The sequence below is a fragment of the Hemicordylus capensis genome, chromosome 4, assembly GCF_027244095.1.
Source record: "Hemicordylus capensis ecotype Gifberg chromosome 4, rHemCap1.1.pri, whole genome shotgun sequence".
In the NCBI taxonomy this organism is placed as follows: domain Eukaryota; kingdom Metazoa; phylum Chordata; class Lepidosauria; order Squamata; family Cordylidae; genus Hemicordylus; species Hemicordylus capensis.
Window position 1 is genome coordinate 146,593,570 of NC_069660.1, and position 72,089 is coordinate 146,665,658.

Here is a 72,089-nt window from a genome sequence, read left to right on the forward strand (position 1 = left end):
AATCCCTATCTGAGCCACATTCTAAGTCTCTTTCACACACAGCTTTTGGTTTCCCCCTCTAATAGCATCCAGAAACAGAAACAATCCCTTTTCCATGGTTCCTCACCATTGCCCATAATATTCTGACATGTTCCTGAACTTCCTAGAACACAGACAGTATTCTAATGTGGGGTAGCCTGTAGCTTAGTTATGAAGCACATGCTTTGCATGAAGAAGGTTGCAGGTCCAGTCTCTGGCATCTGCAGCTAAACAGGTCTCAGGTGGCACAACTGGAGATGATCTCTACTTGAGTCTTTGGAGGCTGGGCCTCCCATCAAAGTAGACAATGCTGGCCTAGATAGAGCAATGGTCTGATTCCACAGAAGGCAGCTCCATATGATCTTCATTTTGGTCAGGCTGCTAGCATTGCATTCAAATAGATACTCCCTACAGCTGGGAATACAGAAACTGCTTCTTCTGGGTTGTGAGAAAGGACAAAGGAAACTTGATTTTTTACTTACAAGTATTCCCCCCCCCCCCAATAACCTAGTGCAAGAAGAATATAATCTCTCATGTTAGGAAATTCTTAGATAGTGACCTCAAAACAGAAGTCCATGTATTGCCATGGCCCTGCTCTGTAATTTGCTTAATATAGTGGTTTACTCAGCCTGGCTAAACCATCTTGACCAATGGACTTTCAGTTACTTCAGAGCAGCTAAAGCTTTATTTGCTATCACATTCTGCCTGAAGCAAAACTTCAGGACAAATTTGGATATTCTTGATTGAATTAAACAAAACTTATCAGAGTTCTTATGTACATTCTTAACTGCAACCCATAGAAAACATACTGTAAGTGCAAACAGTTTTTAATGTATGTATTGTTTAAAATGTATGTACAGGTTGAGTATCACTTATCCGAACTGCTTGGGACCAGAAGTGTTCCAGATTTCGGACTCTTCCAGATTTTGGAATTTTTTCATACTGTAATGAGATATCTTGGGCATGGGATCCAAGTCTAAACATGAAAGGTTACTGTACACTGTATTTTAAATTTATTTTAGGTTTTATTTAAAGTATAAAAACAAATAAGTATTGAATTGACGATAACTACAGGTAGCTGCAAATGTAATGAACACTAATTGCGAGAAGATTTTCAACACAATAATGTTGCTGGTCATGTTAGACTCAAACATGGCATATTAGGTGGAGATGGAATTCAGATTCAATGTGAAAATAATGTCAAGTCGGTGCTGCGGGCACACGCTGTGGTGGTTTCCGGATTTTGGAGCATTCCAGTTTTCAAAAGTCCGGATTAGGGATACTCAACCTGTACCACCCTTCTTCCTTACGACTCAGGACAATATCTATCTATCTATCTATCTATCTATCTATCTATCTATCTATCTATCTATCCATAATAAAAACAATCAAAAGTTGTTAATCAGAGTTTGCTATGACTATCTTATGCTTCTCACCAACACAGCATATCCTACCAGGAATCCAGAGCTTATGAAGAAATTCTCCACACAGCAAGAAAAATAACATCAAAGGAATGTTGAGGAAACTAAAACAAGTTTTAGTTTTGAGAAAGTAGTGGAATTCTGCAGAGAAGTTCTGCACATCCCTAGCTAAAGTTCTTACCTTGTGATCCATATGTCCTTTAAAAAATCACCTAAAAGGTTGCTTACTGGTGGTATATTTTTGGCATTAAAATTTACATAAGGGGTCATTTGCTGAGATCAGCTATTTCTAGCTCAATGTCAGTCCAGGTGATAGCTGAGACAGCACTGGGGCTGAGAGATTCTTCTTGACATTCTGAGCTATTTTAATTGGCCAAGGTCACTAACCGTTCAACCTTTGCTCTCCTTAGCCTCTGGAAATGTCTCTAGCAATCGTGATAGATCTTACACTTGCTCCCTCCCATTCTCCAGCTTGAATATTCTTCCTCTCATTTGTTATAATAATTTTTCACATTAATTTAGCACCATAACTATATATGGTTACAAACGTCATGGCAAGAGGGGCACAGAACTTAAAGTAGCGGTTTCTTTAAACCGTTTGAGGTCAGTTTGTCATTGTTTATAATTAGGAGCTAATGCATTCAATCCCAGAAACATACAAGCTCCTTTGCCTGGAATAATGTCCATAAGTCTATTTTAACATATCTGTTGGTTGAATGTGAAAGCAGTGTTCTCTAGTCTGGGCTCCCTCAAATGCTGAAGCCAGTTCCACCTTATTCCCACCTCCTCTCCTACTTCCTCTGGGTACATGTTAAAAATAACCAGTTTTAAGAACAAACATCGTCCCTGGACCACCTGAAGCCTTCTCATCTTCTAAAATGCTTTGTTTGGGTGATTGATTTTCTGCCCCATTTTATACCCTCAAAAAGCTCTCAAGGAACCTCACAAAGAAATATAATTCAAAATAAACCTAAAATAATCTAAAAACAGAGTTAAAAACCGACAAAACATCATGGAGGAAAACAAAAGGTAAAAGTAATGGAGCAGCTGCAACAAGGACAAACTATTATCTAGCCAACAGACCATATGCATGAAGGCCCTATATGCATGAAGGCCCTACAGAATAGAGAAAATCTTAACCATTTTCTGAAAGCTGAAGAGGGTGTTATGCCACTTGGAGGCTCTTCAGTTTCTTGCTGCCAAGGTCCTGTCTTTAAAGAAAAAGTATCAGCCTTCACCCTGGCTTGCTCAGAGACATTTTTTTCCAATAGCACAAGCTGTTTGGGGGTGATAGCTAAAAGAACCAATGGGTTCCCTAGAGGGGAGGGGAGGGGAGGGGAAGGATGGAATGGGGACTAATGGTTCATCCTCTTCCACAGTCTGTTTTATATTCTATATGGCAGATGTATGCACAGACCTCATGAGATCTCAGCTTCATGTTCTACAAATCTGAGGTTGCTCAGGGGGAAAGTGTTAAACCAGTCCTTTACATATATGCACACAATGTTGCTGTGCAGAGATGTGTGAAAGCCCCACTGAGAAGGCTGGCTGATCTTACTGAAATTCATTCCATATCAGCGTTCCTACAGATGTTTCTTCTGAGCAAACTTGCCTTGAGCTTTGCTTCAAGTAAAATTCAATGGGACCTCAGTTTGCACATATCTTATATTCATAGGTCAGTCGGTGCTGGCCAACCTTTTTGACACATGTAGGCCAAGCCAAGGACAAATTATGAGATTGTGCCACTAAGCACAAATGGCATTTGTGGACTGATCCTGTTGTGACTTGGGGTGGAGTTAATTCTATACTACAGAATCAGGAAGCACTAATTCTGATAGAACTGGAGAGGCAGGCAGGAATATAGGCCTGGGCCAGTCCCACAAGTAGACAATAATGAGCAATGATCTGACTCGGCAGAAAGCAGCTTCCTATGTTCCTAAGCTTTCCTGCTCTTGTCCACATATGCTACAAAAAACTCCCTCCACCTAGTGTATTTGTAGCATCCCTGCTGCAAGTTGATCAAGCTTGTCATAGTCCAGGAGGCTGTGATCCACTGGCTATTTTCCAGTGGAACGCTTTGCTCTCATTCATCTGTCAGATATGTTAAAATAGGCCTCTGTCTGGACATTGTTCATGGCACATGAGCACAGATATTTATGAGTGAGCTTAATTGCAATCTACAATAAACCAAATTCAAGCATTGTAAAGAAATTGACATTTCTCAAATATGATTTTCAGAGATTTTATTTGAAGATATTTTCTTTTGAAAAGATTTTCTTCTGAAGATATTTTTAGGGTCCCTCCCACAGACTGGTTTTCCACATCCCTGGATTGGGTCAGTGATTATTGTGAAAATTCTGGACTAGTTTAATCTGGGGCACTTCCAGAAAGACATTTCATAAGCAAGAGTGCATATTCAAGATCACATAATGGAGATTTGCTATGCCTTGAGATCCTAGACATAGGGGTGTGCACAAAACCACCTGGCCAGGTTCGGTTTGAGTTTGGACCAAACACAAACTGCACTGGGCCAGTTTGGTTTTGGCCCCCTTCGAACCCCCCCTCCCTATTTGGTTCAGTTTGGGGAGTTGAACTTAACTTAGCCCCTCCGGGAGGCTTCTCCAGGGTGGCGGGGGGGGGTCCATGGAGGTTCCCCCTTCCCCCACCAGCCTTCCTTTTCCTGAAAATTTCCCAGGCCATGCAGGGTCCCACTGTGCAGGCACAGTGGCCTCCAAAATAGCCGCTGCGCCAGGGAATAGGCCTGGAAAGGGCCAAAGACACCCAAACCGGGCGATTTTTAGGAAAAGGAAGGCCAGCGGGAGGTGGGGAACCTCAGCAGACCCCACCTTCCCACCACCTTGGAGAAACCCCCCAGAGGGCGTAAGTTGAAATATTTTTTTAAAAAAATAACTCGACGAACCCCCGAACTGAGGTGGGTGGGTGTTTGGTTCAGGGTTGAGCAAAACCAGTGGTGGTTCAGGTCAACCCCGGACTTTCAAACTGAACTGGTTTGATGTCAAACCGGCTCAGATTCAAGCCAGTTTGCACACCCTACCTAAAGGATGAATCCTTACTTAGTAAATTTAAAGCACAATGGTGGACCACAGTTAGGATTCTAATAAAGGAAAAAGTAGACCACACAAGACAGAAGTGAGCCTACTCATGTCACTGGATACCAGATAACTGACTGTTATTAGAGATGTTGCGGCAGATGGCAACTGTCTTGTCTTTGGAAGAGCACAAAAGAGCACAACACAAAACTGACTGACAACACAGTGTGCCGTCAAAGACCAAGCAATGATGATAGGTTTTGATAAATAACATGTGAGATTATGTACATCAGTTCCATCTGGCAAATCCAGATATAATGGTAGGTATTTAATGCTCTGTTGGGACGCTGCATTTATCAGATTCAGAACATGAATTATACAAACAAATTGTTCTTCAAAATATTAATTTATATTTCCTCTGAATATGAAACATGCTGCCTTCCTTTGAAGACATTCTGCAAATACAGAAAGAAAACGCCAGGGATTTGGCTATCATGAGATAATCACTCTGAGAATTAAAAGGATTTGACTATATCATATGCCTGGAAAAGCCCCTGGGGCTTGATTATATTTTGATAACTGCACCCCTGCAGTGTCTAATTGCTTTTCTTTTAATACAAGACATGATTAATTGAATTAGATAATGATCTATCGTCCATTGCCCTATATAAAAGTATACTTTCTGTTTTCATTTAGTTGATACAATCTTTTTGTAGCATTCTGAAGTTATAACAGGGCATTCCCTGAAGGAGGCCTAAGTTTCTCTGCAAAACATCCTCACTGCCAAGATCTGATTTATGTCATTACCAATTACCAAGTGAATAAGACTCCTTGCTGGGATGGGGAAATTGGTTTCAGAGGATGTATGATGTAGAATACAATTTATCCAATGCCAGTTCAGCCCTGGATCCTTTCAATAGTGATGGGGGAGTCTTCCTAGCTACTGAAGGGATCCCTGGGGTAAGGATGTGCATACCAGCATGAAGTCGAGCCAGTTCACCATCAAACTGGGCCTGTTCAATAGCTCTCCCTCAAGCCAACAGGGCCTGGTTTGGTTCAGTTGGGCCCAACCTTGAGCAGAGTCCCCCAGGGCAGCTCGGGTGTTCCAAAATGGTGGCAGCCATTTTGAAGGCCACCACACATGTGCACTGACCATTCACCTGCCTGGGTCAAAATGGACACCGTGGGCAGAGAGAGGGCCTAAAAGGCCCATAAATGGGCTGAACTGGCCCTAAGAAGATCAGGGAGAGGCCAGTAGGGGGAGAGGGAACCGTAGGAGACCACCCTGGACATGGCAGCACCCCCCCCGAGGCTGCCAGAATGGGCAGTAAGTTTTCTTTTTTAAAAAATTCTTTTTTTAACTCCCCACCCACCCCAGAGCTAGACCTGAACCAGTTTGGCCTCAGGCCAAACTGGGGCCAGGCTCGACATGCACAGAACTGAATTGAGCCTGGATTGGTTCATCTGGTTCGATTCGAACCGAACTGGGCTTCCTGGTTCCATGCACAGCCCTGCCCTGGAGTGAGGATTGTCTTTGGATTATGTGCTCTTTGTACCATGTATCCTCCAAGACAAATTTCCCCACTCCTTTCAGCAGCAGAAAGGATGTTTTCCTTTGCCACAAAAATTCTTTTGTGATTAGCCTTGAAAAGCAAGAACATATGAAGCTGCCATGAAGCTGTCCTACACTGAGTGAGAACATTAGTCTATCATGGGGCCAATTTGGATGATACCATACTGTTATTAGGAAGGGGAGGTAATCTTGGTGTATTCCTTTCCTAATCATGTGGGCTGTTAAGGTATTGTCTGAACCAGCCCCAGGTCAGTATTGTCTTCACCAAATGGCAACAGCTCTCCAGAGTTTCAGGCAGGGAGCTTTCCTAGTCATACCCAAGATGCCTGGGGTTGATCTTGGGACATTCTGCATCCAGGTATATGTGCTACAGCCCCTCCTCAGCCTTTCTGTCTCCAAGGCTAATTATCCCATTCTTTCTGCAGCAAAGGTGGAATCTAGTTTACTGCTGAAAGGATTATTTGTGTGTGAGGGGTGTATTGGGCTCAGAGACTGTGCCCTCAAGAGCTCTTATTCTCTAAGCCTAATTCTCTTCTCACATTTTTTTAGGCCCCAGGTTTAGGGAAAATTAGTAGCACACCATTTGCTTCCCTTCAGTTCTCTGAACTTTGACCAGAGTAGGACCCATACCTGCACACCAACCTCTGATGGGAGATAGGCCTACACAACCACCACCCTCAGCCAGTAATCAGGACTTGCCTGGGAGTTAGGAAGTTGTTTCTAACCTTCAGCATTTTTCTGCAAGCATTGTGGCCCCTGGATGATAGAAGATGGGTTTCCGGATGTGGTGAAGTCATATGGTAGCTGACCTACCAGAGTATAATTTAGAATATATTTGGATATGTTTAGGAAGTGGAACTAAATAATGGATATCAAAACAGGAAACACGGCTCAAAAAGCATTTAGCCTGAAAAGACTTTAGGCCCTTTCTCACAATCAGTGAGAAAGGGCTACGGGGTCAGTGAGGCGGAAGCCTTAAAAAGCTTATTTCCTCGCAGATGATCTGTTCCCATTTATTGGGTGGGTGAATTGCCCAATCAGATGATTGCTGGATGCTGTCAGTAGCTTTGAGTGGTGGGGTGCCAGATGCATTGCCCCATCCCTGGAACTCCCATAATGCACAGCATGAGCATGCAGTGCATTATGGAGATCCATCCTGCCCTCCTCAAAGCCGGCTGGGAGCCCCGCAGTCTGCCAGCCCCAGCTGGGGTTGGCAGATGATCAGTAAAACAGGGTTAAGAGAATGCTCACTCTATTAAACCCATTTAAGAGGGTGGCTAAGAAGGCAGATTTGCCGCCGAGGCTCCACTGGGATCAGGCACAATCCCAGCAGTTCTTGTGTGCAGGCAAAACTTTGCTTGGCTTTGTTAGCCCAGTTTTGCCTGTGTGTGAGAACAGCCTCTCTGATAGGTCAGCTACTCATGTGACTTCATAACAACCAATTACCCCCCGTTTGTAAAGTGGATGTGCTGCATATATGTAGAGAACCTGGGAGCCTAAGTGAGGCTAAGAAACCTCTGACTGCTGGATGAATTCAGTAAGGAGAGGAGAGAGAGATCAGTCAGGTAACTGGGCAGACATTTTGGTATATGGAAAGATTACACATGCAGTTACATATGGATGTAAATGCAATATTTGTACATTTATTTATAGGAGATGGCTTGGAGAAGGTTTATTTTAAAATTGATTCTCTATACTGCTTTTCCAGTGCAATGTCCAAAGCACTGCACAAGCAATTTGTTAAAACATATTTTAAAATTAATAACATTAATGAAACATACAAAAATGAAAAAATAAAAAGAGCCACAGATTTGCCTCATAGGCGTCTCCTCCTCCTCCTCCTCCTCCTCCTCCTCCTCCTCCTCCTCCTCCTCCTCCTCCTCCTCCTCCTCCTCCTCCTCCTCTGTCATCAGTGAGGAGAGAGCTATGTTCCAACCTGAAAAGCAGTAGCAGGTAGAGGTGTCAGTAGTGACTTTTCACTTGCTGGCTTCGCTCCTTATAGGAAGTTATTATGTATTAGTTCTGTGGCTTCTGTGAGGAAGGAGAGCCTAGCTCAATTATTTTAGTCAAAGGACTCAAGGCATTAGGTAAGCTTAATGAAATTCATCTCAAATTCATTCAGATTTTACTGATGGTCTCACAATGAGAATCAACACAGTCCTGTGGATAGGGAAATAAATTCATAAATTAGCTATGGGATAAGTTATAAGTTCATGTCCTTGTTTTTCTGTGTATAATGGGCACGATAGTGACTAATCTTATTGTGAGGACACACTAACTTCTAACAACCATTGGCATTACTGCAGTACATGAATTCGTCCTATGCAAACCTGAAGGAACTATATATTTAATCCTTATAGATGTGCCTGATGTGTGGAGAGTGCATCCTGGCACTCAGCTGATTGGCTGAGCCACGGAGGTGCTGGATTGGCTGGGCACTAGCAGTCAGCAGCACCACTCAGGAGAGCAGTGGGTCATTTAGGGAAGCTGGTGGCAAGGTGGCTGGCTGCTTAGGGACACGTGCGGCTGGCAGTGGCTTGCTTAAGGAAGTGGCCGACTGGCAGTGGAATCCGGGTCGGGAGGGGAAGGGGAAGCCCCAGCACACGTTTGAGGCCGGGTAGGGAGGGGAACAGGGAGGGAGGGCAAGAAGTGAGACTGGGGCAGGAGGCGGAGGGAGGGAAGAGAGACTGGGGAAGGAGGCAGGGGGAGGGAGGGCAGCAAGAGAGACTTAGAAATGAGGCAAGGGGAGGGAGGGAGGAAACAAGACTGGGAAAGGAGGTGGGGGAGTGTAGGAGAAACAACCAACCAATTGAATTCTCCCAACTAATCTCCTCAAAGTAAGTAAACTACCACACAGATCCTCTGTGAGAGTTCAGCTAGTCTCTATATATAAAAGGCTTAGGTGGTCCATGACAAATGGTGCATGACAAGCCCCACCTACACAGTGCATTACCTATTGGAGGTAACAGAGCAGGAGCACCATGGTGATTGGGCAGTGGTAATTCCATATGCAGATAGGGAAGAGGAGCCTGTGATGGTTACAGTCAATTCAAATGCAGCTGTTACTGGTGATACTAGAGGAGAGAAGAATCTATATATATAAAAGGATAGTGGGCAGGGGTCTTCAAAGAGAGGGGTTGTGAGGGAGGAAAGAGCCCCTTCAGGAGAATGAGACTACCACTGTGTGAATTAGACAAGGAAACATGGTGAACATGATCTGTTAACTCAGGAAGGAAGATAGAGAGAGGAAGAGAGAGAAAAATAAGGGAGGGAAAGAGCAAGTGGAGGCAAGAGACAAAGAAGGGAGGTGAGGAATGGGCCTGGGCCTGTTAGCAGCCTGAGAGGAACAAGTGGCCATGGCAGCAGCGAGGAAGGGCCCAGTCAACCATTGCCACCGCTTGGAGCTACAGAGGTCATTGGCTGAGGTAGGTAGGCAGGCAAGGGATGGGCCTCAGCCTGTAAGTGTCCTGAGGGGAACGGACAGCCATGGTCCTGGTCAACTGCTGCTACTGCTACTGCTCCTTCAGAGAGGAGCAGGGTGAGGGTGAGGGTGGGGAGGTCTTTGGGGTTAGGGGGCTGAAGCTTGGCCATTCAGTGCTGGCAATGCTGCAGCTGTGACCAAGAGGGGTGAGGGGGATGAAGTAATGGGATGGAGGAGCAACCAAGAGGGGTGAGGGGATGAGGAGATGGAAGAATGGGATGAAGGAGTAGAAGTAGGAGCTCAGCCCAGGTGAGGGTGGAGAGAACACTGAGGTGAGGGGGCTGTAGCAGGGGGTTAGGGGAGCAATCAAGTACTAGCGTGCAGATGCCCTATGCAGGTTAAACGAGTACTAACTGAACTTTGTATCACTTAGTGAAATCAGGGATGCACTCTTATAAGAAGGAGCCAGATTCAAAGTTGAGTGAGCTCCCCACAACAATACTTTCCCCCATTCATTGTTTTGGTGCTGCAAACTTTATTTGCCCATCTCCCACAAAGTTGCACGTACAGGGAGCCCCCAGTCTGGAATAAATGTGTAGAACTGTGCTAGAAATATTTAAATGAATTCATATGCTTCTCTTTTTCCATTATTATATAAGTTATAATCATATAGTGTATCATTAGGATATGGTTTTCTCCTTGAGAGAAGATAAATGCAACAATGCTTTCTCTTTCAAATATTATCTGTATTTCATATAAAGTTTTATTACATGGTACCATAAACAGTTGAGGCCAAGAGGGAAAAAGCTGGTTATAGGATTCTCTTTTTTACTTTATAGCAAGAATAGATTATTCCAAGTGAAGCATTTTTATGTTCTTTGCCACTAAGGTCAATAGAAAATAATGCTATCATTTCAAACAATGATAATGCAAAAAGAGATTTTTCCACCTATAGTGGACATGTCAACTAGCAAAGAAATGTTGAGGGGAAATAAAATTATAATGGGGAAAAATCTAAGTTATATCTGATAGTGTGTGATATATACACATACACACATGCTAAAACAAAGTAGACAAAAATGAATAATTTTCATTAAAACCGGTCACCTTTATTAATGTTTGAAATTTAAATAAGCTGAACAGAACCCCAATACTGCAGATTGTTTCAAAATGATATATACATGTGAAAAATATCACAAAGGTTTGTTAAGCCTGCAATAAATTATTAATTAAAACAAATTAATTAATACTTTGTAATTCCTAGGTACCTACAACTCTTTTTTTGGACTGGAATTAAGGTAGCAGGCAAGGTATTTGTTCTTATACAGTGAAAAAATGCAAAGAATACTGCAAAGTAGTTATGTAAAAGGTATAAAGAAAATGTCCAGTTGTATACATTCAACTGACTGCTAGATTTGTTTTTTATAATAGAAGAGTGGGATAAAATGGGATTATTTAAATTTTTCAATACAATCGGGATTGTAATGATGAGCTGCTGAATAGTTAAACTTAAACTAATGTTCAGCTACTCAAAACTACTGAAATTACACAGGCAGGAAGAAGATTATTTGACATGATAAAAGTCTGATGCACATGATATTGGCATATATACCACACAGAATGCAGAAGATAGGCAAGTCATACTGTGTTTGTACAAAGAATTAATTTTGTGCCAATAGTCAGCCAACCATGTGTCAGTGCAGAAGTCTTCAGGGTATATGAACAAATTAGTTATAACTACCTAAATCATAACATTTTCCATTCTTCTATTGAACCCATAACCTAACCTTTTAAAGAATGTGCACTGTATGTTAATATAGCAGTTTACCCAGATGGAAGCTCTCATTAGCAGCATATCATACACTTCTGGACATATGTCCAAACATCTGTTTTCTAAGAACTTAATGATCTCCTCCTAAATTTGTTTTCTAATACAATCCCCACACTTCCCTCTTAATCTTCTTCAAGATATTACTTGCATGTATTCAGATTATCTTTCTCTACCACCAAATGCTATACTTGCTTCTTTCATGTCATTTAACTATTATTTGGAGAATATCTCACTAACATACATTCTAAAGTTGCTTTATGTAGGTCCTTCTAACTCAGTATTATTGACTCATACTGGCAATGGCTATCTATGGTGTTAGGTAGAGACCTTTTCCAGCCCTGCTAATATTATTTCAAAAAAGTGGAAGTGCCAAGTATCAAACCTGGGCAGAGGTGCTCTTACCCCTGGACTTGAGGGCCAAAGTCCAGGGCCTCCACAGCCCCTGGGGGCCCCAAATCCTCTTTAGTCTGTGCCAGATGGTGTGGTTGCCTGGCCAAGCATGATGATGCTTAATTTGGAGGGAACGGGGTGGGGGGAGGCCTTCCAAAGGCCTTTAGGTCCAGACTCCAAAATTACCTAGGTGTGCCTCTGAACCTGGGACCCTACACATGCAAAGCACACAATCTGTTATTGAACAGTGTCCCTTCCAGTTTAAAAGCTACTGCCATTATGCTGGGGATTCTCAATTAGAAAAACTTTTTAAGTATAAAGGAGACTACCTTTATGAAGTCACTCTGAGACTACCACTCAAGAGACTTTAGCCCTATTCAGAGGTCATACACGTGATGGCAGGTGGGGAGGGGCGGGTGGCGGGTGGGGGGTAAGGCTGGTTTTACTCACCTTCCCCTCAGACGAGTGATGGTATGTCTCTGGGAGTGCAGTGCAGACCACAGCACTGTGTGGTTCAGCACACAGCTCCAGAGGCCAGGGTGATGGGTCCCAGCCTCCAGAGATCCCACAATGCACTGCATGAGATAAGTAATGCATTGGGGGATTCCCTCAGGAGATGGGTGCTCTAGGTGCCCATCTTTGTGTGCAGCCAGTCTGGAAGCAGGCGGGCTTGCACTTGACTGTCAAGGCGGGCGGGCGGTGGGGGGTGGGGTAAGGCTGGTTTTACTCACCTTTCTGCCAGACAAGCGATGGTATTTCTCTGGGAGTGCGGACCATGGCATTGTGTGATTCAGTGTGCAGCTCCAGAGGCCGGGACAAGTTGCAGACTCTGGAGATCTCACAATGCACTGTATGAGTTGTGCAATGCATTGGGGGATTCCCCTAGGAGATGGGTGCTCTAGGTGCCCATCTCTGTGGGTGGTTGGGTTGGAAGCAGCCCGACTCGCACATAACTATAAAGCCCGATTTAAGGGAGCACTTGCTCCCTTAACCTTGGCTAAAAGCCAGGCTGAAAAGCCAGGCTAGGTGGTGCTGGCCGACCGGGATCTGGCTCTATCCTGGTGGTTCTCACATGCAGCCAAATCCAGGATGGGCATCCCTAGTCTAGGTTAGGCTGTGCATGAGAACAGCCTCTGTACGTGTGTACAAATGGTACATACTTTTGTGAGTATGTGCATGGTTCATTTTAAAAGTCAACCAGGATACAGGCTTCCTTTACAGCGGGGTCCACATAGGAAGTGTACTACTGTACATGTGTTGAATATAATGTGTGAATAACCTGTGTTCAGATCTGTAGATCCATAGACTGTATACAGATAGTTCATGAGTTGAATATAGTATGGCTAAATGGTTATATATAATTTCTATTTTTATTTATTTTATTTTTACATTTATATCCTGCTTTTCCTCTGAGGAGCTATGTTTATGATTATGTTTATCCTCACAAAAACCCTGTGAAGGTTAGGCTGAGAGATACATGGCCCAGAGTCACCCAGTGAGTTTCATGTTTGAATGGGGACTCAAACTTGGGTCTTCCCAGTCCTAGTCCGACACTCTAATGACAATGCTATGGTGGCTACATGGCTCTAATGGCTACATGAAAGGTGGAAATGTAATAGAGAAATCATTTCCCACCACAGATATATAATTTTTATACCCTTGTTTAATTTATCAGTCCAACACCACAACAGAAAATAAAAGTACATTTGCCCCAGACAAAAATACCTAAATCATAATACAAAGCTCTATTCATGTGGAAGATTATGAATTTGATGTGGAAAATTTTGAATTTCTGCCTGTAATTCAGTTATTTAAGGCAAAGGAGCTATGACAGAAGAAAAAGAGGCAACCTTTGTATTCCAAAGTCACACTGCAATAAGGATTTGGAGATTATGCAAGATAATGAAGCTATTATCACGATCAGTGGAAAGAGGGCTAAGAGTGTTTAGCCTGCTTCCCACCGATCGTGAGACTCACCAGTAACCAATCCCAGTTTAGTCAAAGCGGGTACCCCACTTAATTGCCCCTGCCTTAAGCCCAGGTTAGCAGAATGAGTGCTCCACTAACCTGGGCTTTCTGATAGTGAGTTGCTGTGGTGTGGCTCCATGCCGTGGCAACTCACAAGTAGACCCCCAACCGGGCAGCTGAAAAGCAGCCTCCCAGCTCAGGGGTCTCTCAGCATGCCCTGCGCACTCACGCAGGGCATGCTGGAGCTTCCGGGGGCCACATGGCCCCGGATCCCCCCAGCACCCGCCAGCTCCGTAATGGAGCCGGCAGTCATGTGGGCGGCCAGTTTGGCTGCCCAGAGCAGACTGACAGCTTGTTTTCAGGGAGAGTGGGCTCTCTAGCCCGCTCTCCCCGCAAACCGCATCCAGGCTCTTCTCACTGATTATTAGAAGAGCCTCATAATCACATAGTTTGGCCAAATATATCACAAGAACAAAAAATTAATGTTGAGGGAGTCACTGAAGATTCCAGGACTAATTTATTAGTACAGTTTGATGAAAGCATTGCCAATCTTGTTGAGGAAATGCGCTCAACATTTAGGATGGTTGGAGTTTATATATTTAGCAAAAATTCCATTATTTGTGATTTCTGCACTGTACAATGACTAGTGTGACTATATAAAAAAAATCTGTCTAGTGTACCCTGTATCTCTGTGAAGTTTGTCTCTAACATTCTGCACTATAGAGTAATGTGGAATAAGTAATGGATCAGTATAGTATTAATACTGGCTGACATCCTGACTAACAAAGCATATTAGTTAACTGCAGGGATGTGCTGAGAGCCCCCCACCCCCACAACTCCCCCAGCCCCTCTGTGTGCATGCTGAGGCAGAAGAGACCTTAGAAGTTTAAAGCACTGCATGTGCACTAGAAGTGTTCTCTATGATCAGAAACACATTGCTGAGGGCCAGCAACATGCTCCCAATCCTACAAAGTGCTTCTGGAGTGCAAGAGAGTTTAGAGCACTATGGCACAGAATGCGGGGGTGGGTGGGGCTGGGAGAGTTGTGCAAGGGGTGCTGATGCATCCCTATAGTCCCTTGAAGTGTCTTGGTCCCATGAATATCATTAGTCAGGATATCAGGATATCACCCACCCGCATTTTCATCTTGATGAAATGTGTGTTGTTAGTGGCCAGAATTTCAAGGGTAGATGATAGCTACTTTTCTAAGAGAGATTTTGCATGCTTCCTGTTTCAAACTAAATTACCGCAAGCCTAGGATGCTGCCATGCAACTTTTAAAAATGGCTTTGAAATTTGAGATTCTAATATGCCATTAGTGTGACTGAGTCATCCTAAGCAAATGAGAGAACAACCTCAATAAGAGATTGTTTTGTGCTCCAACCAGTCTGTCAGTCAGGACAGAAAAACAAGACATAATAAAAGAAGATGGGTTTTACTGATGTATTAACCTCAATTAACATTTCATTTCTGGCTGAGGTTACTGCTCAAGCTGACATGATTTTGATCTACAGGCAAATGCAGTGGTGCTAATAATTGCTGTTGGAAACAAAATAAGATGTGCAAGTGAGCTTACATAATAAGGATATTTCCTATAAGATGTGTTTTAAAGCATGAGAGAGAATGGATATAGTTGGGTGCGCAATTACATATTCCTGTTGCCTTGTCTTCTGGCTGACTGGAAGATGACAAGCTATGGTTATAAGGAATGTGTTCCAGACTTCCATTAACACTATAACATGTTTCCATTAGTACACAGTGGATGTGGCTACAGCAAGATCTAGGCTGTTGGGTTTTCTCAAGGATGAGCCTGAGGCTAGAATGGTATGTCTGATTATTAGGTGATGGTGGATCCTTGAAAAATGGTTGCCCTGAAAATAAACTGCCTATCCACAGTTTGGCTAATGTGGTAATGTACTATGGCTTTATCTTGTGGTGTGCCCCCTATCTTGGTTTTTAAAAAATCACTAGTCTCTTTTTGCTTCTCTCGGCATTCCTTGGATGTTTTGCTTAACAAGACACTTCCAGATTTACCACAAATTTCTGCTTTAGGCAAAATTCTGTAGCAGCTTTAATCCCTAGTCATATCAGTTTGCCATTACTAGGGATGTGCAAAAAATTTCGGGCACAGAACGATCTGTGCCCGAAACGAACAATTTTGGGTGATTCGGGGCCGAACCAAATCACCCCCAATGTCCCCTGATATTTTTTGGGCACGAGCCGAATCACCCGAATTTCGGGCATGAAAAATTCGGGTGATTGGGTTCACGGTTGATTTTTGGCGATTTTTTATGATAGAATGAGAATTCACACCTCAGAAAAAACTTCTGAGGTGTGAATTCTCATTCTATCATAGCAAATGAGGTTTTTTTCAATTAAACAACTCTCATGACCCCACTTTCACTTTTTCACACTTTCCTTTACTATGAATAATATGAGAAAGTAATCAATTTAGCACACTTCACCTTATGAAGACAAACCTCATACAAATAAATTCACCATAATTCACCCCTCTGCCCAATCACTCTTAAATTGGGGATGGGTGGTAGCCTCCATCCATTAGGCACTATCTACCAGCCCACCCCACTCCTTTGGGGCAGATCCACTTTCTGCCCCCAATCTGCCCCAAAGACACCCAAACTTCAAAAATTCTCAAAAAATCAGCCCTCTGCCCAATCCCCCTGAAATTGGGGTGGTAGCCTCCACCCATTAGGCGCTACCACCCCACCCCACTACTTTGGGGCAGATCCACTTTCTGCCCCCAAACTGCCACAAAGTCACTAAAACTTCAAAAATTCTCAAAAAAATCAGCCCTTTGTCCAAACCCCCTGAAATTGGGGTGCTAGCCTCCACCCATAAGGCACTACCACCCCACCCCACTATTCTTCCCCAGGCCCCACTTTCTGCCCCAATATGCCCCAATCTGCCCCAAAGACATGAAATTTTCAGAAATTTACCAAAAATAAGCCCTTTGCCCAATCCCCCTGAAATTGGGGTGGTAGCCTGCAGCCATTAGGCACTACCACCCCACCCCACTACTTTTGCCCAGATCCCATGCTATGCCCCCGAACTGCCCCAAAGTCACTAAAATTTTAAAAATTCACCAAAAATCAGGATTTTGCCCAATCCCCCTGAAATTGGGGTGGTAGACTCTACCCATTGGGCACTACCACCCCACCCCAAAAATTTGCCCCTGGGCCCCTTTTTACCCCCCCGAATCGATTCATATTCGGATTCAGATTAAATCCAAATCCGAACCGAATCAAGGGTGATTTGGGTGACCCAGATTCGGGCACAAAACAGAACAGGGGTGATTCGGTTCGGGTCCGAGCCGAATGACCCGAAATCCCAAATTGCACACCCCTAGCCATTACATGTTTCTTCATCAACCCAAGACTCAACTAGATGTCCAGTGGTGGTGAGAGGCAAATAGGGTTGTATAGCTCGATTAATAGCCTTTATTAAAATTTTATTTCAGTCTCAGGTAGGGATGTGTGGAGCCACTCAGAGAAACGTTGCTAGTCTAAATGCATTTTTGTTTCCCTCCAAATTCCTGACATGTTTTGGCTGGGCAGGAACTTACATATTTGCCTCAGGTTTTGACTGTTTTTCCCACCACTCTGTGATACTTAGTCCAACAAAGCCATTTTTGGAAGGGCGGTATAAAAATCAAATAATAATAATAATAATAATTATTATTATTATTATTATTAATAATAATAATAACTGTAGTCGAGAAGAAAGAAAAACAAGTTAAAATAATCGACATAGCAATACCAGGGGATAGCAGAATAGAAGAAAAATAAATAGAAAAAATCACAAAATACAAAGATCTACAAATTGAAATTGAAAGGCTGTGGCACAAAAAGACCAAAATAATCCCAGTGGTAATTGGTGCCCTGGGTGCAGTTCCAAAAGACCTTGAAGAGCACCTCAACACCATAGGGGCCACAGAAATCAATATCAGCCAGTTACAAAAAGCAGCTTTACTGGGAACAGCCTATATTTTGCGACAATATCTATAATAACCAACAGTACTGATGATAAAATTCAGCCATCCCAGGTCCTTGGGAAGGACTCGATGTCTGGATAAAACAAACCAGTCAATAACACCTGTCTGACTGTGTAAACAAGAAATAATAATAGAAACACCAAATAAAGAAGAAACAGTGCAATTCTGGGGGAAATTATGGGACAATCCAATAGATTATAACAAGAAAGCAGGCTGGATGAAAGAGGTCAAAAAATGTAAGCAACAAATGCAAGATTTAATAATAACACCAGAATTAATAAGTGAAAGAGCAAAGGAAATTAAAAATTGGACTGCTCCAGGAGACGATGAACTGCAGGCTTTTGGCTTAAACACCTAACAAGCCTTCATAAACAACTATCAAAACAGTTCAATCACATTTTACAAGGAGGTGATATTGAACAATGACTAACAACTGGGAAAACTCATCTCATTATGAAAGACCCAGCAAAAGGTGCAGTTCCAAGTAATTACAGACGGATAACCCGCCTGCCAACCATGTTCAAATTATTAACTGGAATAATAGAAGATGAAGTGATGCAACACTTATTAACTAACAAACAACTTCCAGTTGAACAGAAAGGAAAATGCCCGAACACCAGAGGCACAAATGACCAGCTCCTGATTGACAAAATGATTTTAGAAAATTGCAAGAGAAGAAAAACCAATCTAAGTGTTGCATGGATTGACTACAAGAAAGCCTTCGATTCATTGCCTCACACATGGATACTAAAATGTTTAGAAACAACTGGTGTCAGCAAAAACATTCAGATATTTATTTATTTTTAAAGCAATGAGCATGTGGAGTACACAGTTAACAATCAATGGCGAGACACTTGGACAGGTTAGCATTAGAAGAGGCATTTTCCAAGGGGACTCGCTATCTCCTCTGTTGTTTGTAATCGCCATGACCCCACTTTCACAAATACTAAACAAAACAGGCCTCAGATACCAAGCATCTAAAAAATCTAGTAAAAAAACCCATCTGCTGTACATGGACGATCTGAAGTTGTATGGAAAGTCCCAGTCAGAAATCGAATTACTTTCTGTATATTCAGTAGGCGATATAGCAATGGAGTTTGGACTAGACAAGTGTGCTGCATTAATAATGAACAGAGGAAAAATAAGAAGAACAGAAGGAATAGAACTGCCCAATGGAAGCCACATCAAGAACCTGGAAGAGAAAGAACATTACAAATACTTGGGCATTCTCCAGGCTGATAAAATCACACACACTGAGGTTAAAAGAAAAAGTGAATACATCAGGAGAGTTAGAAAAATCCTAAAGTCCAAACTCAGTGGCGGGAACACCATATAAGCCATCAACACCTGGGCTATACCTGTTATCAGATACACTGCAGGAATAATAGACTGGACCCAGGCAGAGCTAGAGACGCTAGATCATAAGACCAGGAAAATAATGACCATCAATCATGCTCTGCACCCCCGCAGTGATCTAGATAGTCTATACCTCCTTCGCGGCTCAGGTGGAAGAGGAATGCTGCAAGTCCATCAAACAGTAGAGGAGGAGAAAAGAGGCCTTGAAGAATATATCAAGGACAGTGAAGAAGATGCACTTCAGATGGTCAATAACGAGAAACTATTCAACACCAATGAAACAAAGCAGGCCTACAAGAAAGAACAAGTCAAGAACCGAGCAGAAAAATGGAGAAATAAGCCACTGCATGGTCAATATTTGCACAATATAAGTGGAAAATCAGACTTCACCAAGACCTGGCAATGGCTTAAGAATGGCAACTTGAAGAAAGAAACAGAGGGTTTAATACTTGCTGCACAAGAACAGGCACTAAGAACAAATGCAATAAGAGCAAAAGTCCAAAAATCTACAACAAACAGCAAGTGCCGCCTTTGTGAAGAAGCAGATGAAACAGTGGACCACCTAATCAGCTGTCGTAAAAAGATCGCACAGACTAACTACAAACAAAAGCATTACAAGCAGGGATGATACACTGGAACATCTGCAAAAAATACAAGCTAGCTGTAGCCAAAAATTGGTGGGACCATAAAATTGAAAAAGTGGTAGAAAATGAAGAAGTAAAAATATTATGGGACTTCTGACTACAAACAGACAAACATCTGCCACACAATACACCAGATATAACTGTAGTCGAGAAGAAAGAAAAACAAGTTAAAATAATCAACATAGCAATACCAGGGGATAGCAGAATAGAAGAAGAAAAATAGAAAAAATCACAAAATACAAAGATCTACCAATTGAAATTGAAAGGCTATGGCAGAATAAGACCCCAATCATCCCAGTGGTAATTGGCACCCTAGGTGCAATTCCAAAACTACTTGAAGAGCACCTCAACACCATAGGGGCCACAGAAATCACCATCAGCCAATTACAAAAAGCAACCTTACTGGGAACAGCCTATATTCTGTGACGATATCTATAATAACAACAACAACATTGATAATAAAATTCAGTCATCCCAGGTCCTTGTGAAGGACTCAATGTTTGTATTAAACAAACCAGTCAATAATACCTGACTGACTGTGTAAATAAATAATAATAACATTGTACTTTTAATCGAAAATCCACATGATCCATGTACTAGTAATTTAATATCAAATCCAAAGCTCACTGGAGTTTGGGTTTCTTGCCACCCTGCGCTCTTTCCACAGAAGACCAAATCTTCTCCTAAACATCTCAGGCAAATTTCATGAAATAAGTACATAAGGAAGAAAAAAAGTCCATTCCATCAGTAAAGGCAGAGGTTAAGGAAGGTATGAACAAGAACAGTGGCTCTGTGGTGGTGACCTGCATGTGCTACAAGTATTTTCTTGTCTGAAAGCACCATAGACACCATGTGCAGCAAATGTAAGCTGATTGCTCTGTTGGAAGAGAAGGTAAAAAGACTGCACTGCCAGGAAAAGGGGGAAATCTCAACATGTCACAGCTGTGATGTGATTGGCCATGCAGGGCCAGGGGTGGGGCAAGCCCCTGCAAGGGTAAGCCCCATTCATGCTAGTACAAGCTGGTGACCATAGAGAGGGCTGTGTAGAGTCACATGTTCCCTGCTCCTCCCATCCTCAACAGCTGCAGTCCTCTCTAGGAAATGTCGCAGGCAGCTGCCGAAACATTAAGACAGTGCGGGAAGCAAATATGTGACCACCAAACTCTGCTGGAAGACTTCTACAGCAGGCTACATTACATGGGAAGGAAGATTCAACCTTTAAGTAAAGAGGTGACTCAACCACCACTTGGAAGAAGAAAAGGAGAAGAGTGGTGGTGGTTGGTAACTCCAAATGAGGGGTACAAGGGCTGCTGTGTACTCAGCAGATGTCTTCCCTCATGAAATGGGGTGTCTCCTGAGTGCATAGATTCAGGATGTGACAGATAGGTTGCCAAGACTTATCAAGTCCACTGATAATTGTCCATTCTTACCCTTCCATGTGGGAATGAATGACTCTGCCCAGTGTAGTTATGAACACATCTAGGTGTGCACCTAGGTCCAAAAGCAGCCCGGACCTAAAGGGTGTCGGAGGACACCCCCCCCCCCCCCGCGCTGCCCCACACCCACTGCAAGGCCCCTCTTAATGTTTTTAAAATAACTACCTGCCGCCACCCCACCGCTGCTCATCTCTCCAGGGAGGGGGCTCCAAATGAGTTGGGCAAGAGCCCTGCCGCTGTGCCGCTGCCCATGCCCGTCCTGCTGCACCATCCCATTGATTTCATGGCATGTGATGTTCCATATTCACACTGCGCAGGCATGCCCACCGGACAGGCCGCCACCATGGGGGGAGGCCTGCTCCACTCGCTGCTCACGCCCTACCCACCGGCAGCGAAGATGGCAAATATCGGTGGGGCAGCAGGGCAGTGGTGGGGCAGGCATGGGTGTGTGTGGGTAGGACAGCAGGGCTCTGGGGAAGCCTCGATCATTCAGAGGCCTCCCAGGAGGCAGGGGGCAGGAGGCCATGGATCTGGTCCCCGAAGTCTGTGCCTAAATCTGCCTTTGAACGCCTCTTATTCATACAAGGCTCTGAGAAGGAAGGTGAAAGACCTTGAGGTCAAGAAATTTTCATGTCAATTCTTCCTATATAAGTGACTATAGAGAATGAGAAGGATACTTCAGGTGCATAACTAGTTATGCAGATGGTGTTGATGACAGATTTAGTATCTGGGGCCACAAGATAATTTTAGACCAAGAGGATTTTAAAGGAAAATATTTGTGTGTGTGTGTGTGTGTGTGTGTGTGTGTGTGTGTGTGTGTGTAGAAAGAAGCCTAAAGGTGAGTACAAAGTAGTACTAAAGATACAGACTTGGGTGCTAAAGGAGAAAGCAGGAGAAATTTCCATTAAAATGTTTTCATCTATGACTCACCATAAATGAAGAGGTGGATGGAATAATCAAGTTTGCAGATAACACAAAAGTGGAGGCATAACTAACATATCAGAAGACAGGTATTACATTCAAAATGAACTTGACAGAATGAAAAACTTGGCTGGCCCTAACAAAATGATATTTAGCAGAAACAAATGCAAAGTTCTCCACTTAGGCAAAAAACAGCAGCAAAACAATAAACTGCACAGGTATAGGACGAGGAATACCTGACTTGGCAGTAAAGTAAAGTAAAGTGTGCCGTCGAGTCGGTGTTGACTCCTGGTGACCACAGAGCCCTGTGGTTGTCTTTGGTATAATACAGGAGGGGTTTACCATTGCCTCCTCCCTCCAGTATGAGATGATGCCTTTCAGCATCTTCCTGTATCGCTGCTGCCCAATATAGGTACCAGTGGGGATTCGAACCCACAACCTCTGTCTTGCTGGTCAAGTTATTTCCCTGCTGTGCCATTAGGTGGCTAGTAGGTGTGAACAGTCTTGGAATTGCCATCAATTAGAAGCTGAACATGAGTCAGCAGTGTAGAGCAGCTCTAAAAAGGGCAATGAGATTTAATACTGCATTAACAGAACCACAGGTTTCAAGTCTCAGAAGTAATAGTTCCACTTTATTCCACACTAGTAAGATCTTATCAGGTGCACTGTGTCCAGTTCTGGATGCCACACTTTGCAAAGGATGTATACAGACTGAAACGGGTTCAGAGAAGGGCAACAAATATGGTCAGGGTTCTGGAAAACAAGCCCGAATAAGAAATATTGAATGAACTGGGTATGTTTAGCCTGGAGAAGAAAGAACTGAGGGAGGAAATGATCACACTCTTTAAATATCTGAAGGGCTGTCATATAGAAAAGAGAAAAGACTTGATCCCAATTCAGACATCATGCTGTATGAGTGTACAGATGTCTGCACACTCATACACATTTGTATGAATGACCGTACCTGTGCTCATTTTAAAAATCAATCTGGATACAGGCCCTTCAAATACATGGTACAGATAGGAAGTGTACTTCTGTACTTGAGTTCAGCATAACATGTGAATGACTCCACCTGTGTACATTGTACGCCCATTGAGATCATCTGGAGAGGTTCATCTGCAGTTGCCACCAGCTCGTCTGGTGGCTACTCGGGGACGGGCCTTCTCCATTGCTGCCCCCGAGGCTTTGGAACACACTTCCTGCTGAAATAAGAGCCTCCCCATCTCTTACAACTTTTAAAAGGGCAGTCAAGATGCATTTGTTCACCCAGGCTTTTAATTAGATACTGTTTTAATTGTATTTTAATTGTGTTTTAATAGTTTAATAGTTTTTAATTTTAATTGTTGAAATGTTTTAATCTTTTATTGGCTGTTTTTATTGTTTTATAAAACAACCAGAGGGCTTGCATTTTGGGCGGTATAGAAATGTTATTAAATAAATAAATAAATTGTACAAATGCTGAACATAACATGTGAATGGGGCTTTTTTCTCTCCTCCTTTAAAAGGCAGGACTGGATCTAGTGGGCTTAAGTTATAGGATAATAGATTTCAGTTGAAAATTAAGAGAAACATCTTAATGGTAAGAGCAGTTTGGCAACAGAACCAATTATCTTGAGGCAGGGGCTCTTCCAGGCTGGAGGCTTTCAAGCAGAGGTTGAACAGCCATCTGTTCAGGATGCTCTAGCTCTAGATTTCATGCATCATGCAGGCTTTGGACTTTATTGTGTACAAGTCCTCTTCTACATTTCTATGAAAGTGTTGGTCAACAGTCAGGCTATTCACATGATTCTCAAAATGGAGGCAAGCAGCCCAGCTTTGGAGTATCATGAGAACACAACTCTTCCATCCCAGCACACTCAAATCTGGGTAGCCCAATGTTTTTACCTTGGTCTTTACTGAGGTAGGATAAAAATAGAAGCTGTCTTACATTGGTGCTCCAGTTGTGTGGGTCCATTCATTGTTCCTAGAAGTTCCTGAGAGCTAGTGGTCATGTTTGTAAGAGAACACTGTGGCTAGAGGGGCTTCCATCTGAGAATGTGTCATTCTGCAAAACACACTCTAAGAAACATTCCTAGAAGTGGTTTCAATAGGGTTGGTCCCACCTCTAACCTTTTCATGGCCAATCAGATGCTGTAATGGGGATTTTCAGTCTCCAACCAGTGCAATGCATGCGGGGATAGCGCTTTTGATCCTCAAAGGACCCAGCTCCCAAATTAAAATAATGGAGACAGTGGCTGTGTTATTTGTGCGTGCATCAGAGGTTCTGCTCATCTGTGTGTCCAAATGGAGATTCTGTTTGTCTGTAGGAAACAAGGTAGGAACTCTTTACTGCCCCTAAACCGTCCCCAAATGCTCTTGTAAAAGGCCTTAGTGTGTGTAAATGTTATGTGTGGTAGGTGAACGAGTTGTGTAAATAATGTGCTATGTATATAAGTATTGCATTTGAATAGTGGGGATGAGTGTGTGTATGTGAATGGGAGAGTGTGAGAGTAAAATGGAGATTTCTTGGCTATATCATTTCATATGAAAGAAAGGGCTAGAAAGAAAAGAATAGAAAGAAAAGAATAGAAAGAAGAATAGAAAGAAAGAAAAGAATAGAAAGAAAATAATATTTTATGTATCAATAATAATACAGAAAATAATATTTTCTGTATCATGACATTTTTGCATTTCTGAATGAGTGCATAAGTGCCCATAAATCTACCTATTTTTTCCTTGCATTACCAGCATTGGGCAGAAAATAAATGGCTAAACAATATTCTTCTACCAGAATGTCATTCAGTCACATCACCATGGCACAGAAAATCATATCTGAAGCATCTTTGACGAGGAGTTCATGGACTGTTCAATGGTGTCTGACAACCTGCTGAATAAGAAACAGTACAGAGCAAACAGGTGAAAACTGAAGGAAATCTGGAAGCCCATCCTGCAATTTTTCTTTCTCATGTCTATTCCCCACCCCCACCCCTTTAGTAGTTATTATTCATGCAGGCTTAGACTTCAGCAGGTGGTCCTCTAACGGTTTAATAGCAAGCAATCAAGTTGCAAACACCTGGGATGCCAGATAATTACAGCATGTGTGTTTGCAAAACTGTTGGCATGTTCAGATGTTTCAGGGACACCCGAGAAATGAAAGCAAAGACAGTGATTTAACACTTTCGGAGAAGGAACTTGACATCTTTGCAACCAACATGAGAAAAGTAACAGAAAAAGGGGGATGCAAAAATGTCTGAGAAACCGACATGCACATGCACATTATTTATTTAGTCCAAGCATTTGGCATCACATTCTTCAATCGGAAGAGGATTCTTGGAGCATTTTAAGAGGGTTTGTTGTAAATCCATAAACAATAAAACCAATAATACTGTAAAGTAATAAAATAAAATAAACCATTTAGCAGCACAGCAGAAAACTGACACATCTAAATGGCCTACAGACATAAAAACTGAAAAGTTATCAAGTTTGTTGCCAGGTAATCCTCCCGTGGAAAAGAATTCCAGAACCAAGATGCTTCAGCTGGGAGCGTCCTGCTTCCAGGTATCATTCACCTCACCACCGGCAGCAGAAGGACTCAGAGAAGGTTCTCTAGCTATGCTCTTAAAACATTTATAATAATATCTGATGGGCATTTTTACACAAGATTTTAAAATCTGCTTTTAGGGGAATCTATGGATACTTGGATCCCCAAGTGATAGTCACTGCCATACGAAAGACTTTTTAAAGTACAGTGAGACTGCAGCAAATTATCGTTGTTTGTGGCGTATTTTGCTACTATATATTACTTGTTGTTTTTAATTGTACTCCACTTTGTGTATACTAAAATAGAAAAGTGGCTCAAATATATCTTAAATTAACCCCTGCTAACTTGGCAAAGAGGCACCTTTTAAAGTGGTAATTCTCTTTATTTAGCAGGGGGAGAGTAACTGGCCCTTTCCACCCCCAGCATAGTACCTCCAGTGAGTGTTGCTGGTGTCTAGCTTATGTTTCTTTTAGATTGTGAGCCATTAGGAGACAGGGATCCATCTTATTTATTTATTATTTCTCTATGTAAAACACCATGAACTATTTTTGGAAGGGCGGTATAGAAATCTAATTAATTAATTAATTAAATGTGTTGTCACCCCCCTGTTTTCAATACACCATGGACGCCTGTGTATTAGCATGTAAATGGCTGCTCAATAGCAACTAACATGGCAGTGCTGAGACCAGAATTAAAAAACAAAACAAAACATGGAGTGGATGGAGTCAACAAACATTCCCCCCTGCACTTCTTGAACCCCATCCTCCATCCATAGCCGTATTCAATGTATGAGGAGATACAGCTATCAATTTTCATGTGCTTCCCTTCACAAGAATATCGCATACCCGATATTAAAATAAACCTCCGCAGAGTGAAAGCTGGACTATTCATAAGTAAACATTTCCTTCAGTATGCCATAAGGTGTGCAAAACAATTTTCAAATCAGGCTTCTAATAATTATTCCAAAGAGCAAAAATAAATTGTTATTTTGACTTTTGAATAAATTACAAATAATGAATTGTTAATACTTTCCAATCATTAGGAGTCTCATATGTTCCCCAGATGGCATCCAAACTCACAGGTGTGTTAAATTTATTTATTTTTCATATTTATCATATTTTTATATTACCTGATATGTACATATCTAAGCTTATTATATATGTATCCATATGTAACCCTGTGAAGTGAGTGTAGCCTCTACTGGATGCCTGGATCAATCCTTTTTGGCCCTGAGCCGAGTTATGTGGAGAGATTCTAAGGAGATTTTGAGAGGACTGAAGGAAGGGGATTTAAAGGGGATTGAGGAATTCTGAGGAGACTTAAGGGAGGAGATTTGTGTGTGAGAGAGACATATAGAAGTCTGGGAGAAGGAGAAAAGGAAATGAGAAGAAAAGGGGAGTTGTGGACATTATCTCCTCAGCACCAGGAGTGAGATAAAACTACAGCTTGCAGCCTTGTTCCTGCCTAGGACTGGATAACTATCACAAGAGTGGTTATTGTAAAAGGTGGATGGATGGATGGATGGATGGATGGACTGACTACCACATATAGTACAATGTGCCATGCAACTTTGAGGGAGACTCGTGGCCTCCTGAAAAATGTCTGGGTGTAGGAATATAGGAACGTAGGAAGCTGCCTCATAATGAGTAAGACCATTGGTCAATCTAGCTCACTATGGTCTACACCAGGGCTGCTCAGCTTTGGCCCTCCTGCAGATGTTGGCCTAGAACTCCCATAATCTCTTGCTATTGGCCACTGTGGCTGGGGATTATGGGAGTTGTAGTCTAAAAACAGCTGGGGGTGGGGCCTAGGCTGAGCAGGCCTGGTCTACATAGACTGGCAGAAGTCTCTCTCAGCCCTAACTTGGAAATAGCATGGAGGAATCATGGAACCTTCTGTGTGCAAGCATGCAGATGCTCTTCTCGGAGCTGCCTCATCACATCCTCTAAGGTGAATATCTTACAGTGCGTACACATTTAGTGTCCAATTCAAATGCAGACCAGAGTGGGCCCTACTTAGCAACAAGAACAATTCATGCTCAGTACCACAAGACCAGCTCTTCTCCCCTAAACAGGAGTCCTCACATGGGTGGAGCTGCATTCCAGTTAACAAAGCACCTGGATTGCAGACCATCCACTGCTTAGCATTGGTGCTTGCTGGAGGCATGGCATGGTGGCAGCCCAGAGTGCATAGCAGCAAAGGTGGCTTTTCCTCTCCCCCAGCTGCAAAATGAAGCATCTTAACATAAGGTGAGTCATCCAAGGTACTGCCTTGAGTGAGCAATTCTGGTCAAGTCAAGGGTTTTTCCTGTGACATTCTATGGATGCAAAAGCTGGACTTTGAAGAAGCAAGATATAAAAAGTATTGATGCTTTTGAACTTTGGTGCTGGAGAAGACTTTTGAGGATACCATGGACAGCCAGGAAAACAAACAAATGGATCATAGAACAAATCAATCCAGAATTTTCACTCGAGGCACAAATAACCAGGCTCAAACTATCAAATTTTGGACATATTATGCGAAGATCTAGCTCCCTTGAAAAGTGTAGAGTGCTGGGGAAAGCTGAAGGAAAGAGAAGAAGAGGACGACCAGCAGCAAGTGGATGGACTCGACTATGACAGCAATGAATGCACCACTGAGAGACCTTAAAGGCCAAGTTGAAGATAGATCATCCTGGAGAGAATCTATCTATGTGGTTGCTAAGAGTCGACACCGACTTGATGGCATTTAATCAATAAATCAATAAATCAACAGTAATAATGAGTTTTCCAGCTGGGTTCCATTTGCACTTCGTTTTCCCCTTGAACTTTCCCTCACATCTAGAAGCATTTGGGGTGGGGGCGTTCCTGTCCAAGCAGTTTTCTGGATTGGCAACTTTTTTCCTAGCAGGGATCTTGTGCCTTTAAAAATTGTGTGACAAGGAAAAAGCAATATGAAGATTTTTCCTAGCATGCAGGTGGGGCACATAGTTTTCTGTAATGCCTTGGTTGGAACTTGGTTCTCCAGCCTCTTGTACTACTGCTGCTGCTACTACTACTACTGCTAATAATAATAATAATAATTTTTATATTCCACTCTTCACCCAAAGTTCTCAAAGCGGTTTGCATAGAAAAATAAACAATACATAAATAAAATGGCCCCATGCCCCCGAAGGGCTCACAATCTAAAAAGGAACATAAGGCTGACACCAGAAACGGCCACTGGAGGGATGCTCTGCTGGGGTTGGATAGGGCAAATTGCTCTCCCCGTGGTAAATATAAGAGAATCCCCACTTTAAAAGTTGCCTCTTTGATCAGTTAGCAGGGGTTGTACCAGTTAAGGCACACATTGAAGTTAAAAAGGAGATGCTTGTGTTTCCTTAGCACCTTTGGAGGACGGTCCCATTCTTTTGAGAGCTGTTGATTTATTGGGATACAAAGGAGAATGTTTTGTCTGTGGTTGTGCTGTAAAGAAACTGAATTTATCATCAGTAGCCCTTAGGCCCCCCCCCGCCCCCACCCGGAATCCCTGGTGAGTCTTGGGACAAAAAAGGAAGTGATGATGACATCCCCCAGGTCATTGACAGACCATCCAAATCCATCCTGAAGAGAAAATAAGCAATATCATCATTACATTACACTTCCTCTTGTTCGGTTATTGCTTCTCACTAGGTTGGCTCTCTGTGGTGGTAAAAATCATTCCTAAAGGCTCTTGGAGCACATCCCATTTTCAGGGCTCCTGCCTTCCTGCTGATTGTGTGAGAGCTGCATGCCATGAATCAACTCTACCCACGATCATAAGTCTGCAGCCTATTTCTGATGTCACAACATTCCTCTGAAGTGCCTTGTGATTGCAGAAATCAGCCAAAGGCACAAAGTCCCACGTGCAGGAATCATGTACAGCCAGTCCAGACAAAGACATTGAAACATCATCCAGGATGCCAAAATTAAGGAGGTACTTGCTTCAGTGTTGTAAATATCTTGGAGAATGTATTGCAGACCATTTGTAACATAGGTTTGTCCATGTTTTCAGTGCATCCTAAAAGTGCATGGCATTTTTAAATCTATATTAATGATAATGCCCAAGAATCTAGTGGTACTATTTAGTTTAACTTAACTAATCTGGTGTGCAGTAGTGTGATTGTTAAATTACTGGGGACTAAACATGAACATAGCCACCTAATAGCGCAGCGGAGAAATGACTTGATTAGCAAGCCAGAGGTTGGCAGTTCGAATCCCCACTGGTATGTTTCCCAGACTATGGGAAATACCTATATCAGGCAGCAGTGATATAGGAAGATGCTGAAAGGCATCATCTCACACTATGTGGAAGATGGCAATGGGAAACCCCTCCTGTATTCTACTAAAGACAACCACAGGGTTCTGTGGTGAACACAGGAGTTGACACTGACTCAAGGACACACTTTAAACATGAACATGCAGTAACAGTATAGTGGAAACGTATGATAATGTATATGCTATGGTTATGATGCTCTGTGTACTATAAAGCAAGAGTTGGTGGGAAATAAATTGGGATCTACTGGCAGACCACTGAAAGATCTGTGGCAGATCAGCAAGTTATTTAACAGTAGCACAACAAAGGCCCTCTAAATTAGGCTGCTAGAATCTCTGTAGTAATTTGAGGCTTGGAGTATAGCTCAGTAGTAGAGTATATTGTATACTTTGAATGCAGAAGGTCCCAAGTTCAGTCTCTGGTAACTCCAGTTAGGACTGGGGGGGAAACCCTGCCTGTGATCTCAGAGAGCTGCTGCCAGACCGTGCAGACAGTACTGAACTAGATAGACCAATGGTCTGACTGAGTAGAAGGCAGCTTCATATATTCAACTCTGATGTAAATTTGTACTTGTATTAAAAAAAAATATTATTTTATCTATGATATAAACAGAAAAATAAGAAAAATAGAAAAGACATAAGATAATAAAAACAAAAAGTGGCCAAATGATGCTATCACAATGATTCTCATTACAATCTGTATACTTCCACTGGAATTCTTTACACCATCATCTCCCTCTCCCCTTCTCCAAGCTGAAAGATAAATGGCTGCAAATTTAAAAACATTAACAGTGAGGTCAATAATTAGTGTGCCTGTTATCTACACAGAGCATTCAGCATTAAATTTCTCTACAAAAAGAAACCAAAGCTCAGGTGGGGAACCAAACCCTGTGATATATTATATTTAATAAATGGTTCCCATGTCTGAGAAAAAAAAACCCTTCAGATTTGATCTTAATATATGCAGAAATTTTGGCCATTGATGCATAATCCCAAAGTTTAAGATACCAATCATCTAGAGATGGAATCAAATTTGTTTTCCAGCGAGAAACATAGAGGATTCTTGCCACCGTTATCATATATAAAGAAAGTTCAGTTTACAGGTGAAACTCAGAAAATTAGAATATCGTGCAAAAGTCCATTAATTTCAGTAATGCAAATTAAAAGGTGAAACTGATATATGAGACAGACGCATTACATGCAAAGCGAGAGAAGTCAAGCCTTAATTTGTTATAATTGTGATGATCATGGTGTACAGCTCATGAAAACCCCAAATCCACAATCTCAGAAAATTAGAATATTACATGGAACCAAGAAGACAAGGATTGAAGAATAGAACAATATCGGACCTCTGAAAAGTATACAGTGTACTGTGCTTGATTGGCCAGCAAACTCGCCTGACCCGACCCCATAGAGAATCTATGGGGCATTGCCAAGAGAAGGATGAGAGACATGAGACCAAACAATGCAGAATTGCTGAAGGCCGCTAATGAAGCATCCTGGTCTTCCATAATACCTCATCAGTGCCACAGGCTGATAGCATCCATGCCATGCCGCATTGAGGCAGTAATTGCTGCAAAAGGCGCCCAAACCACGTACTGAATACATATGCATGCTTATACTTTTCAGAGGTCCGATATTGTTCTATTCTTCAATCCTTGTCTTCTTGGTTCCATGTACTATTCTAATTTTCTGAGATTGTGGATTTGGGGTTTTCATGAGCTGTACGCCATGATCATCACAATTATAACAAATTACAGATCCCAGTACAGATCCCTGGGGGACCCCACTTCTTACTTCCCTCCATTGTGAAAACTCTCCATTTCCCCCTCCCCTCTGTTTCTTGTCCTTCAACAAGTTAGCAATCCACACGTTACTTGTCCCTTTCCCCACAACTGCTAAGTTTTTTCAGAAGTCTTTGATGAGGAACTTTGTCGAAAGCTTTTTTGAAGTCCAGGTATACTATGTCAACTGGTATACCTGAGGTAACAAACTCTCTCATTGGCCAAGGGAGACAGTGTTACAGCCCAGGTGAGAGTGAGTGGAGACCTGAGCTATGAAAGAGAGAAGTTCTGTTAGATGTTTTGCTGCTGTGTGTTGCATGAGCCAGAAGACTAGAACACTAGCAGTATAAGAATGGGCTAAAACTTCTAGGGATGTTAGCAGTAAGGGATTTGGCCTTCCTGAAGCCTGATAGGCCTTGTGACAGAAGGCTAGCAAGTTTGCTTGGTTGTATTTCATAATTTTTGTACTCCTGCCAACCTAATTTCTGTTCCTGTACTGTTTTTTGTAGTTTTGAAAACTTTTCATCTCAAGTAAACCTGTTCATATTTTTAAAATATTTTTCTGGTGTGTCTGTCAGTTACTTGAGTCCCACCTCATGCCTATCTGCCCTTTTTACCACACTACTGATGGATCTCTGAATTTGCAGGGGTTCCATTCTCTGTGATTACCATGGATAGTGAAACCACGAATAGAGTTGTTGGCTCTATGGGATAGTGGGGGTTAGGTTCCCAGAAGTCTGAAAATTTGGTTTAAGTTGAGGGGGGGGGGTGAAATAAAGTGCACTACCATGCTCTGCAGCCTCCAGAAATCCAACAATGTCCCCCAGAATGGGAAATTCTGCCTTTTCCTGCCTTTTTTCATGGAAAAACACATTTTCTTAAATGAAAAAAGCCAGAAAATGGCTCCACTTGACAAAATGGTAGCCAGAAATGACCTCTAGGATGCACTGTTTTGCATCTGGCCCCCACTGCTGGAAATTGGGATTCTAACAAAGGATACAAAGGAGATCTCCAAGCCTGAAACCTGTCCATGGCCATGATTAGTCAGAAGTGATAGGGACACAAAATTTTAATCCATCTTGGACAGCAACAATCCAAGGGAGCAAGTGAAGAATTGATGCATTAGGTCTCTACACAGTGAACAAGAATATAGATACAACCAGTGGGGGGCACAGCACACCCTTACCTTATATCAGCCTTTGCTGCATCCAATAATTGCTGGGCAAGTAGAAACAAATCAGCTGATTTTTCCACTATGTTGTTCAATACTGGACTCCTGTCTAGCAGAGCATATCATTTCAAACCTTTCCTCCATATCCCTACTTAACCGCGCTGGCGTCCAATGTCCTTTTTACCTGTTCAGACTTAATAGGTTTAATTTCCCTTGTGACACATACAATGGTTTCTTAAGCATTAACTACCTTTCTGCAGTGGATGTAATATGCAATGCATTATAGAATTCTAATTAACTTTTCTGCAGGCTACTCATATACTTTGAAAATCAGCTTTATTACAAGAAAAAGGAAGGGACCAGAATGAACAAGAGGGAGTGAGTGAAAGACAATGCAGAGTGAGTTAATAAGCATTATTCCCCCTCTAAAATCAGAGACAAACACTGATGAACCTTTCATCCTCCATTAAACTTTCTAGTTGTCACCATCCAATGTTAATGAAAGTGCTTAGCAGCCCAGGAGTAAAGGAAGGGCTGGGAAGAAATGTAAAATATCAGGGGGCATATAAATCATGACCCTATGAAAATATTGCATTTCTACAGTACAGCCCAAAGGTCTCTCGGGGAAACTTACACATAAATTAAATAGCATATAAGAGACTCCAGTACATCCTTAAAAAAAAAGAAGTAATCATAACAAGTGAAAAACACAGGATGATTAATACCAATCCAGCATCAGGTGCTTTATAGGAGAATCATAACCATAATAGGAACATAGGAAGCTGCCATATACTGAGTCAGACCATAGGACCATCTAGCTCAGTGTTGTCTACTGAGGCAGGAAGGACTCTCTCTCAGCCCTATCTTGGAGATGCCAGGGAGGGAACTTGAAACCTAGATACTCTTTGCAGAGCTGCTCCATCCCCTAAGGGGAATATCTTACAGTGCTGCTCACATATCTAGGGGCTATTCCCACGATCAGGAGAAATCGGACTAGGAAAGCCTAGCCCGATTTTTCCCGATCGTGGGAACAACCGGGCTCGGCTGCGAGCCCGGTGGTTCCTAGGCAGGTAACCCACCTAAGTGCCCCTGCCTTTAGCCTGGGTTTGTGGAGCAAGCGCTCTTTCAGAGCGGGCTCCCTGATTGTGAGTAGCCACGGCGTGGATCCACACCATGGCTACTCATGAGTAGACCCCCGGAGGGGAGGTGAAAAGCCACCTCCCGGCTCTGGGGGTCTCCCCAGTATGCCCTGTGCGCTTGTGCAGGGCATACTGGGGCTTCCGGGGGCCGCGCATCCCCTGAGCTCCCCAACCCCCACTGGCTCAATCACGGAGCCGGAAATCATGTGGGCAGCCGATCCAGCTGCCCAGGGTTCCCTGCCCAATCACCTGCGGAGAGAGCGGGCTTAGCCCGCTCTCCCTACAGTTTGGGAAAAAGCGGGTCTCACGGATCGTGAGACCCGCCTCCTAGTCTCCCATTCATATGCAACCAGGGTGAGACAGGAAGAGCCAAATGGCATTTATTTGTGTATGCATCTCTATACTACTTTTCACTCATCCCCACCTTTCCTCTCCAAAGAAGGTGAGAAGTAACAAGGGCCCCTCTTCACTTTTTGTCCCAGGGCTTCACCTTTTGCCCAATCTTGCTATACCCCTGTATAGATCAGTGAAAAGTGGTATAGAGATACATACACAAATAAATGCCATTTGGCTCTTCCTGTCTCAGGACTCTCTCTGTTAAGAGCTATTTCTACTTGATGACATAGGAACATAGGAAGCTGCCATATACTGAGTCAGACCTTTGGTCTATCTAGCTCAGTATTGTCTGCTTAGCTAGGGTTATGCTTGCTACCACAAGACCAGCAATCCTACATCAGAGGGAGAGGCATTGGTGCATCTAGGTAATTTTGGAGCCTGGACTTGAAGGCCTTTGGAGGCCCCCAACTGCAAGTTAAGCATCATTTTTTAAAAGGTACGTTCTTGAAGGCACAAACCACACCACCCAGAACAAACTAAAGAGGATCTGGGTGCCCCCAGGGGGTGTGGAGGTCCTGGACTTTGGCCCCAAAGCCCAGGATAAAAGCACCTCTGGGGAGAGGTGAGACAGGAAGGCCCCTTTCACACAGTAGAATCAACCATCCTATGCCTCCCCTCCTCTCCCAGAACTGTCTCCTCATTGGTCATTTCACTTAATCATCATGTGACTTGAAAGTTTTGACACCTGGATTTATTTATTTGCTCTTTCTCTCCCCATCACTTCCTCCTCCCCTTTTGTGTTATATCTATAAGATTCAAAGCTTGCAGATAGGTCCTGTATCTTTTTTAAAAATTTACTGATCCAGTTCACATTTTTTCAAATAAATATATATATAAACATCAATAAAATAATTTCACAAACAAAAATGCAATAACAGTACAATAAGAGCATTGCAGGGGATAGTTATTGGACACAAAAAATAGGTGGGATTGTAATATAGAGGTGTCATTCTTATTTTAGAAAGAACATTCCTCCAAAATGCAAAATTTCTCCTGGTACCATTACAGACATTCAAATGTTTGTTTGTATATTAGATAATAATATACCAAAGGTTTATAAAACAATCTGGTGTCCCCCAATAAATTTGAAGTTGTATTAAATTGTCCATCAGTGCAATGTTCCATAGGAATGCATACCATTGTTCTATGGAGAGTAATACTGGGTTTTTCCAGTGGCATGCAATTTCCATTCTGGCCACTGCTAAACTGTAAGCCAAGAAATGTTCATAATCTTTATACTGTTCATAGAAAAGGTTATGAGTCTCATTAATAGCAATGGCTGACATGATGCACAGCATTCCTGTGATAGTGCAAACCACACTGGAGCTGCTGCAGATGCATAAGGCAGCCCCAACACTGTCTAGGATGAGTAGTCACACAAGCAGTGCAGCTGCAGCTACTCTCATTCACCACAAAGGAGCTGATCATTATGAGACTGATCAACTGATCATCCACAATTTATTACAGTTGGGGATCATGGGAGTTGTAGTTCAACAGCTGGAGAGCCACACATTGCCTCTCCCTGCTCTAGTTGCTCATGCTCCATTTATCAATGAAAATGATTGTCCCACAGTCTTAAGAACATATTTTTATCACTTGCAATAACAATCTCATCATGGCTTTACCTTGTCAAAATCGCATACAGGAATGAAAACTGAATCTCACATCTTTGCAAGGTCCCACGTGCACTTAATTTCTGTTTTATTAGCCAGCACTTCCTAAGGTGTTTCTGTTAGAGATGATGTTATTCTTCTTTATTTCCTCATTATCATGATAGCTGATGATGTGTATTCTGCTGCATGAAATCAGAGGGTGTGAAGCCATAATTTATGCTGTCTGCAAAAGAGTTTTTTGTAGTGCTTTCTTTCTGCCCAAAGGGATAGATACTGTAAATGCAAGATAAGTTGTTATTCTTGAAACATATAGTTCAAGACAGCTAAGGAGGTATTATCTTTCCCTGCAGCATAGCCTCTAGAAAAACTATGGAAATTTCCATCTTCACTTGAATTATCTCCTCCCCAATGGATCTGTAAAGCTGTGCAGATTTGAAGACATTTGATAAGTTTATAGGTGTCTATAATTGAAAAAAACTTTGTCTGATGTCTAATAATAAGATCCCAATGAAAAGAAAGACGTGTGTAAAGAACATGTCCCAAAAACCATCTATAAATCCTGGGTTTTCAAGAAACTTCCATAGTCAATCTAGAGATGGATAGAAATTGCCCTAGGAGTTTGAGTAATTTATATATTACCTAAAAATAGCCCAACCTAAAATCCTGACTTACACAGTTGGATTTGACTACAATTTCAGTAATTGGTTATGGGTCATATCATCCTAGAATGTTTTGAAGCTGCAAAACGAAGCATGCTCACTAAGCATGCTCAGTAGAATATGGCAGGGATAGGTAGGCTTCAGACCTGTGGGATCTATTTTCTTTTTACTAGAAACTAGAGGTAATCCAATCAGAGCTAAGAGCAAAACAGTGGCTTGGGGAGAGGAGGCAGAAACAAAATGGAAACTCATCAACCAATGAGCCATGCACAGAGATGACCTGCGTATACAAGTAAAACCCTGCACATCTGAGATACTATAGCTCTGGAATTCTAACAGCCTAATTTAGTGGTGTGGGGAGGGAGTCTTCATGTTGCTGTGAAACAATCAGGTCAGTCCAAAGCTCTTGAAGATCTACTTCAAATAATCCAGCAATCTTCCAGTAAATTTAATGGTGGTCATCTGCCCACACTTGATCTATGGCATCCATCCTGCTGCTCAAGTAACCTAGAAAATCAAAGATGTTCATGGAGAAATTCAAGATATAGATCAAAAGCTGGTTTTTGCTGGAATCTGCTGCATCACTAGCAGACGAAGTAAAATAAGTCATGACCATGAATTTAGAAAGGATTATATGAGGAATAAATTCAATAAATTGATTTCATAAACAGGACAAATCCGACACATTGCAATGGCTTTCTTACATCTCTTGCTGAAGTAAACAAAACTATATATAAATGCACATATGTGTGCCTGCAGTTTCAGAACATAACTCAATGCCAATAATATAAAAAAGATTGCTAATGAATACATTTACAGATTAATCATCAAATTTACACAAGCTACATATATCATAAGATAGTTTTAGACTATATATTAGGGCTCTGCAATCGTATTGAACAATTATCAGGCATTCTTGGAAGGATTCCAGTACAACAGCTGGGAGCCCCAATAGTTGGAATTCCGACTAAAATCCCTGCTGTGCTGTCCTATCAGAAATCCTTCCCTTTCCAATTGTAATATCGAGGGGGGGAAATCAGCTCCAGTGCTTGGAGAGACTTTCTCCTTCAGCCCACTCAGGGCTGGTATTTAAGGACTGCACCTCCAAAATTGAAGGGTGGGGGCAAAAGGACCCCCTAGAAAGCACTTACTGGGCCAGAGAATGCTTTGTGAGGGATTACTGTTACCCCATTTTGGGTGTGTGAACCCTATCTTGGGGGTGTGGTCCTTAAAAATCAGGTCAGGTGCCGGCATGGAGACAAGGTCTCTAAAACAGCTTCAGACCTGGTATTTAAGTACTGCACCTACAAAATCAAGGGGTAATGGCCAGGTTAACCTTCCAGGAAGCACTCAGTGGCCAAGTGAGTGCTTATTAGGGGGTTATCTTGGCCCCCACAACATGATTCCAGGGGTGCCATGCTTTAAAGCTGGGTTGGGAGCTGGCTCAGAAGCTCTTTATCTCCAAGTCAACTTCCAACCTGGCTTTCAAGCACTGCATCTGCAAATTTGAAGGGTGGGGGGAGTGAGCAAGGTAACCCCACAACCTGGGGGATACCTACCCCCCACTACCCAGTGTTTGGGGGTACAGTCCTTTAAATCCAAATCTGGATCCACTTGGAGAATTTTTCTCTACAAACTGGCTTCCAATGAAGATCACATAAATGCCAACTCGGTACCGATAAGGATAGTGTCGGGGAGGCCCTATTGGCCTCCACGACATTTCCCCCCTACATTGTTATTGAAGGTGCACAGGCCAGTTACATATATAGTTCCTTTTCTGAATTATAGAAAGATGCATTTAATAAAATAGGATAGTATTAATTTATTATTGATGAACAATCAGAAATATAATGTGGAAAATGGTTTTGTCTTCCACCTTCTTCAGATGCTCTGATGTTATATGAAAGGTACAGTAGCTTGAGTAACATTTACAGAATGTCTGTGATGGAGGGTTCCTTCTCAAAGACAGCATGTGACATATCCACAGCAGCAGCCAATTTTAGACTGCTGAACAGTCCATCACGGACATTCTATAACTGTTACTGCAGCTACTTTCATATAACATCAGAGCAACTGAAGAGGGTGGAAGCCGAAATGTCTTGCATATTATTTTTCTGTTTGTTCATCAACAATGAATTTAGATACAGTAGATAGATAGATAGATAGAGATGCATTTCCCCCCTATTCAGTACCAATTGAATCAACAAATAAAAGGAGTTTTCAAACAGTCTTATATAACATAAATAGCCTTCAATCTTTCTAGGGTCTTTTAGCATATTCTACTACTGCCAATAAAATACAAAATGATAATCATGTTACTAGAAAAGTATCAATACGACTAGGATTTATGCTTACTATGATACTATTTATGCATAGGATTTATGCTTACTATGATACTATTTATGCATATAATATGATATTAGCAAAGTATCAATATGACTAGGATTTATGCTTACTATGATACTCTGACAATTGTTCACTACAAGATATCAGTGTGGGGATGCCACACTGCTATGACTGGCACGTGGCCAGATGCAGCCCTTCCCATGCAAGGCAAGTGGAGGAGTCAATGAGGGATCAGTGGGGATGGTGATGTACCGACTGATCCAACAGCTGAGGAGAGTGCTACAGTCTGTGGACATCCAAGCATGGCCATGCCCACGTGCACTGTGGGAGCAGCAAAAGCTTGGCAGCGGCAATGGGCATGCTCACCAATCTCAGAGCTAAGGAGTGTGATAGACAGGAGGCAGAGGAGGGAAGGGAAAGGCTCAGGAACTCCATGGCATTGGCTGCTCTCACAGGAGGCCACACTGGTAAGATGGAAGCTTGAAACCCTGTGAGACTTACCATGATTGCCAGCAGGTATTTAGAGAGATGGGCAGTGATGACAGGGGACAGAAGGGGCTGGAGGGCTATGCCCCTTGTGACAGCAAGGACTGTGAGTAGGCAAGTCGGAGAGAAATGGGGGAAAGGTACCTGAAGCTCCCCACTCTTTGATCCCTCCTCACCTTTCTGCACCAAGGCTGCACATGGGCAGGAATTGCAGTGTCGCCTTATGTTCTTCAGTTTTACTACTTTTATTAGTTGTAAAATCAAACATTATATGACTTACTAATTTTAGATATTCTATGCAATGTAATAAAATTACTTTTGAATCCAGTTATAATTTAATATTGGGTGCAGATTTTGTCTATTTCAGAACTCTTAACTAGAATTTTTTGATCCTCATTCAGCTATACCAATTATGGGTATACTACTCAAAGGCCCTTTTCAGACATCAAAAAGCAGTGATACTGTACTCATGTACAGCATCCCAAGAGTGCGCTCTGAAGCCCCACTTCCAGACTACCACACTCAGAAGGCTTGCCTGCCCGCTGACCACATTTACAGCATTTGACCACTTAGCAGGGGGAACAGTCTTCCCTCTTTTCCACTGTAGTCAGCTAAAAGGACATAAGAACCAAAGGGATTTTAAAAATGTATCATACTCTTGGTCATTTACTGAAAGAGGTTGTCATATTTCTTGGAACTGCAGATTAAGATGCAGATTTTCTTAGCAACCGTTGCTAAGTAAAGCATTCAGTGATATAATGGCCTAACATGACTCACAGGAGAACAAAGTCTAGAGAGTTACCTATGCCATGTATTGTGTGACTTTTTATGTACAAGCACTACAATAATTTAGAGGACTCCTACCATTCTGGGTCCTCCAGTGAAGTAAAAGTCCAAATGAAGGCTGTATTTTTGGTCATCGTTCCAAACGAAGGTTGTATTTTTGGCCATTTCAAAATGAGATCTCCATAGAACTAGTTGTTCTGACCAATACATATAGTACCTACATATTTCAGAGAGTACCCCTCCGTATGTGAGTATCCCTCCTGAAGACAAAATTGCCTCTGGATTTCCTAAATTCACGCAGAGAGAAGAGGCAATACAACGGGAAAATAGATTGTTTTAATAGAAAAGTCCCTATATTTCTCGGTTGCAGAACTTGGAATATGAGGATGAACTTTTCTCCTCATGGCAGTTCTACACATTACAATTGATGCAGATAACACCAGTGTCACACCAGTGCAAACATGCAAACTGTGGACCTCATACATCCCATGTATATGCATCAGGGAGCCTGGATTTGGCCAGTGTTTAATTACTTATGCAAGACTGGAATAAGTCTTCATGAATGCAGACACATGACATTTCCATGTTAGTTTTTTCCTGCAAGAAACACTGGTGTAACACCAGTGATATAGCATGCAGTCATAATTTGTGGAACTGCCCTCTGTATACTTTGCCTTCTAAATTCTGAATCTTTTTTCCTCTGTGATTTGCCTGCATGTATCATTCTTCATTTCCTTTTGGTATCTAGCTCTTTCTTTGACAACAGGAGATTAAAAATTAATAGTAGCTGGGTGAGCATAAGTCTTGAATATGTGTGTTAGGTTTTCTATACTGAAAGGAAAACAACTACAGGTTCTCTGTGTGAGCGATGATACAACAACCACTGTAATAACAAAATGTAACCCAGGAATGGTAATGCTTAAGGTCACCTCAACCACCAGACATCAAAGCTCAGTTACTTATGCATTATTATACAAATTGGTTTAATACCAAAGATGGGAGAATGGGCCGAAGATACTATTCTGACCTCTTCTGGCCTCTTTGGGATGGCTTAAATAAACTACAAAGAAGGAAATGAGCTTGTATTTCAAGAAGAAGAGACCATTCAGAGTGCATGCTAATCTCAAGCTTATTAATAGGTTATAGTTCATGGGTATCATATTAGTTATGGAAGCTGAAGAAATATTTTCTTCTTTATTTTTCATTCTAAAATAGCTGGATGAGAAACATGGGCAAATAATGTAGACGATACAGCCCACAGGCTGACTCATATTTTATGTGTCCTATTTTGTGCCACATAGGGTGTTTGGCATTACACCAGCTTAGATAGTATATCCACCAGCCTGTCCTCAATGTTGGCTCATCCTAAAGGCCTCCACAGATGCTGGCATGCTATCTTGCTGCTGCCTAATTATACATTGGGAGAGTTCATCCACACTTTTTCTAAAAATGTGAAAACTACATGGCAGCAGGGTGGCATGAAAGGTAAGAGGGAAATGTACACCCATACTCCTTGTTTAGGACAGGACAGTGGATGTATTATCTGAACCAGCTTACCTGAACCAGTATGGAGAGGATTTTTGTAAGTAAACCCCAAGGCTATAAAAATTAAGCACTGTCTTCTTAAAAATAATTGTAAGCACTTGTAATGAACATATTTTGATACTATTCTGTGCACCATTTTCCTTTTGCATTTCTCCAGAATGAAAATTATCTCCAAATGTCTCTGTTCTCAGGGTTTCTTCAAAGTGAAATGGAGATTCTCTCTGAATTTCAGGGTTCCTTCCAAGAAGAAACTGAAATTATCTCCCAAAAGTCAAGGTTACTCTCAAGGAGAAATTTCAGATAATTCTCTCAGTTTCCCCATATCACCTTGCAGTCCTCAACTGCATTTGTTTATGCTGCAATTTAATTCTGTTGGTTGTAGTCACTCACATAATTTTGCCAGTGTCATCACAGTACTACAGCTGATGTGATGATACCATAGATACACACAAACAAACAAAATTGCAATGGTCACTGAAGCAAATTAGATTAAACAGCAGTGCAGACAAAATGAGGCAGAAAACTATACAGGCAAAAAAGAAGGAAAATGGTGATACGAAACAGCAACCATAGGAGCAAGGAGATGTTCAACACGATTGAAACAAAATTTAGTGATGCATTGTTTCCGTAATGAGTGCAGTTGCATTGCTCTCTCGCGCTCTCTCTCTCTCTCTATGTTCAATTCTTTTTTTTATTTAAATTTTTATTGATTTTAACAATATCTTAACATTCACATCACATTAAACAAATACTGACTTCCCACTCACACCTCTTCATGAATCACTAACTATAAAATTAACCCTTGCTATAATAATAATTCAAAACTTATATCTTAAACCTTACAAACTCAATTTTGATCTACCCAATCTGCTAATATTACTAAATTTCAAACCCTGTTGTAAAGTCAATATTAGGAAAGTAGTTCTTTAAGTATAATAAGAATGGTTTCCAATCTTCTTTAAAGCATTCCAAATTTTGGTCTCTTATCAATACTGTAAGTTTTGCCATCTCTGCATATTCCAAAATTTTTATCAGCCAATTTTCTTTTGAGGGCAGTTCATTACTCTTCCATTTCTGCGCATATATTATTCTGGCCGTCGTGGTAGCATACATAAAAAATGTTAAGTTGGTTGTAGAAAACACTCCTTGCATTATTCCCAGCAGGAAGGATTCTGGCTTCTTAGGAAATGTCATTTTGAAAATTTTCTTTAACTCATTATATATCATGTCCCAAAACGCGTTAGCCTTCCTACAAGACCACCACATATGAAAAAAAGTTCCTTCAGAGTGTCCACATTTCCAACATTGGTTTGAAACATTTTTATATATTAATGCCAGTTTTTTAGGTGTCAAATACCACCTATACATCATTTTATAATAATTTTCTTTTAAAACATAACATGCAGTGAACTTTAAATCAGTTTTCCATAATTTTTCCCAGGCTGCCATTTCTATATTGCACCCCACACCCTGAGCCCATTTTACCATAGTTTTTTAACCACTTCATCTCTTGTCTCCTCCAAAAGCAGAACTTATACATTTTAGAAAATAATTTTTCATCATTTTCACACAGCTCCTTCTCAAATCTCGACATCTGATACTCAAATCCAACTTTAAGATCCTTCTTAAATACTTCATTTAACTGATGGTACTGGAACCAATTACTAACCAAATTTTGTACTTCAATTAAACTTTTTAACTTACAGTCCTTTTCTTGAAAACATAACAAATCCCTATAGGTACCCCATTGCGATTGCATATTTACCTCTTTACGTACTAGAGCTTCAATCAGGGATAACCATAACGGAGTTTTAGGTTCCAACCATTTTTTATAATTTACCCAAACTCTCATTAAACTCCTTCTTATATAGTGGTTAAGAAAATCTTTATGTACTTTACTTTTGTCATACCACAAATAGGAGTGCCATCCGAACCTTCTGTCAAATCCCTCCAGATCATATATAGGTACAATTCTAGTAAACACAATGCACACATACAAGAGAGCTGAGGTAGGTTTTTGTTCTTCAGGATGTGTTTCTTCATGATCTTATGTTTTTAAAGACTTGCATCTCCCCTTGACATCAGAAGATAACAGTACATCTGCTGCATAAAGTGTGTGAATCAGTTCATTTTTGCGCCCAGGAGGCAGGCAAGAAGGCACACACACATGCATGCAAGACAGCCTGGGGTGTGCTTCTCCTCCTTCCCGCCACCAATATGCCTTTGTTTATGGTCAACAGCAATAGCAGCCACTGTGCCCGAGGGCCTGCCTGGGGAGCTGATCCAGCAACTGGCCAAGGCCATCAGCAAGCCTGCCCAGTACATCACCATCCACATCATGGCCGACCAGCTGATGTCCTTCAGGGGCTCATCAGAACCCTGCACCCTCTGTAGCCTGCAGCATCAGCAAGATTGGCAGGCAGCAGAATAAGAGCTACACCAAACTCCTCTGAAACCTCCTCACCAAGCACCTGCACATCCCCGCAGAGAGGCTCTACATCAACTACTATGACATGAACATGGCCATTATGAACAGGAATGTCTCCACCTTTGCATAGTGAGTTTCCCTGCTTTGTGTATATATATATATATATATATATACACACACATCTCCCCCAGTGTTCTTGTGAAAGTACATCTGCATGGGAGCACAGCCATCTATGGGGAAAAGAGTAAAAATTCAGAGCAGAATAATGGTTGGGTTCTAAAATTTGGCACACTGGTAGAGGAGGATGGAGGAATCTATGTATTTAATTTCAAGTAAACTGGACAATCCTTTAATTTTAAATATATATATATATATATATATATATATATATATATATATATTCTCAGATGTCTACTTATTTTGTGTGTGTTTCTCTGTTACTTTGATTTTGGCTTAATCTTGTAAAAAATATTAAAAATAAGTGGATTGCCCAATTTACTTGAAAGTAAATACACAGAAGCCTGATTCAGGCATTATGCTGTATGAGTGTACAGATGTACAAACTTATTCATGTGTTTGTGTAGATGACTATACCTGTGTTCGTTTTAAAAATGAACCTGGATACAGGCCCTTGAAATGCATGGTACAGACAGGAAGTGTACTTCTGTACCTGTGTTCAGCATAACTTGTTTTCCCAGGCCTTCAACTGATATTCGATTTTTAAATTTTAACATGTTTTTATCAAATCTTATGGGTTTAAAATGTCTTACATTTTATGTTTTAATTCTGTACACCGCCTAGAAATTTTTATACTAGGCAGTATATAAATAAATAAATAACATGTGAATGACTGTACCTGTTTACAGATCTGTACCTGTGTACATTGTACACTCATTGTATGAATGTTAAACATAACATGAATGGGCCTAGAGTCCTGCAAGGCAAGCCATTTTCAAGGAAAACCTGTTTACCATTTACTGGCATTCTTACTGAGGAGGTCTGAGAAACTTCCAAAGACCCTAATAGTTTGAAAAGCACTGCTCTGTACATTGACTGTAAGCAACAGCTAGCTAGACTTTCTTAAGTGGCACATGTAAATGTTAATGCAACTTGTGTGCCGTCTTACTGAAAGCTTTTACTGTCTTCTTTCTCAGCCTATGTCACATTTAATCAAACAAAAATAAAAACACTTCACATTTTAGTTGCTCTTCTTTCAGACTCCTGCAAGATTGAAAATCCATGGGAAGTGTCTCAAATATAATAAAAAGTAAAGAAGCTGTCATAAAAAGGGCATTTGAAACTGAAGTGATTTTATTTTTATTTTATTTTTAAAATCAGTCATTGGTCTCTTTCTAAATTAATCTGACATGGATAATGAAATATTAAAGACATATGCAACTCATTTTGGATGCTGTCTCCTCTGCTAGATATGCTTGTTCTTCTACAGTGCAAAACCAGGACTGTCATTTCATAACTTCCCTTTGGACTCACTCGTGAAGCCATTGAGAGCTTGGACTACAGACACAGCATGCTTGGGCTTTACCACTTGGTTTCAGGCCTGGTATTCAGAATATTGTTTTGAGATGGCAAGTGCAGTATGCTCATCAGAAGTACATTTATACATTTATATACATCTTCCTATGCTGCAGTTTTGAGTGTTGCGGGACAAACCCACACACATATATATATATAGAGAGAGAGAGAGAGAGAGAGAGAGAGAGTTTTTCACCTGCACTTTTGCTTTTGCACGTAGTATTGTAATCACTAATATAAATCTGTGTCTGTGGCTACATATGTGTTGCAGCAATTGATCTACCCTCAAATCAGTCCTTGCTGTAGAGAGGTTTCTAGGGTGCTGCAAATATTCAGATGGCTATCCAGATTCAGTGCTATTAGATCTGAATAGCCCCACTGAATAGCAAATGCAGAACTGAATGGTTAGGGCTCCGAACATCTTAATAGAATCTGTAAGGTCAGAATATATTTGGAGATATCGGGAGACTTTTTGGATATTCGGAGGCTTTTCCTCTCTCTTTTTCTTTTGTCAAACAATGTATCTCTTTAAAACGGAAAAATCACAGTGCCTTGGGGTTGGGGTGTAAAAAGAATAGATGCCATGTTAGCTCTGCCTCCCTGCCTTTTTCAAGCTGCTGAGTTGTTGTAGGCATAAGGCCCTTAGAAGGGGCCACCATTCCTGTTATTTTCATCCCATTGTACCTGAATGCAAACCACTTATAAGACTTTTTAAACAAATTAGGTTTAAAGGTTTTCCTGTACAGAATTTCCTGCACCTGTTTGATTGATATGGTGCAAGCATAATGCCCTTAGAAAGGGCCACCATTCCCTGCTATTTTTATACTCCTGATGGATTACAAAAATGAAGTATAAGGCTTTTTTCTTAAAATAATTAAAGTTTATTTTTAGGAACTTCTGAACTCATTTACTTAAAAGACAGCAGGCTTCATGTCCTCTTAATGGGCTAACACCCCTTTTGTTTTCACCTCAGTCTGTAAAGAAATGACAATATTATAGACATTTTAGTCTTTTCCCATTGGGGAAAAATCCTATGAGCTACTCCTTGGATGACCAAATATCAGGATACAAATACAACTGCGGGGTGGGGGCAGCAATCCAATAATCAAATTGAATAGTACATGCTTTGAATCCTGCATCCAAATACTGAATCAAATTCTTGCCTATTCTCATCAGTCTTGTGGTTTCATCCTATTGCTCTACAGAGTCTTTTCAGTGGTTTCCTGCCACTTGTTGACAAGAGAGAGAACTGCCTACTAGAAGGCATATGAACATAAGAACAGCCCTGCTGGATCAGGCCCAAGGCCCATCCAGTCCAGAATTCTGTTTTTCATAGTGGCCCACTAGATGCTCCGGAAAAGCCCAAATGCAAGAGGTGAGGGCATGCCCTCTGTCTTTCTCTTGCTCTCTTGCAACTGGTATTTTGAGGCACCTTACATCTGAGGCTGGAGGTGTTTTATAATCACCAGACTAGTAGCCATTGATAAACCCCAACTATGTGAATTTGTCTAAGCCTCTTTTAAATCTTGTGAATCTGCAACCATCGGCCACAATCTTCAATGGGGCATGCCCAGCACAATTGTGCCTTTTCACCATTGATCGCCCTCCCTCAGCAGGGAAACAAAGTTTTGTTTCCAACACCACTTGCATCACTGTCCTTGCAAGAGCTCCATAGTTATACCATCTCACACAAGCACCATTATTGATACTGGGGTATGGCAAGTGGCACTAGTTTTATGCTACTCTGGGAAGGGATCATGTTGGCTTCTTAGGAGGAAATATGTATATGAGAGCTGCCCAAGGATCCTGGTTTTTAATCTACTGGGACAAAGGATGCTCTTGGACTTGCAGACCCAGGCCAAGCAGTCCAGGAAGCCCCAACACACTCCTGCCCCCATGCTGGCTTGCTGGCCAGGGATTAGCCCACTCATGAGAGGGCCAGTCCACCAGAGAAAACTGGAGGTGCCATGTGTTTTGGGTTTCCATTAGTAGTAGCAAGCCAGGTGGCTGTGTTGGGGGAAAAGATGGATAAGTGTTGAAGGAAGACCAGGCTGTCAGAGGGACCATTTGGACCTCTGGTTCACACCAGGTTTACGGACAGGAAAAGGTTCTGCTGAGGTATGATTCCCTGTGGCTTGCATGGATCTAGCAATTAAGCTGGACAGCAACAGCCCTCCATCCTGCATGCATGTCTACCTGGCCCGGCACTCTCATGAGAGAATAGTCTTGGGAGAAGGGAACATACTTCCATTGAGCACAAAACCCAGGTTACAGTGGTGGCAGAATTTGGTTGAAACAATGGTCCTTTGGAACTCGAGGTTTCAGCAGCAAAGCTCATTACAAACTAAAGGTTCGAATTCAGGTTTGAGGTAGAAAATCAACCATTGTTTGGTTTATGAAACTGCAGTTTCACACATTCAGACGACAACAAAATCAAACCTCTGCGAGGATCTGTGGCTTAAGAATATGAATTCTAACACAGGCAATACAGGAAGGTATTGCCATTTATCTCAAAAAACCATGCACAGGGAAATATCATGAGAAGAAAGCAGTAGCTGCTTGGACCCCCTTCCTTCTCAGGTCACACTGGGGCAATGGGGATGCAGTGATCAGTACGGGTCCTCTAACTGGGGGCATTCAGTCTACTCAAGTCCTGCTCAGTAAAAGAGGGAAGAATGGCTTGTTTCAGAATATAGCTACCTGAAACTTACTGCCTGCTTGCTTTCAAGTGCCCCACATCCCTCATGTCTCTCAAGAGGGATGGTGTTTTAGAATAACTGTCCTAAAACCATGTTGAATATTCATAATTGCACCACTGTGCCCAACACCTCCAGTAAGCCAGATGTAGTGTGCTAAAATGTGTCTTCCTCACCCCAAAGAGGGGAAACTTGAGACAGGGTAATAAACAAGCTATTGGCCACATTCTCACATAACACAGAACCAGAGTTTTAGAGGACAGTGGTTTCCTCACCGCATTGTCCAAATGCTTGCAACTCCAGTTCTGCAAGCTGACCAACCCCCAGTTTCACTTCTTTCACTCCAGTTTCAACCCTTGGGTTGTGGTGAGTTTAGTCTCCCCAACCCGAGGTCCCATGCAGCCTGTGGGTAGTGTAAATTCAGAACCGCAGCCAGTCTTGGCTGAGGCTGGAGTTGAGGGAGGAAGCTCCTCCCTCCCCCTGGTTGTGATTGGCTGCGTAGGCTGTTCTTCATGCCGGAAGGAAACCCTCACAGCCAGTTCCCCCTCCTCTCTGCAGTCTCACTGACTGCAGTTTAGATCACTCTGCATGACGTCCAAATTCTGACAGGAGAGCGGGGGGAGAGGGGAGTGGAACCGCGGGTCCATTGGACCCACAGTTCCATGTTTCGTGTGAATGCTGCCTCTGTCTAAAAGATGGAAGTGGCTACACTTAGTTTTTACTGAAACAGAAATTAGTAAATGAAATTAACAAAAGGGTAGGACTGAAAGATCCCAGTGCCAACACTCATGGCACTTGAATGGTGAATCAAATGAAAGAGCCAGCTAGTCCTGTGCTATTGAAAGGGAAGCATGCACTAGAACTAATAGCTAGTCAAAGGGGAGGCGGTTTATTCTTTTGAATGGGAAACGAAGGACAGTAAAGCTTATTATTTGAAAGGGTGCATACAATGCGCAGCAAGTATGCAAAACAACAATATGGATATTGCAAAATTCTTCCCATGGTGGTAATGTTATATCTGCTGAGGTGTTTACGCTTCTAGACCATGATGCACTAGAAAGTGAAAATACCTGCAGCAATAAATGAAAAGCATTTACACACCTCTAGCTGTGTAAAGGATGCTAAACGAGATGACTGGTCTTATCCAGCCTTGTCATTCCTGTGTTGTTAGGCCCACTTCTATTGATTCCTTTAAAACAAGAAAATAGGAAATTCGAACACACTGGGACCATTTGGTACAATGGGAATGGCAGCAGCTGTGTAAAGCTGTGGCTCCTTGGCCAGAACTTGTAATCTGGGAGATAAGTTGCATCAAATCACAGAATTCAATCACCTCCACCTACCAGACCTTTTTGTGTGACTGACAGCAAAGGGGTCACATGGATATATGAGGTCAGGACATGAACTTAAGCAGACCTTTATGATTTCAGCAATGTGCCTTCTGTCAGCAGCCTGGAGGAGGATTTCATCAGTTCAGAGAATGAGCTAGAAGCCTTATGCTGAAGGAAAAGCATTGAGGGATTTATTGAAGCTCCTTAGCTACTGTTTGGAAGCAAATCCAAAATGGATAATGAGTTGTGAAAATTCTCATCTTCTGAGATGATGCTGTCAATTCAATTCCCTGCACAGGAAGATGATAATGTAGCATTATTAATATACAGACATTTTACAAGGCATAGTTAAGGAAGTTATTAAATTAACTAGTGCTATTCAGGTGGTGGAAAGAACTTTACAGACCAGCTCCTAAATTGTGAGTAATCGAGAGAAATGGCCTTTTAACCGGCAGCAGATCATGTAACAAAACCATTCTTGAAGACTTCAAGCAACAACCGTGGGAGAGTCTGTATGATTGAAATTTTTTTTTTCTCATGGGGAAAATGTCTCCACACACATGTAAGCAGAGGAGAAGGTAAGACTCAAATGCTTCTCCCTGAAATCTAGATTCAGATTTTTCAGATTAGATATTTGCTGGGACTGGATGCTTTTAAATATCTATCTATCTATCTATCTATCTATCTATCTATCTATCTATCTATCTATCTATCTATCATATTTCTATACCACCTGATATAGGCATCTCTAGGCAGTGTATACTGTTAAAACATAGCAAATATAAACCAGTATAAACAGTTAACATTCACAAAACGTAAACACAATCTCAGTAGATAAAAACAGATTTAAAATTGCAGTTAAAAGCCTGGGAAAACAGGTACCGTATTTTACGGAGTATAAGACGCTACGGACTATAAGACGCACCTTAATTTTAATCCAGTTTTTCAGAGTTTTAACATATTAAACTGTTAAAACATATAAGACGCACCTGAATTTTGGCGGATATTTTTCGAGGAAAAAAGTGAGTCTTATAGTCCATAAAATACGGTACATCTTGAGAGTCTTCTTAAAAGCAAGCAGAGAAGGAGATGCTCTTATTTCAACAGAGAATGAACAGCTGCAGAGAATGCTCAATCCCAAATCACCACGAAATGATCCAGCAGCAACCGTAACCGGACCTCTCCAGATGATTTTAATAGGCGACAGGATTCATCCCAGAGAAGGCACTCCCTTAACTACCCAGGACCCAAGCCATTGAGGGCTTTATATGTAATAAACAGCACTTTGAATTTCAAGCAAAAACATAATTGGCATTAGAAATGCACATATACTGTTCCTCCCCCATAATCTGAAATGGTACTAGTACTACCAAGGAAGAATTTTACCATACAATCTGAAATTAACAGTGTCCCTAAGACCCAAACTACATGCAATATTTAAAGCATCATTAGCATTAATGGGGGTAGTTTTTCTTTATTCAGCAGCTAAGGGTTTGCTATTATTGCATATCAGAACCACAGTGGGGGCAGAGGGGTTAAGTCTGCCACCCCAGCACAGTCCCAATCTATAGGGGAATATGGCTCCTATTTACCCCTGAAAAATACTCCCATTTTTTGAGGCAAGTAGCAGCCAGGTTGCAGGGCCCTGCAGATTGGAACTACAGTGAGTGTGTGTGTGTGTGTGTGTGTGTGTGTGTGTGTGTGTGTGTGTGTGTGTACACTCTCCTTCCTCCACCAGGGTGTCGGATCATGTCCAATTTGTTTAAAGAAAAACTAAGCCCATCACAATGAATGCTTTAAACATCACCTGTAGTGATGTCTACTGAAGGAATGTGTAGCGTTTAACAAATGCAGTGTTCTCTCCAGCAACTCCAAAATGGAGGGGAAAGCTGATAGATGGATCCCTAGATGAAGCAGAATGATATCAACTAGAGGAGGCTTTCCAAACTTCTCAGAGAACAATGTAGGAAATTAGGAAGCTGCCTTATACTGAATCAGACCATTAGTCCATCTAGCTCTGTTTATATCTACGTTGACTGGCAACAGCTATTCAGGATTTCAGGAGAGATATATTTATATGTATACCGGGGTGGCAAGAAGGTACGCTGCTGCCCCATGGGACCATTTTTAAACACAGCGCTGGTGGGAAAATGTGTGTGGGGGGAATAAGAGCACCCTCCCTGCTCCTTAAATGTAACACCCACCCCACCATTGAACTGGCCAAGCTGCCAGTCTTTCGAACCAGCTCAGAGATCTGTAACAGGGCCTCGGAAGTGGTTAGTGTGCATCCCTAGTGGTGATAAAAGTATTCAGAATACCCAGATGATCTCAAAATGTGCTTAATTTGTTCATTACTAGACTGAACTTGAAGATAGGTAATTACAAAGGCAGATACTTGGAGATACAAAGCAACACACACACAAGAAAGTAACTTCTAACCCAAGTCTTACTTAAACACTTTCTCCTAAGTCTAACCTTCTGAAGCCATAAGTCTTGACTTGCTTCCTTTGAACCTCACCAGGACCTAGGTGGGACCAATCCCTGAAATCTCTGACCCTCAAAGATTTTCAGAACGCACCCTGCAAGAATCTGGCAATACTCCTTTGTTCCTCTCTCACCTGGGCACCCCATTCTTCTTCCCAGAAACCCCTCTGGAGCCATCTAGTCCTGCCCACCTGGTTAACCGATTGGGTCATGAGCTAGGGTCTCCAGTCTGTCAATCAAGGTCAATTGCTTTTTTCCAGTTAACTCTTTATCAGTGCTGGCTGGCTGCCCAGTACACCCTGTAAAAAGCAAGTTGATAGCCTAGAGGTTTTGGAGATCCAGTGTTGCTCTTGGAAAGCCAATTAGTAGCCATGGGCCAGAATGTACTAGCTTTGGCTGATACAGTAACTATTGCTACTCTTGGGGAATATGGATGTGGCTTGTGTCATCCATCACCTGGTAACCTCTCATTTGGATTACTGTGGTTCTTCCTCCATGGTATGCCCTTGCAGACAGCCTGGAAACCAGCAGATGTAAAATGCAGTAAAATTGATGGCTATCTTGAGCTAGCTGCAGTTTGGGGACTCAATTCAAGGCTCTAGTTTTAAACTTTAAATCCTGAATGGTTTGGGCCTGCTGATGTTATATTTTCTGAAAGAATGTGAAGACATTCATTTTCCAAAAGGCATTTGGAACAATGCAATTTATCTCAATGGTCTTGTGTCAAACTGTACGAGTTTGTTATATGTTACATGGTTTATAGATTTGCAATCTGCCTTAAGTCTCTAATCCCAAGAAGGTTTGGCCAGAAAATAATATATAATAAATATATATTCAGAAATGTGTATTATAACAAATGTTGATTTTGAAGTGACTTGACTTGAAGAACAACTGCTATATATAACAAATATTAAATGTGTATGACAATAAGGGATAAAATGGGCCATTGCAAAGTATTAATATGTATACCTAGTTGGAGGGACTGCAGCATAACCAATGACCTTCATATTCCCTTCAGCTTTGAAATTCCATGGAAATGCAGAGATGTAGAGCCAAAGTTGTTTTTGCAGCAGGGGTGTGATGTAGTTTAGGAACAACTGTATACATGTTCACAATGTCCAAAGTATATTTAAGTTTAAAGCAGGCCTGCTCAACTTTGCCCCGCCCCCAGCTGTTTTGGACTACAACTCCCATAATCTATAGCCACAGTGACCAATAGCCAGGGATTCTGGGAGTTGTAGGCCAACATCTGCAGGAGGGCCAAAGTTGAGCAGGCCTGATTTAACGTATCTTAAGAATCACCTCCATCCATCCAAATCTGTCCAACCCTTTAGTTAATCTCAAGGCCTTGTTATGTCTATCCCTACACTGTCTACAATTTAGTGGGAGGGCACAAGCGGCTTTTCTGTGGTGATGCCAAGAAACTGGAACACACTACCAAAAGACATGTGCCAGGTTCCATTGCTGCTCATCTTGCAATGAACATTAGAGACTTCTCCTTTTCAGCAGGCTTTTTAAGGTACAGTTTTATGAATCTGGTTTTGGAGTTTTAGTCTCCTTTTTTAAATTTTTGTTTGCTACATTGAAGTGCTTCCCCCACCAAGTATACCTTGACATGCAAGCTATACATGTCAGGAAGAAACAGTAAAACATAAAGCACTTAAAATCAGTGTTTTATGGTGAGTGCTTGACATGCTCATGCTGCACACATGTGGGAAGGTGCACACAGTAAGTGCATTTGAATGAGATGGCAAAGCTTACAGGACTACATACCTTCCCAATGGCTTGAATAACGTATGCATTGCTCCTTACAATGTATATTTACCAGAAATGTGGATTTTGGCAGTTCTGCTGTAATGAAATTAATCAATGATTTTGGAGCAAACATCAGGAAGATATAGAAAAAGAATAGGATGGAGCAAACAAGAGCAAAGCAGAAGAGCCATGACAGTAGGACTAAAGGAAATGTGTGTGCCTATTAATATGAGATGGAAAGTGTCCCCAAGCACCACCAAATTGTTCTTCATTATTTTGTCATCAATATTACTCTCTCCAGCTAAGCTGTTTTCACTTAATGAGGTGATTCATTCTTTTATGCTTGGCACTCTGTCTCTGATTTTCACATATAGGAGTTAAAGAAAAATGAAGAAGAGACAATCGCCATCTTATCTGATTAATTTAATTATTTGTGCAAAATTTCATGGTATTATTGTGAATAATACACACTCGCAGAATGGTGATGGTGACAACTTAAAAACAGGCTGTAAAATATTTTATATATATATATATATATATATATATATATATATATATATATATATATATATGATTATATCATGCAACACGGCAGTGGTCTTCTGAACAGAAAATGCTCTCAGGTAGGAGGAACAGGGTGGACATTATCGTAAGAGGGAACCACATAATACACTTCATCCATCTGTGGTTCTTTCATAACTTATAAGTGGTTCTTGTTATTCATGGGGGTTCTGTTCTTGCCTATAACCATGAGTACAGAAATGACAAATAAAGGAATTATTTATCCCTATGGGAATCTAGGGGTTAGGTTCCTACACACAAAAAGCGAAAGAAGTGGGAAGGGGAAGAAATTAGAGTAGAAATGAACATTACGTTGCTTTCCATAGCTCTAGGGATCCAGAAATCCCCCCCCCCCAAAATACCCAGCCAATTTTTGGTGAATATTTTTTTCTTTTTTGGTCAATTGTTTTCTAAAAAAGAAAGAAAGAACAGAAAGAGCCTCATAATGGCTCCATGTTGTAAAATAGGTGGCCAGAAGTGACCCCAGAAGTCATTTATGGGACATTTCCGGCCACTCAGCAACCACAAATTTTAGCCCATTTTGGTGCTGTGGATAAAGTAACCGGGTCTCTACGACCTGTCTGCAAATACGCAAAATTGCAAGTGACAGAACCGCAGGTAATGAGGGCCACCTGTACCTTACAAAAGCTAATAAAGTTGTCAATGCAGGCCACATAACTAGGGATGTGCACGGAACTGGGCAGGGGTGGTTTGAAGGCATGTGTGTGTGTGCGGGGGTGCATCTTTAAGGGCAGGGGAGGGTGCACTTACCCCTCCCTCTGCTTTTCCTCTGCTGGTGCTCCAATTTTTTAAGTCCATCAGGGTGGCAGCGTACCTCCCTGCCGCCCCGTTGCCCTCTTTACCAGAAGTAACCAGAAGTATCCAACGCACGTGCCTGCCATGTGGGCGCTCGCCCGTGACATGCGTGCAGCCATGCTCGGTTTGCGCAGGCGTGTTGGATACTTCCAGGTGTGTTGGATACTTCCAGTAAAGGAGGCAACGGGGCGGCAGGGAGGCACACTGCTGCCCCAATGGACTTTTAAAAAATGGAGCGCTGGTGGTGGGGAAATGGAGGGAGGGGTAAGTGCATCCTTCCCCACCCTTAAAGATGCACCCTGTCTTCACAACGCACGATCCACTTTTGGAACTCTCTGTCACAGGATGTGGTGACAGCCAACAACCTGGATGGCTTTAAGAAGGGTTTGGATGACTTCATGGAGGAGAGGTCTATCAATGGCTACTAGTCAGAGGGCTGTGGGCCACCTCCAGCCTCAAGGGCAGGGTCCCTCTGAGTACCAGTTGCAGGGGAGTAATGGCAGGAGAGAGGGCACGCCCTCAACTCCTGTCTGTGGCTTCCAGCAGCATCTGGTGGGCCACTGTGTGAAACAGGATGCTGGACTAGATGGGCCATGGGCCTGATCCAGCAGGGTTGTTCTTATGTTCTTAAACCAGCAGAACCGCCCACCATTCGAACTGGTTTCGTACATATCCCTACACATAACATCCCCCCTCCTTTCCCTTTTTTACAAAGTGTTTGTGCCATTTGAATGTTTGTCTTAAACTATGTAATTGTTGATAATGATGATGATGGTGACGACAATGACGACGACGATGATGATGATGATCACTCTTTCTTCAGCAGAATCCAAAGGGGCCTCTGCTGATTCTCCCCTCTGGCAGAGCCGCACATACTATATCACATGCTGCTCTGGAGGGATCCTCAGCAGCAGGTATTTGGGTTACATGAGGAGCGTCTGGGGAAGGAGCCCTAAGAGTTCCCAATGCACTCATGGAAAATGAGAATCTGAGGAATGGATCCTGGCCATTGTGTGGAAACAGTAAGAGAAATTGATATTCTTGAGGAATAATCACATGTCTGAAACAGCAGCAAGGAGAAATTCCCCACCCCTGTCTTTCCTAAATGACACAACACCACATTTGCTTTTGCATAGAGCTCTTTTTTCAGAAGATTGCATATGCTGGGTTTACATCATCACGGGCCTTGAGCACAGCCTCAGCAGCTTCTTTGCCTGTCTTCATCAGGGGTAGGAGGTGAGAACAAAGCCAAAAGGGGCTGGTTTATCAAACAAACCAAATCAAATCTTTATTGTTACGGTCATTCGACCAGCAAAACACAAAGTACAAAAGCTTTACATAAAAGCGAACTATCAAACTGGAAAATGGGATTTGTGAAGGTCTGTTGGAGACAGGGGTCAATGGAAGGCTGAAAAGCACAGAAGGCCACTAGAATGGCATTTTTAAATATTCTCTCTTAGACGTCTGATCTGATACCCAGGAGGGGAAGGACATGGGGGAAGCCAGCATTTCCTGACTGTCACCCAGTCTAGGACGTTTTGCCAGAAGCTTGCAAGTTCTTCACTGCTTAGAATGAGACACTCCTCAATTGTTTCAGGGCTTTCCTAATAAAGTTGAGGTAGCAGTGGGGAAAAGGCCGATATTACCAGGAGCCCCCTTCCTTGTTAGCAAGTTCAGCAAGAACACAGCTGTGACTTTAATGTGCAAAGCTTTACATAAAACAGGCTTTCCAGGATGCTCACTAGCAACGGTAGAATGAGTGACTGATGGATGCAAATCATATCTGAGCCATATTCTCAAAGGACAAAATCCTCTCAGCTTGCCTTGATTCTCTTTGATGCCAGGCTGTCTGTTTACTGGGGATAACTGCTTAAGTGAATCAGGGAACCTTCAGGACAGGCATCTATTCTATTATATTCAGACTGTGTTTCTGAGTGGTAGCTCTAAAAAGAGTAATGATTTATACTCCGTGACTAAGGCTTTTTTATCTTCCTATTTAATTTTTCTCATCTAACTTTATCATCTAATTAACTGCTAGACTAAGCCAGTTCCAAATAGAAGCCTATTTGATAAATACCAGGAATATAATGGTGTTCATTAAACCTCCTTAAGGTATACCTCCTTAAGGTGGTTTGAGAGTTTTTCTTCCTCCCAACAATGACCTCCTTGAAAGTGTTGTGAAGATGGGGATAAGGACTGGAGGTGAAAACTATCAAATGAACATTGCATGCCTTATTATTACACTCTTTTGGGCTTCTCTTAAAATTACACGCATGAAGAAGAATCCTCAAAATGTACTTCAAATTGTTCTTTAAGTGAACTCTGATGACAATCTAGGAATGTATGAAATCTCAAGAGTAAATTTTCAGTGCAAATTTGGAGAATCATTGGGTGAGATATCAGAGGAACAGCAATATTTGTCACTGGGGGATGTTGTACCTCTTTTTATAATGTTACTTCAAACATCTGAACCTCTACTTACAGTCTGAAATGGTGCAACACAGCAAAAGTTGCATCATGGGACTCCTCTCCTTCTTCTGTCTGTAGCTATGATATGATTCTTAGTAGGCCTCTGCCCCAGCAGAAATATTGGATTAAGGCCGATCCGATAATAATATGAAAGAAAAATATTGGAGAGGCCAACACTATCCTTATCATTACCATCCCAATAGTAGTATTGACCAGTATTAAATTCAGCATTGACCCGATACTACTCATCAGAATCCGGCGGTATTGAAAGAACAATTTGGGAAGGTGCCCTATGATCAAAGATTATGCCCCACCAGAATGGTGAAGTGGAGACTACGGAACATCTGATGCTGAAATGTAGGTTTTATACTGAATTAAGGGGAAAGCTTCTCTCCCCTCTATTAATTCATTACAATTCTAATTGCCCTTCTGCAGGGGACAAGGTCCTTTTTCTGCTTACTGTTAAGTCAGAGTATGTTTACAGGAGGGTAGCAAAAAAATTTTTCATAGCAAGCAAGATTCGGTTTAGAGTGATTGAGGCACAAGATGCTGGGCTGTGCATTTCAGATTAACTGGTTTCATTTGAATGAAATTAGTCATGTATACGGTATTTGAAGGTATGAGTGTTTTATGTATTGTTGTTGTTGTTTCTTTTTCTTGTATTTATGCTGGCTTTGGGCCAAAATAAACAAATACAATACATACTCATCAGAATCTGACTTGGAGTGAGAGTCTCTTCAAGCTGGCTACAGATTTGGATTTAAAAGATTGCACCCTCAGAATTGGGTTCAATAAAGTGGCTAAAATCATGTTCTTTAGTGTATTTTCATGGGTTGTTTTTTTAATGAGGGTAAGCTTGAGAAAAATGCAAAAGTTTAAAAATCCAACGCTTTCAGGTTTTTTGTTTTTAAAAAACCCAAATTTTAAAATGGCCCAAAGTGGTGAAATCTAGTTTGTTTCAAGCCAGAAATTTACAAAAAGTTCTGAAAATGAAGACCCTCCTTCAAACATCATTTCCCAGCATGTAGGGGAACCTTCCCTTTGCCTTCATGAAAAGGGGTAACAGCATGCCCCTTTCCCTCCATCAATTTATATCTCCTAAATGGATGGGCATGCAGTTATGGAATCTAGCACACATGAAGTCCACATTGGCAGGACTCTATGTTATTTTTTTTCAAGGCTATGGGTAACTCCTCTGATTTGGCGGGAATTGAGGGGGACTATAAAGAGGAGAAAGGCTAAAAATTTCAAGCCAGAAATTGACAAAAATCTGGATCTGAAGCCCTCCCTAGGACCATCATTCCACCCCCATGTGGAGGGAAAAGGACATTCCTTTGCTTTATATAAATTTTTGTCTTCCTCATTGCAGAAGCACACAGTCAGTAACAGTGAAAGTACTTTGAATGTTTCTGTTTTTGTAGTTAGAATTTCTCACTTTCCCTTCTAGTCATTAAGAGATTAAAAGATGTGGAGTCCTTTTAACCCCTTTAGAAGGTCTGCCTGTTCATGAAAAGGGAAAGAAAAATATTAATATAAAATCAAAGGAATTTATATTATATTTATATTTTTCTCCACATGGGTGTGGAATGATGGTCCAAGGAGGGGCTTAAGATCCAGAACATATTCTAAAGTTCTGGCTTGTTTCAAGCCAGATTCCACCATTTTTAGCTTTTTCCCTTTAAAAAAAAATCACCAAAAATTAGAGGAGTGACCCATAGGTTTGATAAATATAGCACAGAGTCCTGCTAATGTGGAATTCATGTCTGCAAGATTTCATAACTGTATGCACATCCATTCCAGAAATATAAAAGGGAGAGCAAAGGGGGCATTCTGTTACCCCTTTTCATGAAAGCAGATTCCTCCACATGCTGGAGAACGATGGTTGAAGAAGGGTCTTCAATTTCAGAACTCTTTGTAAATTTTTGGCATGAAACAAGCCAAATCACACCATTTTAGCATTTTTTATAAACAATCTCAAAAATTCACAGAAAATAGGAAATTGACCAATTCTTTCAAATTGACTACAGGGGTCATTTTGACTATAGGGCATCAACTAGTGATTTTTAGTGAATGTTGTTTGATTTCTTGTCTATGGGGGGAAATCCAATTTTAATTCCTACCCAATATCCAACATGCCCAGGGGGCAAAGGATCTGATTCCAAGATCAGGTTGGATTTGGATCAGATCTGACTTTTTCAAGCATGCACAGGCCTACATTGTATGCACTGGAACTTATTTTGAGTGTAGCTTTCTATGTCTGTCAATATCTGTTCATAGCTTTGATCATTTGGTTTTCAAGCATTACGTCTCAGGGTCAGTGATTCTTTCCCCATCATTTTAGTTACACATTCCAACATAGTTTCTTATTTGCATGTGCCTCAACTTCCCTTTAAGAAATAGGAAAAAAATGCCCAGGAAAATAATGGAATTTTTTGTGTAATGGAATAGACATATACATCTTGCATCTAGTACACAAATTTCCTACAAAATTATGTTCCCTACAAAAGGGAACATAAGAATTCAGAACCCTGCTGAATCTGGCCCAAGGTCCATCTAGTCCAGCGTCCTGTTTCACATAGTGGCCCAGCAGGTGCTGCTGAGAAGCCGACAGGCATGAACTGAGGGTATGCCCTCTCTCCTGCTGTTACTCCCCTGCAACTGCTATTCAGAAACATCCTGCCCCTGAGGCTGGACGTTTCCTATAGCCCTCAGACTACTAGCTGTTTATAGACTTCTCCTTCATGAATTTATCCAATTCCTCTTAAAGCCATCCAAGTTGCTGGCTGTCACCACATCTTGTGGCAAAGAATTCCATAAGTTGATTATGAATTTTCTGAAAAAAGTATTTCCTTTTGTTGGTCCTAAATTTCTTGGCAATCAGTTTCATGGGATAACCCCTGGTTCTAGTGTTATGTGAGAGGGAGAAAAAAAATTCTCTCTGATTCACGCCAAGCTGTGAATCCTTGAGTTTATACTGATATTGTATTGTCAGCCATTTAGTCAAAGTGTACAAGACACCTACAACATGTATTCTGTATAGCAATTGCCTTGTTAAAGCCAAAATGACAATAAACCTAACACAGAAATTCAATTAAAAAGTGAATTATATTTTTCTTTGAATGCTGCGACATCTACAAACTAATTTAAAACATGAAGCCGGCAGAAATCAGAGTGAATTAAAAACTTTGGGACTAACTTCTAAAAATGTTTGTGGTTGATATATATATATTTAAACCCAACACATCTACAATCATTACATTCTCCTCTTTAAGCAAGTCTGTCAATGCCTTCAGCAGTTGTACCGTATTGAGCTGGAAGGATAGTTTAGATGAAATGCAGGTATATTGATTCCTATAGTTTCTGCTGTGAGGCATTTCTTTCTGACAGGCAAAAATAAATAAACAGAAAAAGGGGAGTTCAGAGTTTCTGCAGTAAGAGGGGGGAATTAAAATGGTATTACCATGGTACTATTTCTCAAATGTAAGATATCCACTAGGATGAAAGCAAGACAAATGTTGTCTTGCTTATTAGGGTCTGTTCTTTGCCATTGCCAGTTAAGGTTATCTAACCACTACAAGAAGAAAAGCCTAATTTCTTGTCAATAATTAAATGAAAAATATCCAAGGCAGTAAAGCACATATAAGTTTATAGCTTATTTGAGAGCCAGAGTGTTGGGCTAGGACTGGGGGGAGTCCTATGTTCAAATTCTCATTCAGCCATGAAACTCACCGGGTGACACTAAGCCAGTTACTATCTCTCAGTCTAACCTACTGCATAGGGATGTTGTGAGGAGAAAAATAACCATGTCTACTGCTCTGGCCTCCTTGGATGAACAGCAGGATATAAATGTAAAAACAAACAACATTATAGTGATGGTGAAATTCTCTAGGTTACAACATGAAAAAAGATTTTTGGTATTAGAAAGAGCTCACTTTAAAGAAGAAATGAGTTCTTCCAGTACCCAAAATTCTCCCCTGGAACAGTTTGCCACCACATCATCCTTCCTGCCAGCCCCCAACCTCCAATACCATATTTCCTTCCATGGTTTACTAATGACCTCCAGGTCGTGGCAGAAGACTCTGTGTGTGTGTGTGTGTGTGTGTGTGTGTGTGTGTGTGTGTTGTTTTGTAAATTAAGCTTTTCCCCCATAGTCAAGGAAAACATGAAGTAGTTCTTGGAACAAATAGTCTTCCCAAGGGCTGCTAGCCCTTGGGGAGACTACTAATCCCAAGAGCCATGACATCTTTCTCTTGCCTGGCAGGGAGAGGAAGCTAACTTGTGGGGGGGGGGGCAGTTTGATGATTTTTCAATATGGAAGAGAAGTTGCTGGTGTACTTGCTCACTACTCTGGTGAGCAGGTAAACTCACCAGAATGTACCTGCTTATAGCACCCTACTCACTACTCTGGGTACTATAAGTAAAGGACAGGGAGGATGTGTTATTGAAGGGTGGGGGTGGGGGCTGGCAGATAGGATTTTGTGAGAAGGAGGGAATTTTCTGACCCTTAGATTTGCTTGGGGAAATTATTCCTCAGTCATTATGTCCATGATCCCCCTCCCCCAGTCCCTATGTCCTCGCCCATCACCGTGTCCACAATCTACACTTTCGAGTTGCCACTGAAATTTTACCTAAAGTGAAATCTAAAGCTAATTTCAAAGTTCCTTATCTGGTGAAATGTTTCAGGAATGCTAAGTGAAATTAAACAGAAAATCACAGAAAAAATTCTCAGGTGCCTTCTGCATATCCCTAGGTTGCTAACAAATTTCTCAAAAAGCAATACTCCAAGTGAATTTGGAGATTCCTCTTAAGGCAAAACTTCTGGGCATTTCAAGAGCAAACTACAGAATTTTAATATGATCAGTGAACATTATCATGTCCCCAGCTTTCTCATAGCTCTAAAATAGGCTGTGTGGATGTGCAAAAACCCCCCCGTTTTGGAGCAACATTCATGTTGGCCTAACTTCAGGCAAGGCAGGAGAAGGTGAGGCAGGAGAAGGCAAGTCTGCTTCCTTGTTCTGATGAGTTGCTCAGACTGCCAGCCAAGCCTATATGCAAGGGTTTTATAGATCCATGGAGTCACTTGACCACAGCTCAGTTGAGCCCCGAGGGCACTCTTGGTTCATGAAGTTCTAATCCTTCCAGCTTGCTTATGGACCAGAACATGGGTGGTGCAGGCGGAAAGACACTGGAGACTGGCTGCTGGGCATTCCACTGCAAGACCCCTCTGATGATGTACACTCCCAACGGTGGACCTTATCTATTTATGTATTTTAAATGGCTAACATCCTAAAGCTGTGGTTGTGCAACAAAGTTGCACTGGTGCAAGAAGGTCGCATAGCTGTACGAAATCATGGGATTTTCAGAATTGCATTTTTGCACAATAGTTCCCCAAAAAACATATGAGGCATGACACAAATATGGCATAGTGGTTAGAGTGTTGGACTAGGACTGGGAAGACCCATGTTCAAATCCCCATTTAGCCATGAAGCTCACTGGGTGACTCTGGGCCAGTCATGTATCTCTCAGCCTAACCTACCTCACAGGATTGTTGTAAGGATAAACATAACCATGTACACCACTCTGGGCTCCTTGGTGGAAGAGCAAGATATAAATGCAAAAATAAAAATAAAATAATAATAATAACATTGATCACGACAATGATGATTGTCCTAGTGGGACACTAGTCTGAAATGCAAACTCCCGACTTAACACAACTAGCTAACGGACCATCCCTGCACTAGCATAGCATTAGTCAGGATGTCAGCTGGCATTTCTGCCCCACCCCTCCAGCACACTGAAGGAGCTTACAGTAGAAGCAGCAACAATAAAATCCAATAAAAGTCAGCACAAATATAATAGCAAGAAAAAGGAAAAGCAATTTAAAACATGAAAAATAGCTTACGAACACATTGCTTTGTTTGCCACAAGAGCAAAGGAATACTCTGAGATTATTTACCCCATGCTACAAAAGTCTAGTTTGCTATTTGCAGCACTGTTGATGGCATGGAACACATCCCACAATCTCTGGTTACCACACTGAGAGATGCAGACAACCCTTCCCTTCCTAATATCTCCTGTATAACCAATGATTGCGGTTGCCCCTCTACAAGTTGACTCCCAGTGCTCGGGGGTGGGGGGGTGGGGATGAAGATGAGGTTTCCTTATGCCTCCAGTAATGATATTGGGAACTTTGCCACCAGTCCTGTGCTTTGACGCCATTATACAGTAGTGGTTGATGCTCAACAGGCAAGAGAATATTTCCCACTTGAACTGCTGAAATCACTGAATTTTCTGTTTTTCTGGCTACAAAAGTTTGTTTGCATTCATATTTGAATCACACACCCCTTTTCTAGCATCATAATGCCTCTGCCTAAATGAGCATAGCATTATGCTGGTGCTAGCCAACACTTGTTTATTAAAAGGTCATAATTGGAGTAGTCTTTTGCATGCAGTTAGTCCAGGTGATTGCCCACGGCAACAAATGCTTATTGTGCACACTTCTGAAGCTTGTTGTACATTTTCCATTTTGCCCTCTAGCAGTTACATCCCTAGGGACAACTCTGGCCATGAAAATGCATATATTTGTTTTAAATCATGCCAACAATAAGCACAGAAAAACAATCACAGTTGTTTAGGAAGTGGAAGGCCTAGTCAAAATAATACAGTTTCAAGATATTCTGTACTAGAGCTGAGGCAAATGTTATCCATGTTCAATTTCTGTCACGGAAGTAGTAACTGAGGCAAAAATCCTACCATTTTTGTGGCTGTTGCCAGCTGTTCACAGCCACTGTTTTCTCCCTCAGCTCTTGTTTCAGTTGCCATTTTTTCTGTTTCATTCCTTTTCGAGTTATCCTAGCTGGTCAGGGATCACATACTAGATGTGATGATGTCACAACAGTGCATTGCCTATCAGACTTAGCTATGTGCTGATGTCACTAATAGCACCGAGGTCTACTAGAGTGAAGGCAGTGCTTCCTGTACTAGTCCAGTGGCCAAGCCTAGACAATCAGGAATCATTCAAGACAGCACATAATAAAGCTCTTAAAACCACTATGTAAATCAACAATACTCAGATTAATGCAATTAAATCAAATCAATGAGATCATATGGGCAAATTCCATTCGTAGTACGTTTAATGCTTTAAAGAAACTATGAAATATGAAATAGATAGGAGACTTCAAACTAAGCAGAATTTCACCTGTGCTGGGCAATCATTCTGAGGATCAAGAGAAACTCATGGTGAGCTTTTGGCTTGGTTAAAGTAGATTAAAAATAGAAATGCTTTCCCAGGAATCCTTGATACCTCTATTCAATTCAAAGAGAAATGCTCAGAAAATATTAAAGGGTTATTATCTCTCCAGACTTTAGCCCACCTTACTTCTTTCTCCAGACTACCTCTTCTGTTCCACCCTCCACATTTCAAATACAGGATGCAGTTGAAAAGGGAGCAGAGAACAATGTGGGAGGAGAGAGTAGCTCTTAAGCCAAGTAGCAGGTGGCAGGTGAGGCAGCAGGTAGGCAATGGCATTTGGCACCTCAGCTTAAGTACTCAAAGATCTTGGGCTGTCCCTGGGGTGAACATGAAGCTCACCTTCTATTGTCACCATGTTTTCTCAGTGCTGGGAAAAGGGGGCAAATTAATATAGTTCCCAACATCTTAACTAACAAAGTCCATGTGTTAGGAAGCTCTGTGGGGATGCAATGACAGCCTGCGTGGAACTCCCCCAGATGAAAAGAACAGATATGACATGAGTGATTGTTAAGGCATGTAAAATTAAATTGATTGAGTACATTTTAAGAATGATTAAGAACCACAAACACATAATCCAATACTTATTAGGCATATTTGAAAAATCAAGAACTAGCTCATACATGTTTATGTATTTGGACTGGTTCATACCATAGCTCAGGAAAAGGGGGGAGATTGCACACATCCAGTGTCAGCACAATTGAGCAACCACATGGAGTGTCATTGCTTTGTGTAGCACCTTGGTGGTGAAGGAGAATGGGGCATAGCCACCCCTCTACCTCATGAAGTCTTTTGCCAGCCAGGACCTTTTTTTGGAATGGGCTTTGATGACTTGCAACTGCATATGTGAACTGGTTTCTATGAATGGTATTGTGTTTGCATCAATATCCAAGTCCTGCCTATGGTGCTTGATCCATGGCGCTATAGTCATTCAGTGAAAAACATGCATATGTGAACAAGCCCTAAGTAATTTTATTTTCATTTTGACAAATCAAAATAAACAGTATAACTTGTTTAGGAAAGGAAATATTCATGGAAGCCCAAGGAACTAATTTTGCCTCATCCTAAAAAGCTATTAGGCTTTCTAAGATAAATTAAACAGTAGATTGTGCTTTTAATCAGGTGTCTAATTATCCATCATTAATGGCTACATTACATCCTATGAAAGTTTCCTTTTAGTAGGAAGCACTGTTCAAATCCTTTCTGTCTCTAATCTGTCCAAACTGGTGCAATAACTGGGTACAAATTTTAAGACTCTGAAGAGCACTTCACACATGATCTTACACCAAACTAATGCTTGTGTAGCAACTGGCACGAATCCTGCCCACAGGTCAACACATGTGAAAATTACATGTAATTAAATATATGAATGTACACATGGACGTTGGGAAGTCATGATCAATCATACCTTCCCAATCCATATGCATAGAGCAATGTATATGCATATAAGATCATCCAGTGTAAACTATTATCAGCCCCACTGAAATATGATGAGTTATACATTCAAATAATTAAGTGAAGATATTTGGAAGAAAATTATGTTGAAACCAGTAGGAATTACTCAAATTTAACCAGAGGTGTGGTGCAGCTCAATCCTGTGCATGTTTACTCAGTAGAGCTCAAATGAATGGCTGACATCCCAAGTTACTCAGGAGTACTACTCAAGAGTTACTCTAAAGGACTACCTAATTTCAGTAGAACTCCTTTTTTTTCCCCTGTTTCAAATTTTTTTATTAACTTTTAACAATAATAGTAACCATAACAATCATAATAAACACAGTTACAAGTTGACTTCCCACGCACCTCTTTTCATGATACCAACTATAAATTTTACCCTTATTGTAATATTAATTAAAAAAGAAAAACACAAATTTAAACCTTCCACCACCATTAATCTGCCCAACCTGCATTTCAAATTTCAAATCCTGCTGTAAGATCCATAGTAGGAAAATAATTCTTTAAATAAACCAAAAAAGGTTTCCAATCTTCCTTGAAGCGTTCTAAACTTTGGTCTCTGATCAGTGTTGTAAGTTTTGCCATTTCTGCATATTCTAAAGTTTTTATCAGCCAATCTTCTTTTGAAGGCAGTTCGTTAGTCTTCCATTTCTGTGCATATAATATTCTGGCCGCCGTAGAAGCATACATAAAAAGTTAAATTATTTGTAGAAATTGCTCCTTGTGTTATTCCTAGCAGGAAGAATTCTGGCTTCTTAGGAAATGTCACTTTAAATATCTTCTTCAGTTCATTATATATCATGTCCCAATAGGCCTTGGCCCTCCCACAGGTCCACCACATATGAAAAAAAGTACCTTCAGTATGCCCACACTTCCAACATTTGTTTGAAACATTTTTATACATTAATGCTAGTTTTTTGGGTGTCAAATACCATCTATACATCATTTTGTAATAATTTTCCTTCAAAGCATAACAAGCAGTAAATTTTAAATCACTTTTCCATAGCTTCTCCCATGGAATTTCAGTAGAACTCCTGATGAGTAATTTAGTCCAGATGTCAGCAACTATCTCCAAATTTGCTTCCAGATTCTTCAATCTCATGATACAAATATTTGAGTAAGAAATTTCAAACAAAATTTGAATCTGAATGAAATGTTTAACTCAATATTCTGAATTGTAATGCTTTGACCACTGGCATCTCCTGACTGTTTTTAATTAACAGGCTTTCAATTTAGATGGCATCAACAGTAGCTGAATTGTAGGAGTCAGTAGGGATACGTTGGAGAAGAAGAGCCATTAGAGTGCTCACGCTTTGAATGTGAGTCAGTGGCTTTCCTCATGTGAAAATACCCAATAAACAACTTTATCCAAATAGCTGTATTTTGGAATATTTGTGGAATATATGTGGAATGAACTTAATGTGTGGCCCCGTGTGTAGACAGGATCTCAAAAGGTTGGTGGGCAGGGGCAGGGCTAGCAGGCGTGATCCTAAGCCCCCTCCATGCGTTCATCTGAACATGCATCAAACCATCTGTGCAGCAGAGGCGGCTGGTGAAGGAGGTGCTGGGGGGTGGCAGTGAAAGATACCTTTAAAATGCTGTCCCAGGGCTCTGCAATGCACTCCCTGTTAAAATCATAGTTTCTCCAGCTCTGGCTGTTTTTTTAAAAGACCATTTAGATGTTTTCTCAGGCTTTTAATTAATTTTAATTGGTTTTATATCATCATTGTTTTCATCATTTTATCCTATTTACACCATTTAGGGATGTAACACCCTAGAGTTGCACATGTCAAGGTGGTAAAGAAATATGATAAATAAATAAATTAAATTAAAGACATTACCATTTATACCGGAGGCACCTGAAAGCTGCTGGGAGCAGCAACGCCCCACCTGGCATCCAACATGGCGGCTGCCTTGCCTACTGCACTCATCAGGCCTCTGCACATGTGCAGTGGCCATGTGTGCACTGGCCACTCAAATGGCTGCTGTGCATTTGCAGAGGCCTGATAAGTACAGTAGGCAAGGCAGCCAATGTACAGGATGCCAGGTAGGGTGACGCTGCTCCCAGTGGCTTTCAGGTGCTGCTGGTATCTACGATCATGTCTTTTAAAGGTATCTTTCACCACCCCACCAGAGCCGAACTCACCAGCTGCCTCAGCTGTGTAGGGCTTTTGTTAGCAGTGCTCTAATAATGTTGTGGTGCCCGAACCTAGTTATTAGCCTTCCCATATTTTGTCCATTTATCTGTGGTTCTGTGGCTACTGCATGTTGTTATGCTGCAGAGTCTGACTCTGATTAAAATACACTTGAGAGAATCCGTCTGAAATTGCCTATACAGAAACACAAAGAAAGTACTAAATTGAGATCATCCTTCTCAGATGTGTTTGCATCTATTAATTAATATTGCTGGTGAAATATTTTTGGCTCTCAAATGTACACTTTTTGAACTGTATGTATTTATGCCTCCATCAAATATTAATGTTTGTGGATTGACAATCATTAACACAATCATTTACTACTGTGGCAAACACAGCTCCATTCAAAGGTGGGTTTTATGCTCTTTCTCTGATCTTTGCCTAGCCTGTTCATTAAAGGACATTTGCATCTTCACCTTAAGGGGAAGGAATGAATCAGAGGAGAGAGAACCTTGGCAGTATCATACACTGAAGGCTACTGGTCTTGTGGTAGCAAGCTTGGATTGTCCTCTTTGCTAAGCAGGGTCTGCCCTGGTTTGCATTTGAATGGGAGGATACATGTGAGTACGTAATATATTCCCTTCAGGGGATGGGGCCACTCTGGGAAGAGCACCTGCATGCTTGCATGCAGAAGGTTCCAAATTCCCTCCCTGGCATCTCCAGGATGGGACTGTGAGAGACTCCTGTCTGTAACCTTGGAGAAGCTTCTGTCAGTCAATACTGAGCTAGATGGACCGATGGTCTGACTCAGTATAAAGCAACTTCCTATGTACTCAAAAGAAATCTAGATTTCAGTTTGCAAAAGTACACTGTAGAGGTCATTTATATGCATAGAGAATCAGAAGTAAGTTCTGCTAAATTTAACTGTCAGATCCACGGTGAAACACACATGTTAAAGATCTGTGCTAAATAGTAATCAGAGAGTCGCCATTTAGGAAGATGGGAGACAGTTATTCTTTCCTTCTTTTATTTTGGGCAGCATGGTATTATTTCTCAGATATATTTCTGGGCAAGTGAGATTCTACTCAGTAGCCAGTGTTATAAACATGAAATGGTCCAATGTAATAGGTATCTATGACAGAGGCAGATTTAACAAGTTGTTCTAGTAAGAACTAATCAGCCTACTTTCCTTTCACTACAACTGGACTAAATTTAGAGGGGACTAAATTTAGTCCCAGACGGGACTAAATTTAGTCCAGTTGTAGTGAAAGGAAAGTAAGCTGATTTAGTCTAAATTTAGTCCCGTCTCTACAACTGGACTAAATTTGGTTCAGATCAAGGCCCACAAGTTAGATCTCTTGCACTACACCATTGAGGTGTCCCTGTGTGTCACTCACTACAACTGTACCAAATTTGTTTCAAATTGGTTAGGCAGTCCTCAGGTTAGTGCACTTGTACCTCAAAAGTTCACATATCCATCATCTTGGATCAGGGTGGATGACATCATCACAATCTACGCCATTGGGACACGTAGTGTCCCTACGTGTCCCTACAGCTGTAGCAATTTTGGTTCAAATTGGTTAAGCGGTTCACAAGTTAGCCCACTTGTACCTCCAAAGTTTACATGTCTGCCATCTTGTATTAGTGTGGATGACATCATCACAAACTATGGCATTGAGGTGTCCCTGTGTGTCACTCACTGCAACTGAACCCAATTTGGTTCAAATGGGTTAGGGAGTCCACAAATTAACCAGCTTGCACCTCAGATGTTCACACAACCACCATCTTGGATTGGGGTGGATGACATCAGCACAAACTACACTGTTGAGGTGTCCCTATGTGTCCATACAGCTGCAGCAATTTTGGTTCAAATTGCTTAAGCAGTTCACAAGTTAGCCCACTTGCACCTCAAAAGTTTACACATCCAGCATCTGGAATCGGTGTGTATGGCATCATCACAAACTATGCTGTTGAGGTGTCCCTGTGTGTCACTCACTGCAACTGTACCCAGTTTGGTTCATATAGGTTAGAGAGTCCACAAATTAGCTGGCTTGCTCCTGAGACATTCACACAACCATCATCTTGGGTTGGGGTGGATGACATCATCACAAACTATGCCATTGAGGTGTCCCTGCGTGTCCCTTCAACTGTGCCCGATTTGGTTCATATTGGCCCCGGAATTGCAAAGTTGATGGGGGGGGCACACGGATGGACACACGGATGCGCAGACACACAGAGGATGTCAGGTGATCTCATAAGCCTACTGGATAGTAGGCTAAAAATGGTGACTGCTAAAGTATTGCTATTGTTATTATATTTGCTAAAGTATTGCTATTATTATTGTTATTATTCTCTCTCTCTCTCTCTCTCTCTCTCTCTCTCTCTCTCTCAACAGCTAGTCGCTGTAGTAGTAGTAAATTTAAAGTGTGCCATCAAGTCGGTGTAGTAGTACTAGATATAAAACAGAAAAATAGCCTCAACAAATGTTCTTACAATAGATGCTTTTTTGTAATTTAAACTTGAATATACAGTAGTGTTATGCACACCCCAATTCCTCAAGCAGTGAGAAATGCAGAGACAATGCTACAGGGTTTAGTTTTCTTTCGATGAGAGAGCAAGACATTTTAAAAATGTGTTATATTTACTAGCAGAGTGACCTACTGGAAGCAACAGATCCCGTCCCAAAATGAATCATGACACGCAATAAAGAACATAAAAACAGCCTGGCTGGATTAGGCCAAAAGCCCATCTAGTCCAGCATCCTGTTTCACACAGTGGCTCACCAGATGCCACTGGGAAGTCCACAGGCAGGAGCTGAGGGCATGCCCTCCCTCCTGTTGTTCCTCCCCTGCAACTGGTATTCAGAAGCATCCTGCCTCTGAGGCTGGAGATGTCCTATAGCCTTCAGACTAGTATCCATTGATATACCTCTCCTCCAGTTATCCAAACCCATGTAGGTTGTTGGCTTGGGCTGTTTAAAAGGAAAGGATTAAGTAATTAGTTATTAGAGGCTCCGTGGCTCAGGGGCTTGATTAACACTCCTTCCTGCTTTGGGGGCTTCACACACCTTAAGGGCTGAATGTTTTGAGGGGGAGAAGCCCACAGTTGGCTATTAACCCAGTTGTGGGTTGGCCAAAAAGGGCAACAATCAGTTTGGCTGATTGTAGTCTCTGAGCCAGGGTGTTTCCCCCAATTAGGATTATATGGTAGGACACATGTGTCTGAATCCCGGCCTAAGGTGAGAATACCACTAGGTATTTAAGAGAATATCTTCTTTGCCATGAACTCCACTACCCATTGAGATCATCTGAAGAGGTTTGTCTGCAGTTGCTACCAGCTCATCAGGTGGCTACTCAGGGACAGGCCTTTTTTGTTGCCAGCCTGGAGATTCTGGAATGTGCTACCTGCTGAAATAAGCTCCT

General features: G+C 41.6%; 1 pseudogene; it reads left to right on the plus strand.

Annotated features, from left to right (window-relative positions):
• Nucleotides 1–43,972: 43,972 nt before the first annotated feature.
• LOC128324864 (macrophage migration inhibitory factor-like) lies at nucleotides 43,973–44,313 on the plus strand (annotated as a pseudogene).
• The last annotated feature ends 27,776 nt before the right edge of the window (nucleotides 44,314–72,089 follow it).